Consider the following 72,089-nt stretch of genomic DNA (forward strand, 5'->3'; position numbering starts at 1 on the left):
ACACTTTTCCTTCTCTTTTATTGTTGTTGTTATTCCTTTAATATTAGAGAGAGTTGATCTGCAGAAACCCGTGAAGTTAATGAAAGCTAAGGGTGATGCTCTATAATAAACAGCTCCTGGATTCCTCTTGGAACTGACACTTTTATGAAGATAAAGCTAGGCTAATAAGCTCCTCTGTGAGTTTCTCATTTCAGATCTGCTTTTTTGAGTAGCGATTTAATCAACCACTTGTAACCAGGCATCTAATAAAGAAAACTTGTTGGATTGCCTGAAATTCTGTTTCTGAAAATATTACTGGCCTTGAGATTTTTAGATGGGGCACAAAACAAAAGAATGACTCAAGGGACTTCCTTTTCCCCTCAAAGACAAATTAAAATCACAAGCTTCATAGCTTTGGGGCTGAAAACAAGGTGAAAATGGAAATGTAAAACCAAATGAATAGCATATACTCCAGGAATAACAGTAAATATATAATTAAAATATATTCAAATAAAATTGTAATTGAAATAAGGCCACATCCTCCACTTCACACTTTCAGATACAGAGAAGTGGGTGACAGATCTCAGGCTCTATGTGGCTCTGTCTTCCTGGACCAGTACTGAAGGCAGGACCTGTTATAGAGGTCAGGCTTTCAAGGAGACAACCTATGGATCTCTGGCTTTCAGTGCAGGTGGTCTCTGCCTCCATGTCAGAGCCACTATGCCTGCCCCCACTGCACTCACTTTGATTAGTCAGTTTGATCAGTTTGATTAGTCCTCTCTGTTCACAAGAGGTCCAAGAATAGGATAGCAGGGACTGTTGCAGGTCAGGATTAAGGGCTATTGGTGGAACAAGCTGAAGATGTCAGGGTTAGAATAACAGAGGAGCACTCGTGCATCGAGACTGAGCTGGAATAGCAGGGGTTTAGGCCATAATTTTTAGAAGTGCTCAGAACCCACAGCTGGGATTAGAAATCTATAAGAATTCAGCTCCCGTTTAGGCATCAGAGTAGGTGGCCAGATATTTAAAGTACTCAGCACTTTGGGTGCTGAGCAACTATGACATTCTGGCCCCAATTGTGAGTGCTGAGTTCTTGAAAATATAGCCCTATATCAGAAAGCAGGGGCCCTAGCAGAACTGTGAGGCAAGAGCCCACTTGCCCATACCACTATATTTCTGACTGGAGAGTTGCTTGCTTTTATAAGCACAAAAATTCAGTCCACACCTCCTAAGAGCAACAAAAAGAAAATGTTGCAAAAAAGTAAAGAAGGTGTTTGAAATATTCAAGAGAAACCAACAAACCTACAGGACATTATACAACATGAACTTTCTACCCAGACCATAAGGAGACACAGAGCATATAAGACACTGCAGGGTGACCTTGCTGCAGGAAGAGTATCACTTAAAGGTGGCAATCTTGCAACAGAAAAGCTTCAAAAACAGACTCCAACGAGAAACTGCTGAACTTGAATTAATATGCAAACTAGATACTATCAATTTAGGCTTGAGTAGAGACTGGGAATGGCTGAGCCATTATACACATTGAATCTATTTCCCCATGTTAAGTATCCTCACACCTTCTTGTCAAACTGTCTGAAATGGGCCATCTTGATTATCACTACAAACGTTTTTTTTTCTCCTGCTGATAATTGCTCATCTTAATTAATTAGCCTCTTAGAGTTGGTAGGGCAACTCCCACCTTTTCATGTTCTCTGTATGTGTGTGTGTGTATATATATATATATATATATATCTTTACTATATGTTCCATTCTATGCATCCGATGAAGTGGGCTGTAGCCCACGAAAGCTTATGCTTAAATAAATTTGTTAGTCTCTAAGGTGCCACAAGTACTCCTGTTCTTTTTGCAGATACAGACTAACATGGCTGCTACTCTGAAACCTATCACTTCATAATGACTCTAACATCAAAACATGGGGGCCAGTCCTCCTGTTGAGATATCTTGACTTCTGTAGCTCACACTGCACCATGGGCCTTTTCTTCCCTATAATTAATGTTGGAAAGTTATTTAATTACATTTTTTCTTCACACAGCTCCATTCTGGATTCTGCTGTCGATAGCTAAATAACCCATAGCGCTGTTCAATTCTAATCAACAGAACACTTTGAAAGAAAATAAAACCTATCTAAATTACAAAGTAATTTGCTTACTTTTAAGCTTCGTTTATCCATTTTGATTAAGCCTTCATTAAGGGCATTATCTTTTGTTCTTCTAATCGTTTTATGTTAGGGAGACAGCAATTCCTTTTGCTGTTCAAAGCAAATCTCCCACTGCACAATATCAAAGCTGTTTAAGGGATAACTATCAGGAAAACTTTTAGCCCAAAATTTAGATTTTAGGTTTTTTTTAAAAGCTGTTCCTATATCTAACGCCAATAGAAAGTGTTTCTATTTGTTATTATTATTCCAATGGAAATTTGTAAAAGAAGAAATCAATATTCTTCTGCAATGTCCTCAGCCCTACCATTGCAGGATTGTGCTAATGCACAGAGGAGGGAAAGAGAAATTAAGCAGAAATTCACTATAAACAAAAATGAAAGCAACAAGTACCTAGATTGTAAGCTCTTTGAGCCAGGGCCCATATTTTTGTTCTGTGTTTGTACTGTGCCTAACACAATGGGATCCTGGTGCATCACTAGGGCTCCTAGGCACTATGGTAATACACACAAATAATAATGTCAAAGAAAATCTAGAGTGACACATCAGATGTCATTTTCAAAGTTGATGGAAATGTGAAAAAAGTTTTAAAAATGAAAGCAAGTTAGATTTTTCTTTGACTGTTTTTAGTAACAAAAGTAAGGAAGTCTTTTTAAAAATACATATGACTTTTAACCTTGTGACACTGGCAAACCATGCCAAGGCCCCTCGGCCTCACTGAACACAGATAAATGCATAGCTGGAAATGCATAGCTGACCTGTGTGTTAGTATTGTTAAGATAGGTATTAGATTGATAAAAATGGGTTTAGTGTTTGGGCTTTATGAAATGCTTGTGAGTTGCTGCATGCATTAATCTCATTTATGAAATCTGTATCCCATGTTATAAGTGTAAGCAGGGTCTGAATGAGCTCTCCCCTGATACCTTGATGAGCTGGGGGAAAAGCCTTCAGGAACAGACCGTGCTTGCATAGACACGGCTGCTTTGCCTAGGTATTCAGCAGAGGGAGCTACTCTGCCAAAGTGATCAGTTTTGGATGGTGTTGGGTTATAAATCACTTTAGTATAGAGTGCAGGCTAATGAAATGTTGTTATCCTTATTATATGAGTAAAGGGCAGCAGAACTGTACTTAGCCTGCCCTGATTGAGGGGTTCCCCCTAAACTGAAGCTCTCTTGCTAAGCAAGGGGTAGGGATGCCAAATCCCAGTGGCGATGAGAAGGGCGTGGGCATAGGGGTTTCTACCTGGTATGGCTGTTGCCTAAGGAGTCTAACACCATTTAACCTGCCCCTCCCCACTTTTTAAAGACAGAGATAATTAGACTGAGTTGAAAGTCCTTGTTTTGTTTAATGTTCACTAGAGCTGAAATTGCTGATAACCAGGTGCTGATCTTAAGATCTGGTGTAGGATAAGGCTGCAGTGAAAGAGGCTATACAGCCTGCACTACCAGTGAGGTTCTCCACTACCCTATGAAATCACTGAGAGCTGGGTTAAGTGGTGGAACCACAGAATATGACATTGCAGCAAAGACGGTGGCAGAAGAGTGAATGATGGCACAGCAGCCAATGACGGGCAGTGACAGCAAAGCAAACAGTGGCAACTGTCAGCTAGTTGCAGCAGTGGTGCAGCAGCTGAGGTGTTGCTTGATGTTCTTTCTCCTCCCCCCCCGCCCCCGCTCCCCTGATGTTGGGGGTAGGAGGTGAACGCACATCTGAACTCTGGATCTTCGCTGATCAAGGACAGCAACTGTGAGTGGGGTGCAGTGGAGGAAGAGGGGAGTGATGTGTTAAAGGAGCACTTGTTGTTGGACTTTCACACCGCAAGGTGAGAAACTGGGCAAAGAATACTGCCCAACAAACTGTTTGATCGTGGTCATATGCTTTTGAATCGTGGTGGTGGTGGTTTCCAGAATTAATGCGGGTTCCTTTTCTCTTTTTATTAAAAGTTTTCTTTGCTATAGACTCAGTGCTTGCAAGTGGGAAAGTATTGCCTCTTAGGGGTGCCCAGCGGTGGTGTTTAATTTTTCCAGATTACTGGGTATGGGCCCGAATTGGTTCCATTTTGTATTGGTAGGAGGAATCCCTAAATACTGAACCCTGTTCTTGTTGCTGCTGATTCCACCTGGCAGAAGGTTTATATAAGGTAATATTTAATATATAAGGTTTGTGAATAAAAAATGTCAGTCACAGGTTTTTTGATATGCCCTGAAGTTTGTCAGACATTTATTTGCAAAAACTTTGTAGTAAGGGTGAGTCAGCTGTCTTGCTGAATACAACATTAAATATTATGGAATACATGATGCAGCTCTTCTCTGTTTTACATTTTCTTAATCATTATTGCTAAGCTGATTTTATATTTTAAATGCACTCTTAAGCCTTCATAAAGTAATCAGTAATCAGTCCAGATTACTACATATTTAACTCACTGAAAGAGACATTATTTTAAATTAATCAGTCACAGAGGTTTAGTGTGTTCATAACAATGTTCATTGCTTTTAGAAAAAGGGAACACTAATTTACTGTGTGTGATCTCCATAACAATACACACATTTATGAAATTTCACCAACTTTAAAAAATATGTTTCCAAAGATTTTAGGCATAACAAAGGATTTTATATCTTACTAAGGTACTGATTTTGCCTAAAACTAGTTCATCAGATGGTCAGAAGTAAAGAAAGGGAAACTCTGTGTCCAGCTATCTGGAAGCAAAGGGCTGTTGCTTTCTTCAATGGGGGGTGGAGGGGGAGGGGGACAGGGGATGAAGGGAGAAGTGGATGGACAGAAAGGACAGGAAGACTTTGGAAGTAAGTTTTTTTTACTATAGTAATTAAAATGTGTATTTTAGATAAGGGTGGTCTTTTGAAGAATTTATTTAAAAAACCATATGCCTGAAGATCCAAGCATTTAAGGCTAAAGATGATTGTGCATCTAAAAATCTATGCAAGGATTTTTTTAGAGATGTGATTTTATAATCTTCACCAACTCACTAATGAAATATTTTAAAAGCAAATTTTAAACTAAGGTCCTGTAGACTGACATGTTCTGAGTAAATATTACAATCATGCACAACTGTTTTTGTCAGTACATTCAGAAACTGATAGTAGATACCTGGGGGTTGGCAAATGCCTGTTAAATGGCACTTTAACAGTTTCAGTGTTGTGCTAATAGGTCTGGCAGGCTGGAGACTTTTTTTCTTTTAACTACTAGATCCCCTTCCAAGGAAGACTCAGAGCCTGCAGGAAGGGTCAGAACAGGGATAGGAAAACCAGTAGGGTGGACACTAAGACCCAGTGGTGCCCCAAATTTTCAGGTGCCCTACCCAGCTGCCTATGCCTGAGGACAGCCAGGGCGCCCCCAACCACTTGCCGCCCTAGGCCACTGCCTAGTTCGCCTAGTGGTAGCACCGGCCCTGCCTGCACAATTGCCTAAGTCCTGATGCCCAGTGCCTACATCATGCTGAAGGCCTGCTGGGGCTTGATCTAAGTGGGCATCTTCAGAGCATGCCTAGTAGCTCAGGCAGGCCCAGCACAAAACAAAGCCAGAGGAAGTGCTGATTCCCTTATGCCCCTAAGTTAGAGCACTCACTGAGGATGTAAGAGATGCAGGTTCAAATCCCCACGCTGCCTGACTCAAAGCAAGCATCTGAACCCAGGTCTCTTATCTCACAGGTGAGTGCCCTAACCACTGGTCTTTGGCCCTCTTGATGCTTTGTATGAAATATTTAACTATTAATGGGAGTAAGGATTGGAACCCCACTTTCCTACATCCTGGGGAAGTACCTAACTGCAAAGCTATAGAGTCACTAATTCTCTGGCCCACCAAATGAATTATGGAATAATTTGTCCAAAGGGAATTTTATTGCTACTGGTTGGTTTATGCCCTGCTGCATAAGTGCTTTAACCCAAATTCAGTTTTTACCCAGTGTAAAGTTACTGTGGGTGTTATTATCCATGTAAATTTGTAATCCAATTAAGCTGTTGGACTTAATGATATCTTGTGGCAGCAAGTTCCACAGTTTAAGTTTGTTGTTGAAAAACACAGATACAAGAAAAAGGACCTGCCCTCCCCCTCTGACTTAGGTGCCAGTGATACTGCAGGACACACACTGGGTATTGTACATAATATGAGGTAACTATTTTGGATGGAGGGAGGGATAGCTCAGTGGTTTGAGCATTGGCGTGCTAAACCCAGCGTTGTGAGTTCAATCCTTGAGGAGGGCATTTAGGGATTGGGGCAAAAATCTGTCAGGGGATTGGTCCTAATTTGAGCAGGGGGTTGGACTAGATGACCTCCTGAGGTCCCTTCCAACCCTGATATTCTATGATGTCATTATGGATAATGATCACTGGACTAGAATTAGGTGGTTGCCTATGGGGCCAGTGATCATGATATGATTACATTTAGTATGGACAAACAGGATATTCCCAACCAGTAGTATATCTATCTGGTGCTTCAAAAAGGCTAAATTTCCCTAAATTGTGGAATATTTTAGACAGAAAAATGTGAATGTGAAATTGCGAGTTAAGGAGAATTTATTAGATGACCAAAAATCCACAATCAAGAAAGGACAACTTTGAGTAAAAGCCCCATCTAGCTAGGAGGAGAAGTGAAGGCTTCAACAAAAAATAAAAATTCAAAAAAGGGGGTCTCAGACAGCAAACAATATAAATGAGAATTATGAAGTGTAGATAATTGATAAGGGAAGCTAAAGACATCAAGGAAAACTCCATGGCAGGTGAAACTAAGGACAGTGAGTTTAAATATATCAGGAACAATGAACAGCAAACAATGGTATAGGTCCATTACTGAAGAGAGATGATAAAATTGTTAATGATGCAGGAAAAAAAAGGCAAACGTGTTCAATAAAATGGGAAAATCCTGCTCATAATTGTTCAAGTTTGGAGAAGAGGGTTAAGACTGGTGCAAACACCACAGAGAGCCACCAGATCCCAGAATGAGGTCTGCAGGTGAGCCAGGAAGCCGTGTATGCATCAACTTCTTCTGGTGAGTGGACCTGTAGCCACTGGTTCAGTCTGCTGTTCTGGGACTCGGGAAAAGGTGCCAGGGCCCTGGGCCCTGGATGCCTTTCCCCAGGATGGATTTTACTGAGGGTTCCTGATTTCTGTGCTAACAAGATCTGTTCTATGTTGTTCCTATCAGCTAATAAACCCTTTTGTTTTACAACGCTGACTGAGAGTCACTGCTGACTGAAGTTGGGGTGCCTGTCCCTATGGGCATGTAAGGCTTCCCCAGCTGTCTCATCCAGGTGGAGTCACTGTGAGGAACTCACAGGGTGGAGAGGGGTGCTGAAGACTGCGAGGTCAGACCCAAGAAGTGGTGAAGCCAAAGAAGCTTCTTGCCATGGTGCAAGGGTGCCCTGAGGAGAGTCACGCTGCTCCAAAGTCCTGACTGGCTTCACTCAGAGCAGTTCCAGAGCACCCAGACTGTGACTCCCGTGAAAAGCTTCATGTTTCATTTCTGCAATGTTTGAAAATAGAATCTGAAAAGCTGCTTTAATATTACTTTTTTTTTAAAGCTAGCAGTCAATTGTCACCCATTTATCTGGTTGTGTCATTGTACTGTCCCTCTAAACTGCAGATTCCACAAGGAGAAGATTGCTGACATATCTTGAGTAGATGTGGTCAAAATTTTTCAGACAGAACAGTTTTCTGTTGGAAAATGATCATCTGATGAAATTACAACATTTTGTGAGAACCATCAGTTTTGTTGACATTTTTTACAGGAAATTATTGAAACATTTCATTTTGATATGTTGAAAATGTTTTATTTTGACTTCATCATTTTGACTTTTATGTTACGTTATAATTAAATGTTTTGATAGGTCATTTGTTTGCAAAACAAAATATTTCAGAATTTTAGTTTTGTGATAAATTCCAAAATTGATTTTTTTTTGTTCCAATTTGGAACAAAAGAAAATTTTGAAATGTCAGAATTTCCTGTGGAAGAGATATTTCATCCCCTGACTTGACCAACTCTAGTTTTGAGTAAAGCTTTCTGGAAAATTTACATGAAAACAGTGTCAACAAAAACGGAAACAAAAGTTTGCAGCGATATTACCAATACCCACTACCTCTGCCCATCTTTTTTGTGTCTAACGCTAGTCTACCTCACAGGAGGGTTAGGATGTATAAAGCACCTTTCTCCCTTGGAATTTAAATGTTTCATAAAGTTATTTAGAGCTGTCCCCTCCCCTCAATCAAACCAATATTCTAGTGGTAGTTCAGGTAAACTTCATTAACATGTCCCTTCATCCTGTTACCCATGGGTGGCAGGTGAATCGCGGGCTTTGGGAGGCTAGCCCCCAGCCAGCTGCCCCTTCTGCCCAGGGCTCCACCCCTCCTGCCCCCCTTCCCCTGATGGAACCCAGAGGCCCCCCGCACCAGTCCTAAGCCATCCAAGTGCCCGCTCCCACCCCAGCCCCGGAGTACCCAACAGGTGGGCAGGCAGCTGCATGGCCCCCAGCCTGAGCCCTGGAGCGGTGGGCAAGCAGGCAGTTGAGCGGCGGGTGGTCAGGCAGCTGAGCACAGTCTCCAGCATGGTGGGTGGGTGAGCAGTGCGCCCCCCCCGCCCCGGAGTGCCTGGTGGGCGGGCAGCACAGTCCACACCCCCGGGTGGGTGGGCGGTGCGAGCACTGGCTCCAGCCGCCTGGAGTCCCTGGCTGTAGGCTGGCCTCCACTAGCCCCAGCCCAGGGCAAGGGTGCTGGAGCCCTCCCCAAAACTGGGGGTGGCAGGGGCCCCAACCCAAGGTGGAGGTGAAAGCAGCCCCCGCCCTTGTCCTAGGTCCCCCGCCCAGGGCAGGTGGAGGGACCCAGGCTCCCCAGGGCTGCCCACGCAGCTCTCCCCGACCCAGCTCCAGCCGGAGTGGGGGCCTTGGAGCTGCAGCCTGGCCATGATAAGAGTCAGACAGGCAACTGTGGGGCCGCTCTCAGCCCCCCAGTACCCTGGGCAGGTGGAGGGTCTGCTGTGGCTCCCCACAGCTGCCTGGGCTCCCCAGCCAATCTCCACACTGGCCGGGCTGGGGGTGGGGCCTCAGAGGGAAGATGAGGGGAAGGAGACAGGGTTTGCCCTGGCAAAAAGTGGACAGGTCAGGCCCATCCACTTTCAAAAAATGGGAGGGCTATGGCGCTCTGGCCCTCCCCAGTTCCGGCGCCATGGCCTGGGGCCCCGGACACATGGGAAGGGAGAGCCACAGTAGAGTGTGGCGGGAAGCAGGAGGGAGTCTGGGGGTGGAGTGTGGGTGGGGCCCATGCAGGCAGTTTGGGTAGGCTCAGCTTTCCCCTGCCTTTGATACCTGCTGCCCATGCTGTGACCATATGATTTTTGTACTTAATATACAATAGCCCATCACTAATTACTCCCAAGCTACCTTTTTTCCTTCCTCAAGGTAGTAAGCAACTCGGGGGGGGGGGGGGGGGAAAGGGAGGGAGGGAGGAGAAAGAGCTGTTTTCCATCTCATAAGGTGGGATTTCACTTAGCATTTTGGACATGGAGGGGGAAGAGATGTAGACAACTGTAGGCTGCAAAACAAATTTATGTAGGCATAGTTAAAGTGACCTAATAGTGTATATGTGGGATTCATAAAGAGGCCATCTGCTGGCACTAACATGAAGCTTGTGTGCATGAATATACTGGATTGACAGGTATGTGAGAGAAAGAAATAGAGCCTAGTTATTTGCCTCTCTTTTCAGCAGACATCAATGTGTCCTGCCTAGAGTGTGGCAGACCCCTGATATAGCACAACATTCTTTATCATTTTATTTTATACATTGTATTTATCTCCCCTCTTCCTCCTCCCACTGAGCTGCAGAAAGGAGCTGGCTTGACAGTCCTGGTTACTGATTATCATCAGCTTTTCAAACGTATAAGTAGGAGATGAAGGGAGGTGTTATTACTTTTCTATATGACATTAGTGAGATGATTGCTGGAATACTGTGTCTGGTCCTGAGGTCCACACTTCAAAAAGGATGTTGAAAAATTGGAAAGGGTTTCGAAAAGAGTAACCAGAATGATAATTTGATGTCTGGAAACCCTGTCTTCCAGTTACTGACTTAAGAAGCTCAATCCATTTAGCTTATCCAAGGGAAGGTTAAGGGGTAACTTGATTGAGATCCATAAGTACGTTGTGACGTTCCCCTCTCGTGTTAGCTGGACCAGTGATCTGCTAGGTCACTCCAGTCCTCGACTCTGGGAGCCAGCCTTACCCAGCTCTGCTGTGAGAACCCCCACTCCTGGGCTATTCACACACAAACTCTAGCATGTAAGCTGCTTGGATTGTGCAACCGAATGACACTAGCCAATATCTCCGGTCCCAGACACAATCCTAGAAACCTCCATCTTGCAGTGTCCAGTTATGCCCGCTGGACGCTGCAAGCTTATATGAGTTCGTCAATTTAACAAAGAAATTGATATGTACCGGGCTTGTTATCCCAAGGGGAGTCTCTGACATGCTTCAATCCAAACACACTGCTTCAGGTAGTGTGACAGTGTACCCCATAAGGCTTTATGGGGAGGGGGTGCTTATAAATGTATGTATGACATAACTGGAATATGTTTTGTGCTGCCTGTGCCATGTAACATATCTCCGTAAGGGTTATGATCTACTATATCTATTCATCCTATTTGTACGTATATATCATTTTCTACTCGAGCTTAAGAATATGGGCTGTATGCTTGCCTGATTTCTAAGTAAGCTTTGTGAGGCATTTGGTCAGCTTCTTTAGGAAGGAATTTGCCAGGTTATGTACCTGATCAGGAGACACTTAGGGAACAATGCATCTTGGAATGCTCCAATCCACATGAGAAGTCTTCCTGGAGACATGCAAGATGCCATGTGGACAATGCAAAGACTGAGTCATGCAGGGGCATGTGACTTGCCCAGGTGACTCCAAAACTCCATCTTGGAGCTGGGCTTTGCATAGGAGGGAGGTCTCCACCCACAAGAGAGAGTCTACTTAAACCTGTGGGAGACCCCTCCATTTTGTCTTCAGCTGGCTAAAGAAGGAGCCTCTCCACCCCCCCCAGGATACTTGAAGGAGACTGAAACAAAGGACAGTAACTACAGGGGGTGTGAGTGATTGCTGGACCCAGGCTAAAAGGAGCTTAGCCTGTAAAAGGGAGCACGCTGGAACTGGTGAGGAAATTATCTGTATTCAGTTTGATTAGGCATAGATCTGCGCATTTTATTTTATTTTGCTTGGTGACTTACTTTGTTCTGTCTGTTACTACTTTGAACCACTTAAATCCTACTGTCTGTATTTAATAAAATCACTTTCTATTTAGTAATTCACTCAGAGTATGTATTAATACCTGGGGGAGCAAACAACTGTGCATATCTCTCTATCAGTGTTATAGAGGGCGAACAATTTATGAGTTTGCCCTGCATAAGCTTTATACAGGGTAAAACAGATTTATTTGGGTTTAGACCCCATTGGGAGTTGAGCATCTGAGTGCTAAAGACAAGCGCACTTCTGTACGCTGTTTTCAGGTAACTTGCAGCTTTGGGACAGGAGATTCAGACCCTGGATCTGTGTCTGGAGCCAGACGGGAGTGTCTGGCTCAGCAAGACAGGGTGCTGGAGTCCTGAGCTGGCAGGGAAAACAGGAGCAGGGGTAGTCTTTGCACATCTGTTGGCAGCTCCCAAGGGGGTTTCTGTGATCCAACCCGTCACAGTAGCCTTACCCAGCTCTGCTGTGAGAACCCCCACTCCTGGGCTATTCACGCACAAACTCTAGCATGTAAGCTGCTTGGATTGTGCAACCGAATGACACTAGCCAATATCTCCTGTCCCAGACACAATCCTAGAAACCTCCATCTTGCAGTGTCCAGTTATGCCCGCTGGACGCTGCAAGCTTATATGAGTTCGTCAATTTAACAAAGAAATTGATATGTACCGGGCTTGTTATCCCAAGGGGAGTCTCTGACATGCTTCAATCCAAACACACTGCTTCAGGTAGAATAAACAAACACATTTATTAACTACAAAGATAGATTTTAGGTGATTATAAGTCAAAGCAAAACAAGTCAGATTTGGTCAAATGAAATAAAAGCAAAATGCATTCTAAGCTGATCTGAACACTTTCAATCCCTTACAAACTTAGATGCTTCTCACAACAGACTGGCTGATTGCCCTTCAGCCAGGCTTTCCCCTTTGATGAGTCGCTTGGTGGTGGTGTCTGTAGATGTAGGTGGAAAAGAGAGAGAGCATGGCAAACGTCTCTCCCTTTTATCATGTTCTTTCTTCCCTCTTGGCTTTGCCCCCCTCCCTTCAGAGTCAGGTGAGCATTACCTCATCGTAGTCCCAAACTGACCAACGGAAGGGGGGTAACTCACTTGAGAGTCCAACAGATCCTTTGTTGCTGCCTAGGCCAGTGTACTTTGTTCCTGTGAGGCTGGGCTGGGTTTGTCCTATACATGCCCTGATGAGGTGTGAACTGACCCTCTGCTCTTGGAGAGTTTTTGCCTGAGCTTGTTTTAAGCCATGAGGACACATTTTCAGCCTCATAACTATATACATGAAATTAAAACCTATAACATAACATTACTATAACAACAATGCTTAGTGCATCATGAGCCGTCTGAAGACACCCAACACAACAAACTTTGCATTGGATACCTCATATTCATATTATAAGGATGAACATGGGGGTGCTGGGTGTTCCCCCAAGGTACAGAATGTCACATACCTACATGAAGAGGAGATTTCTAATAGTAGAGGGCTTCTTAATTCATCAGCCAAAGGCATATTAAGATTCAATGGCTGGAAATTCAAGATAGACAAATTTAGACTAGAAATAAGGTGGACATTTTAACCACGAGTGTGATTAGCCATCACATTCACCTAGGTATGTGGTGGATTATCCACCACTTAAAATTTTTAAAAAGAAAATTGAATGTCTTTCTAAAAAGATATGCTCTAGCTCAACCAGAAGTTATGGGATTGATGCAAGAATTACTGGGTGAAATTCTATGGCCTGTGTTATATAGGAAGTCAGAATAGATTATCATAATAGTCCCTTCTGCCTTAAAGTCTATGATCAGGTATCTAGCACAGATGTCAGCAGCAGTGTAAGCTTCTTCTACACTTCCTTGCTTTATGTACCTCAAACTTGACCTGAAAGCATCACTTCAGGGCCAAAGGGTAGTTGGGTCTCTATTACCAAGTCATTTCTTGGCCTCTTTGCTGACATTACCAACCTGTGGATGAATTATGGTGGTGTTTTTGTGGACATCTGTCTTCTGCAATGGATGGAGACCTCTCCAACTCACTTCACACAGGTGACTGAACAGCCAGCAGATGGTAATAACTTTTGGTTACTACTTTCTTGGACCAAATTAGAATGTGTGACCTAGAGGTAAAAGGCTCTGGAGCCTAGCTGTAATCCCCCACTCTCCGAGTTCCAACTCTTTGACACTGTTTTGTTTTTCTTCTACCTTTTGAAGTATTTCTATCACTCATTTTTTATTCTTAAGTTTATCATGGAAGAGAGCCAGTTATCTTTGCTGAGGTTTCCTGTAGAAAATAATGAAATCTACATATTGCACATTTGTCATAGGTGTTACAATGTGGCCATCAGGGAAAAAAGGCTTCTTGATGCTGTTAGGTTGTTGTGTTCACTTGCCTGCAATCACCCTTGTCTCTGAGTTGTTTGAGAGGCATCGGCTATGTCTATTTGGCAAATGTCCTCTCCAGGAAAATATACAATAAAAACAAAAGAAAGCTTTGTTCAGCAGCAGTCAAGAATTAACACAAAGATGGTTTGTTTTAGTTAGCGACAGGGAACATTCATGTGCTGTCCACCAATTCAAGCCTCTTGAAACTCCAGGATCAGTACGAGGAAGCACGGGGAAGCAGTAGTGCTAGAAGAGATCTGCTGGAGGTGATGGCGTACAGCAAAATAGTTGACTGTGCAGTTCAAATGGACTGACATGCATCCCAAAATCACAATGATGCTTAATGCAGAGGTATCACAAAAGCTGGGAGATAAGTCATTCCATATAAAAATCTTATGAGAATGCTTCTGGAACATTGTGCAATTCCGGTAATCTCAGTACCAGAAAAATGTTGATTAAATAGAAAGAATTCAGGAAAGACCAACCCAAAACATTAAGCGGCTGGAGGAATGGACTTATGGGAAAGAATAAAATGAAAAAAAAAAAAAAGCTATTTTTTAATTAGAAGAAGCATGTCCTAGTAGTTAAAGCACTGAACAGGAACTCAGAAGCCTTGCTTTTCTAGTCACAAATCTGCCTCAGTCTATGTCTATAAATATAGGTAGATGCTGTACCTCAGTTTCCTGCAAATTTGTGCCCAAGAGGTAGCAATGTAGGATCACTAGGAAAGGAACAAATTCCTGTCTTTTGTGCCTTAAGGAAAAGACCTTGCTGCTTTTTGCTTCAATAATTTAACAAGCAAACTTCCGTCCTCCTGGAGCTGCTGGCACAGTGGATAAAACTAAATGTCTTCTCCCTTTAGACTGCAGGGACCAATTTCTACAGTCCAGCTAATACATTAAAATCTAATCAGATCTTATCACAGACCCCTAATGGACACAGACTGTATCACTGAGTGGCCACATTAGCTTGCAGGCACAGAGCAAACTACAGTCTCCACTGTTAATGACTCCCTTCCCCCTCCAGCAACATTTCTCAACTTTTATTGAGATTGCAATTTTATTCCAAAAGGAATTTACAGTTGCAAAACTTGGTTAGATGCAAAATGTAGTTGTGGTGATGAATATAGTGATACAACTTGTGTAAATGGAAACAAGCACATCAGCTCCTTGTAATTCCTCTCTCCTTGGTGGACAAATTACACCAGGAATGAATTGAACTCCTGTAGTGCAGGCTAGTTTAAGCAAATCTAGGTTGTGTTCCAAAGACGTTTGATCAGCGGCTCTCTGGATGCAGATTCAGTAAATCACCTTCCCCAGATTTCCCTGATGTGCAAGCTGGGCAGCAGAGGAAGAGCTAGTCCTCTCTGAGGGAGCGAGACACAGAAAATGTATCAAGAACTGGCAGGTGTGCTTTTGTACAGGGAATAGGACAGAAGTTTTGTGTTAAACAAAGTCAGAGGGAACCTGAGAAGTGCCTCGTTCTTGACAGTGATAAAAAGGGAGATGCCTGGATTCCTGTGAGGGTGAGTTATCACTCCTAAGTTTTCTTTCAGGCAGCAATCAACAGGAAGCACCACATAGCACTGGAGTATGCATAATACATATCACTCTAGCCCAGGGATTGGCAACGTTTGGCACGTGATCCGTCAGGGAAATCTACTGGTGGACTGGGACGGTTTGTTTTTAAATTAATGGAGATATCCTATCTCCTAGAACTAGAAGGGACCTTGAAAGGTCATCAAGTCCAGCCCCCTACCTTCACTAGCAGGACCAAGTACTGATTTTGCCCCAGATCCTTAAGTGGCCCCCTCAAGGATTGAACTCACAACCCTGGGTTTAATAGGCCAATGCTCAAATCACTGGGCACATCCCTCGGCCCATGCCACTTCCCACAGCCCCCATTGGCCTGGAATGGTGAACCACGGCCAGTGGGAGCTGCGGACGCTGCAGGTAAACAAACCGTTCCTGCCCGCCAGCAGATTTCCCTGACGGGCCGCGTGCCAAAGGTTACCAAGCCCTGCTCTAGCCCTTTGTCTTGTCCCTGGTGGAGTACAGCCTTAACCCTTGCAGCTGTAGGTCTGGTAGACCAGTGGCTCTCAACCTTTCCAGACTACTGAACCCCTTTCAGGGGTCTGATTTGTCTTACATATCCCCAAGTTTCACCTCACTTAAAAACTACTTGCTTATAAAATCAGACAAAAATAAAAGTGTCACAGCACACTATTACTGAAAAATTGCTTATTTTCTCATTTTTACCATATAATTATAAAATAAATCAATTGGAATATAAATATTGAACTTACATTTCAGTGTATAGAGCAGTATAAACAAGTAATCGTCTGTATGAAATTTTAGTTTGTACCAACTTTGCTACTGCTTTTTTTGTTGTAAAACTAGGCACCTATCTAGATGAGTTGATGTATGCCCTTGAAGACTTCTGCTATCCCAAGGGTACACATACCCCTGGTTGAGAACCACTGTGGTAGACTATTTGAATTGGTCCTGCTTGTTGCCTACAGCCCCAGTACAAACTGGCTTTACCTGCATTTGTGGATGTCACAAAGCATCAACTGTATCAATACAGTGTTTCCAAGGTAACTTACGCAACTTTAAGTGAGGAAAAGCTCAGAGATGAAAAGAGGACCAAAGCAAATTAAATCAGACAAGTAAGTAACACATGGGGATGGCTTCAGGGTTAAATGGGACCTGGACTCAACAATACTTTCCTTCTGCCTAACTTAAGGGCTCCATAGATTCTTCCTCCTAATACTCAGCACAGAATCCATTCTGGAGCAAGGGCCCAGAACTGGACCAGCAGGGGGGCCACTGCAGCTCAGGAGCAGTGTGGATAGGTACAGCTGTGTGAGGGAGGCCCAGGACTGGAATAGCAATGGGTATTGCTGTTCAGGATTGAGGAACATCAGCAGAGCTGTGATGCTGGAGAGGAAGTGCGATTGATTGAATAAAGAGAACAGGTGTTTGAGAACATGCTTGTGATACAGCTGTGTTCCTGCTCCTTTTGTTAGTGTCCTGTGAACATGTATGTGACTGGTTTCTATTTACAGGAGAATTGTTGGTGCCATTATTTGTCTAAATATCCATATTTAAGACCAATGAAGAACATTTATTATTGACACCCATTGTTCTCATGTTTGGAAAATGTCAGTCATCTGGGCAGGGGAAAGAGAAAATATCATGTGACTTAGGCAATCACACAACAAACAATCACAGCGCTCATTTTATATGTGGTTCATAGGGTATAATTTGTTCAGACATATGATTCAACCATTAACAATACTGGGAAAGTAACCACTTGTTGGATAATTTTGAATGGGAAATAAGGGGTGTTTTTGTTTTTTTTAAACAAATAGTTCACCCATGTCTCATGGGGGTCCAGGCCTGGGATTGTAGGATTGAGTAATGGGAAAGCTGGGGGTCAGAACTGAGGTGTAGTGGTAGATAAGTGTTGGAGTCAGCCCAGGATGAGAATACTGGAGATGCGCTGCTGGTCAGGCTCAAGGTGCATCTGCAGGGATCTGTTTGGGGGCCCAGAACTGGAACTGCAGGAGGTCAGTATTGACGTGCATTGGCTGGTATGTGAGGGCACAAAAGTGGAGTAAGCGTACATTTGTAGGCCAGAATTAGAAGGCGCTGGTAGGAATGTTTGTAGGGAACTTTGCCTTTACAATTTTAGCTCCATGGAGTCCATGATTCCATCACTACATTTCCCCTGCAGTTAGTTTCCCCTGTGTTTTCTCTTGCAATCAGTCCCTTTTGTAGGTCCACACAGCCCCACAAAGGAAAAGCCAAAACCAACCAACCAAAAAATAAAAAAATGCTTCCTCTAAGAAGGCCTACAACCTTACCCCAACTGGCAGAGTTCATAATTCTCTTACTGTTCTAAGATGCAGGCAGGCATGCCAGGTCAGGGGAGGAGCTACTTCAGCCAGTTTGCAAGGCCCTTAGTTCAGAGCCTTGTATTAGTGCAGGCAAACGTCTAGTCAGAAAAACAAAGTGCATGGGACCCATGTCAGGCTAGCGACCAATGGCCTGCAACCTGTAGCAGGCAGTAATAGCTTCTTTGTGATTGCTTGCTCCCTCTTGCTTAGCGTCCTTTTCACATTTATATAGCCCAGCCCCAAAGGCAGGAAAAGCTGTTCCTTGATTGCATCCAGGCCATCTTGGTTGTAAACTCCAGACTGTCCCTTAAAGGGGTAATGCACCCTACCACACCCTGCTTATGCCATTCAACTCCCTCCACAAACAAACAAACCCTCTCATTTTATTAAAAGTGATCACACTAGGCCAGTGGTTCTCAACTGATTATACATTGGGGGCTGCATATACATATATTACCTGGGCCCAGGGCCGGTGCTACCATTAAGGCAAAGTAGGCGGTTGCCTAGGGCGCCAAGATTTGGGGGCACCAAATAGGGTTACCATACGTCCGTTTTTTCCCGGACATGTCCGGCTTTTCGGCAATCAAACCCCCGTCCGGGGGGAATTGCCAAAAAGCCGAACATGTCCGGGAAAATGCCGGCCGGGCACTTCCCCTCCTGCGGCTGCTCTGCTCCTCCCCTGACTCTTCAGCTCTGTTTAAGAGCCGAGCTGCCCGAGCGCTATGGGCTTCAGGCAGCCCCTTTGCCTCCGGACCCCAGCCGTCGGCCGGGCACTTCCCCTCCCGGGCTCCGGCGGCGCAGGGTCTGGAGGCATGGGGGCTGCCCGAAGCCGGTAGCGCTCGGGTAGCTCGGCTCTTAAACAGAGCCGAAGAGTCAGGGGAGGAGCAGAGCCTTCAGCCGCGGCGGCTCTGCTCCTCCCCTGACTCTTCGGCTCTGTTTAAGAGCCGAGCGCTACGGGCTTTGAGCAGCCCCCATGCCTCCGGACCCTGCGCCGCCGGAGCCCAGGAGGGGAAGTGCCCTGCCGGGGGCGCAGGATCCAGAGGCATAGGGGCTGCCCGAAGCCCAAGCGCTACCGGCTTCACGGTTTGCCGGGCAGCCTCCAGACCCTGCGCCCCCGGCTGTGCGCTTCCCCTCCCGGGCTCCAGCTGCGCTGGGGAAGCGCCGGCCGGGGGCGCAGGGTGTGGGGGCTGCCTGGCAAACCGTGAAACTGGTAGCGCTCGGACAGCCCTTTTCGCGTGGCTGGGAGTGGGAGGGAGGAGGGGGTGGAGTTGGGGCGGGGAAGGGGCGTAGTTGGGGCGGGGCTAGCGGTGGGAAATGGGCTGGGCCAGGGCCCGTGGAGGGTCCTCTTTTTTTATTTGTTAAATATGGTAACCCTAGCACCAAAAAGCGGTGCCTCCATTTTGTTTTTGTTTTTACAGCGTTCCTGGGCTGGGCTGCTGGCGGCGCACTGACACGTGCGGCTCAGACTCCCTCTCCCAGTGCAGCGGCCGCTCCATGCAATTATTGTCATTGCTGGCGGGGGCAGCGTGCTCAGGGAGGGGGCGTAGCAGAGGTGAGCTGGGGTGAGCCCCCACCCTGAGGCACCCCGCCGCGGCAGCTCCCCACCCCAGCTCATCTCTGCTATGCCCCCTCTCTGAGTGCGCAGTCGCCGCTCCACTTCTCCTGCCTCCCAGGCTTGTGGCGCCAATCAGCTGTTTGGCGCAGCAAGCCTGGGAGGGAAGGAGAATTAGAGCGGGGGTGGCGTGCTCGGGGAGGAGGCGGAGCAGAGGTGAGCTGGGGCAGGGAGCTGCTGCATGGCTCCCCGCGGGGGGGGGAAGCTGCTGCGGGGGGGGGGCCCTCAGGGCAGAGGGGGAGGGGAGCTGCCGTGGAGAGGGGCATGCCCCAGGGCGGAGGGGGGAGGCGGGGAGCTGCCACAGGGCTGCGGGGGGGGCGGTGCAAGGTGGAAGTTTCGCCTCGGGCGCGAAACTTCCTTGCACCAGCCCTGCCTGGGCCACAGGGGCCAGGTGGCAGGGCAGCAGCAGCCCGGACCCCGATCCTCACTGCGCGGGGCTGCCTGCCCTGGAATCCGCAGGGCCGGGCGGCTGCCCCGGTCCCCGTGGGGCCAGGAGGCCGCCCCAACCCCTGCCACGTGGGCCGTCTGGCTGCCCCAAACCCCGCCACGCAGGGTGGGCCAGGCTGGGTGCCCCGGACCCCTAGGGGCCGGCAAAGAGCCCCAGGCCCTCGACCCCATGGAGTGGACCTACAGCCCCGACCCCACCATGCTGGGCATTGGGGCAGCCTGTTTGGACTGCTCCGCACCGGGCAGGGCAGGTGCTAATTGGGCCACATGCGGCCCACAGGTTGAGAATGGCTGCACTAGGCAGTGTAGGCTTTGCTGGTTTGGGGGAAACTGTTCCACTGATCAGGAGCCAAGCAAAAGGAAAATGGAATTGTTTATCACACTTGTTTTAATAGTATTTACCTTAGTGAAGAGACTGAAAACAAGATCAGCTAAACCATCAGGGAAACCAATGAACACAGATTATCTGCAACCCTCTGTGTTAAAAGCAGAAGCGGTAGTTGGTGTGCAAATCCAGTAGCACTACAGAGGATTTTTAGGACGTTTATAGCACTTTACTTTGCAGCATATTAACTGACTGTGTCTGAGTATGCACCAGGTCCATGGCATTTACACCACCTAGTGCAGGGGTAGACTACCACCACTCCACTACAGATCAGTCATGTGCTGGAGAAAGAGACAGCTCTCCTTGACACTCCTGTAGTGTGTTTGGGGAAAGGCCAAGGGAGAGAGAACAGAATGGGACTGGCATGAAAAGATCAGGAAGAAAAATAATTAGGCTGAGAAAGAAGAAATGAACAAAGAGTAGGAGAAATGAGACATGAATAAGAGAGAGAAAGTGACTGGGAAAGATAAAGAAAAGGGGTCAAGGAATGGTTTGTGTTGAGAATGAGGAGATACAATTTGGCTGGGACAGGGTTGGGAGAGATTGATCAAGTATTCTATAAACAACCTAAGTTGGATTCCTTTTTAAATAAATAGCTTCAACCACCCATTTGTTTGTGACACCCATCAGTTACATCTTGTCTTTTAGAATGTAAGCTCTTTGGAGCAGGGACTTGTCATTTATAATACATTTTTACATCTGCTAGCAAAATGTGGCTCCAGCATGATTTGAAGCCTTCAGGCACTACTGCAGTAAAGACAAATCCCTGAGTAAGGGGATGAGAATTTTGTTCCTCCTCCTTGAGGGAACTGATGGTGCCCAGAGACTATGAGACTAGATACCTTATACCAGGGATCAGCAACCTTTGGCACGCAGCTCATCAGGGAAATCCGCTGGCGGGCCGGGATGGTTTGCTTACCTGCAGCATCCGCAGGTTCAGCCGATTGCAGCTCCCACTGGCTGCGGTTCACAGTTCCAGGCCAAAGGGGGCTGCAGAAAGCGGCATGGGCCGAGGGATGTGCTGGCCGCCGCTTCCCGCAGCCCCCATTGGCCTGGAACAGCGAACGGCGGCCAGTGGGAGCTGCAATTGGCTGAACCTGCGGACATTGCAGGTAAACAAACTGCCCCGGCCCGCCAGCGGATTTCCCCGACGGGCCGCATGCCAAAGGTTGCCAATCCCTGCCTTAAACAGATCACACAGAAGCCAGGACAAAACCCTGTTTTCAATATAACCTGTGGCAGCCATGAAAAAACAAGATGCATGTCACTCTTCTCAAAAGAAGAGAGAAGTGAGAGAGAGATGGAACAGGGCTTGCAGACAGGAAGCAGAGAATCATAGAAATGTAGGGCTAGAAGGGACCTCGAGAGATCATCAAGTCCAGCCTCCTGCACTGTGGCAGGACCAAGTAAACCTAGACCATTCCTGACAGTTGTTTATCCACCCTGTTTTTAAAAACTTCCAATGATAAGAATTCCTCAACCTCCTTGGAAGCCTATTCCGGAGCTTAACTATCCTTATAGTTAGAAAGTTTTTCCTAATATCTAACGTAAATCTCCCTTGCTGCAGATTAAGTGCATTACTACTTGTCCTACCTTCATTGGACATGGAGAACAATTGATTACCATTCTCCTTATAACAGTCCTAAACATATTTTGCAGACCTGAGAGCTTAGTGCAGGCAAACGTCTAGTCAGAAAAACAAAGTGCATAGGACCCATGTCAGGCTAGTGACCAATCGCCTGCAACCTGTAGCAGGCAGTAATAGCTTCTTTGTGGTTGCTTGCTTCCTCTTGGGGGCGGCGAGAAGCGACGGCCAGCACATCCCTCGACCCGCGCCGCTTCCTGCAGCCCCCATTGGCCTGGAGAGGTGAACCGCGGCCAGTGGGAGCCGCAATCGTCCGAACTTGCGGACGCGGCAGGTAAACAAACCGGCCTAGCCTGCCAGGGTGCTTATCTTGGCAAGCCGTGTGCCAAAGGTTGCCAATCCCTGGTATAACACATCTACTGCGTCCCCCCCGCCCATTAGGCCAGTAACCCTGTCAATGAATAATTATCTGAAAATACCACCCTCTTCCCTAGCCATTATTATAAAAAAAAGGGAAATGTAAAAGGAGAGTCACCTGCTTTCACAGGCTCTTTTCCTCTAAGGATTCTTTATTGGTGTGGTAGTCTGCCTTCTTCCCCTCCATCTCCTCTTATTCTAGCTTTCATTGTTCCAGAATCCCCTCTCATGTGTTTTCCCCCCCAATTACCTTTAATCTTTTTCCTTTCTTCTCTTCCTTCTCTGTTTTCCCCATCCCACCTTTTCTTTCTCCTTTCCTCCTACATCATCCTCACTGAACTGACCCAGAGGGGGATGTCAGAAAAGCCCCATGTGCTTTCCCTCCTCTCCCCCTCATGACCACTGTTAACATCAGTGTACTGTGCATGCACAAGGTGCATCAGTACTGAGGAGTAGGGTGACCAGACAGCAAATGTGAAAAATCGGGACGGGGGTGGAGGGTAATAGGAACCTATATAAGAAAAAGACCCAAAAATCGGGACTTTCCCTATAAAATCGGGACATCTGGTCACCCTATTAGCCAGGAGAAACACAGAGGTGAGCATCACTTGCCTCAGTAGGAGAGGGTGGAAGGTATGGATCGTGCCACCTGCTTTCTTTTTGCTCTTATCTGATCACAGCCACCCTGTTTCATACCCAGAGAGCTCTCTCAGGCAAAAAGACATTCAGACACTACAGGGATGAGAGTGGTTTAAGTATTCAGAGAAACAAACAAGCAAGGCCAACGCAGATAGCAATAAGAGGTGTTTTACTGGATCAAAGGCCTTTAAGTCAAATCTATTAAGGATAAGATGATGGAGTACTGACCTAAGGCCCTTAAATTACTATGGTTACCCAGAGGATCTGGGTGGTGGTAAAATAAGAGCCTGAGAACAGGTCAGTAAGCTCTCTCAAGAGCAGAAGCAGGGTACATGCTCTTCTTTCAAGTGTATTATCAAAGAGAACCAGGCCTCTAATGATTTCAGCTGGCTGTGTGGCACCTCTGGGCAGTCCATTAAGTAGGGCTCCTCTATGCAAGGAGTCTTTAGGACAGCAGAGAGCTTAAGCATAGCAGCAGCAGGGTGATAAATAATTGGAACAGTAATTGAAAGGAATCCTGAGTCCTGATAGTCAAGGGTTTTTTCATGCTTTCAGTTATGCCACACTGCTTTGTTGAGTTCAGTGAATTTATGTTTTAATTAAGAGCTGAAATTGGCAGTGTTTATTTTCATGCATTACTTCACCACCACTGAAACGCAGCTACCTCTAGGGGTGAACTGTGGCAGCTGTGTAACTGCAGACTAACTCTTCACTGCTGTGGTGGACAGGAAATGCAGAAGAATCCTATATTTCCTACTGAAACAGCAGGAGAATTTTCAGGGGTCAGAAAGTAGTCACTGGAGATGTGCAAATTCTGAAATGAAACCTATTTCAGCATTCATCACAATCAAAGTTACCAGCTACCTAAGGATGATGAACATTTCAGTGACCCCTGGACTGTGTGAGTGTATAGTCAGTTAGCACCCAATATTGGCTATCACCTTCCTATAGGGAGTAAGCATATAACATGTGTCTTCATAACACAGAACCCAGATCTACAAATTACTCAGGGAAGGTGGATCCCTGTATACAGGCCCAGCCGGAGGCTCCACATAAGTAGTTAGTGGAGATAGTCCCAGTTTCTATCAGGATCAAAACCACCTCCCTTATCACTTAAGCTATATGATTAATTCCCTTAGCTGTAACTATATACAAGGCTTTTATTCAGTATGTGCACCAGCACTACTATAGAGGGGAAAAAGGATCACAGATGTATAGCCACTGTTTGATAGTACTATACAGCAGGGAATGTTTTCTTGACATTTGGCCATTTGCCTGCACCCCAAACAAAGCTGTGCACAGGTGCCATTTCAATCATGCTGCATGTACACAGATATATTTATGTACACAGATATATAAAGCCAGCCTCGTTGTGTTTGTTTGAATGATTCTGTTCTGGCCACCCAAAAGTCTTGAGATTTAAAAATATAAATAAATTTGGGGCTTTTTTCTTTGCCTTCTGGTTTGAACCTGCAGGGTCTCCAGAGCTCACTTTTCAAGTTTTTCTCCATAACTATGTGAGTTAGAAACTTACTGTTTTTAAAATTAAAGTCAGGATTCTTGCATAATCAATAGACTCCAAGAGCTGGGGCTTTAAGAAGAACAAGAAAAGTCTCCAGACTCTTAATAAAAACTGCAAGAATTGGCAACTACTGTCTTGTCGCTACCTCTATACCAGGTATTGGCAACCTTTGGCACATGGCTCGCCAGGGTAAGCTGTCCCAGGCCAATGGGGGCGGCGGGAAGCGGCGGCCAGCACATCCCTTGGCCCGCGCCGCTTCCCGCCGCCCCCATTGGCCTGGGACGGCGAACCACGGCCAGTGGGAGCCACGATCGGCTGAACCTGCAGATGCGGCAGGTAAACAGACCGGCCCGGCCCACCAGGGTGCTTACTCTGGCGAGCCGCGTGCCAAAGGTTGCCGATCCCTGCTCTATACTGAGCTGAACCAAAAACCTGGATCTGAACCTCCCCTGAAACTTTGGTGATGGAGAGGCTAGAAATTCAGAGCCAAATTTCTGCAGCTTGGACCATGTCTATTATTTTTATTTATGTTTCTTAGCAGCAAATTTAGGGGAAGGTGGCAGATTGACAGTCCTGGAGAATGACATCCTGTATTTATCTACAGAGGATGTAAAAGATTGTAATTGGCGGAGTGCATTAAAGGGAAGGAAGGGGGTTCACCTTTCTCTTAATTATCTGTTATTATCCTGCCTCCAGCTGTGGCTATAGACTTAGTAGACCTAATGGTCTGATCATGTACAGTAGCAACTCCTGTTTCTTGACCCCTTGCCTCCCAAATCTGTAGGAATTTTTTGTTTCTGTTTTCTATTACACTCAGCCCTCTTCTTACATCTTAATTCTAGAAAATATTACACACAGAAAGGATCATGCTAAAGTATTTATTAGCTTATTAAAGCAAAGTCTTATTAAAGCTGTTGCCCCAAGTTTTATAGAAAACCCTCAAAATCCTTTCAAGCTTCATTGTAGGAGTCCAGCATCTTTTGGTTAGTGACAGCTACAAAGAAAGAATGTCCATCTAATCTTAATGTTTTAAGGACCTCAGCATGCAACTCAGTTAGCCAAATAATCAGACCCCTTGGCATATTGGAAATTTAGTCTTATGCCTACAGAACATCCTTTCAAATGAACAGAACCATGAGGATGAGACATGAGTCCACATTAACCTAGTTTCTGGTACAATGATCAACACAGCAACAAAAGTGCAATGTTCTGAGCAAATGTCATTAACCCGCCATCTTGGAAAGTCACCTTGTGGCCTGACATGGCATTTCAGCTGAAGTCTACCTCATTCTCCTCCACAGGACTTCTGTAGTCCAATAACTGTGGTGAGTTGCTTCTCCAGCAAGGTCACATTATAGTTCCACCCCTTCCAGGGGATCAGTCTCCCAAACACTGAATGTCCAACAAAATAATGGAAATCAACACAATATCATCCAGTCCTCTTGGGTTCCTTTTCAGTCTCAGTCTTCTTCCAGGGCTGCCCCCTGGAGTCCCTCAGTAAAACTCAAAAACTTGACAAAACTACACACTAAGCAACTTGCACCTAACATACCGGGCTACTTCCCTGGAGCCTTGCCCCTTTTTCAAGGCCCACTGCAGGAGCTAACTCCACTGCTGTGTCTTTTTCCACAGTTCATGGGTTTTTTTCCTCTCTCTCTGGTTCCTCTCAGGTCCTTCCTATACAGAGAATGCTCCAAACCATGTCCCTCCCACACTGCGTTGAACGCTTTCCTTTTAACTCCTCTCTGAGCCTGATACAACCGCCAGGTGTATCAAGATGGGGCTAATACAGCTCTCAATGTCTAGTTAACCCTTTCATGGCCAGAGTGGAGTTTATACACCACATCACACCAAGGCTTTGGAAAACAGAAACAAGAGACTTCTTCCAGAGAATTCAGCCTTGGTTTATATTCAACCCAGTGCATTGTGGACCAAGACTTTGGCACTTCAGCATGTATACAGTGATGCAGATATGATCAGTACTTCTTATACTTCTGTACCTAATCATCAAATCTTGGGGCCTTGATTTAAAGAACTGCCAGTCAGTGCAACTACCACAAATAGTTCCACAATCATGACACTTATGTGATTAGACCTAGGCTTGCAAGTTACCATTCCATTAAGATGAATTAAATAAATATGTTCCTCTCTTGGTCCTGTGGTTTCAGTCTCTCAACAGAGTCATAAGAACATAAGAAAGGCCGTACCGGGTCAGACCAAAGGTCCATCTAGCCCAGTATCCTGTCTACCGACAGTGGCCAATGCCAGGTGCCCCAGAGAGAGTGGACCAACAGGCAATGATCAAGTGATCTCTCTCCTGCCATCCATCTCCATCCTCTGACAAACAGAGGCTAGGGACACTATTCCTTACCCATCCTGGCTAATAGCCATTAATGGACTTAACCACCATGAATTTATCCAGTTCTCTTTTAAACGCTGTTATAGTCCTAGCCTTCACAACCTCCTCAGGTAAGGAGTTCCACAAGTTGACTGTGCACTGCGTGAAGAAGAACTTCCTTGTATATGTTTTAAACCTGCTGCCTATTAATTTCATTTGGTGACCCCTAGTTCTTGTATTATGGGAATAAGTAAATAACTTTTCCTTATCCACATCACTTATGATTTTATATACCTCTATCATATCCCCCCTTAGTCTCCTCTTTTCCAAGCTGAAGAGTCCTAGCCTCTTTAATCTCTCCTCATATGGGACCTGTTCCAAACCCCTAATCATTTTAATTGCCCTTTTCTGAACCTTTTCTAGTGCCAGTATATCTTTTTTTAGATGAGGAGACCACATCTGTACACAGTGTTCGAGATGTGGGCGTACCATCGATTTATATAAGGGCAATAATATATTCTCAGTCTTATTCTCTATCCCCTTTTTAATGATTCCTAACATCCTGTTTGCCTTTTTGACCGCCTCTGCACACTGCGCGGACATCTTCAGAGAACTATCCACGATTACTCCAAGATCTTTTTCCTGACTTGTTGTAGCTAAATTAGCCCCCATCATATTGTATGTATAGTTGGGGTTATTTTTTCCAATGTGCATTACTTTACATTTATCCAGATTAAATTTCATTTGCCATTTTGTTGCCCAATCACTTAGTTTTGTGAGATCTTTTTGAAGTTCATCACAGTCTGCTTTGGTCTTAACTATCTTGAGCAGTTTAGTATCATCTGAAAACTTTGCCACCTCACTGTTTACCCCTTTCTCCAGAGTCAACCAGACATCAATGCATCACGCTGTGAAAGATGATCTTCACAAATGGAAGGGCTACAGGTTGCATTTTTATGAAAAGGGAGCAGGTATTCTGCAGACATCAAGAGAAATAAATCTAATTTGCTGTGGGAATTCTTAAATGTTTGGCATTTGAGATTTTTTTCCCCACTGGAGTTAAAGCTCTCCCACAACAGTAGCATTTGCACAGGTGGATTGCTACTGGTTTGATGTAGTCCTGTTGTTGTTGTTACCATCTGGTCACTGCCCGGTGGCCAACAATATATGAAAAGAGTTCGGTGGAGCTCAGAACAGGTGTCAACATAAAAAAAAACATCATTACAATTGTTGGCAGGCTCAGCAAGGATGCCACAGACTGACACCTAGGGAGGTGGTGGAATCTCCATCTTTAGAGGTTTTTAATGCCCGACTTGACAAAGCCTTGGCTGGGATGATTTAGTTGGTGTTGGTCCTGCTTTGAGCAGGGGATTGGACTAGATGACCTCCTGAGGTCTCTTCCAATCCTAATCTTCTATGATTTTATGAAAGGGTCCTGGAGGCTCAGCTACTCTCTTGTCCCCAAAGGGGGCACCTTGCAAGTCAGGGTTGAGGGGTGTTGCCAATGGGAGAAGGGTGGCAGCTTAGCAGGAAACTTGCACTACTGGTGCTTGTGTTGTGCGTACACAGAGGATATCCATTTCCAGTGCTGTTAATGAGGCACCTTTCACTAGCAATGCATGTTCTAAATAGTGAAATAACGAAGTGAACTTTGCAGAAGACAAAATTCCTGTGAAAGAAACAATTCACTTTAGGGGGTGGAAGTGAATTTGATTTGCATTTATTAGTTGGTAGGTGACCCTTGCTGCTCCCAATACTCCCTTCCAGGTTGTATGTTGGATCTCAGGTCAAGGTGTGCCTGAACCAAACTTCAGGATCTGGACATCTCAAACTTTGGGGAAAATTCAGACCAGAATCTGAAATTTATGGCTCAGGCCCTTCCCAAATATGCACTTGGACAATGTAGGTTCAGCACTAGGGTGCATTGTATTGTCTTTCCTATTAGAGAACAATCCCTTCCAGCCTCTGGTGGAGGTCTTGTCTGCTCAGTTTATTAAGGTGTAGACCTGGCTTGACATAAGTAACTTGCCTCATTTCTTGGTGGGCATGATTGGAAAGGTGAATGGAAGGTTAAGTTGTAAATAGGGGCTTGACAAACAGTATACTGGAGTCAGGACATGTGTGCTAGCTAAGGTAAGCAGCAACACCTTGATGCCATGGACTATGGACAAGATAAACCTGGAATGTAAAGATCAGATTCCATGTGAACACGGACATAACATGCGGTACAGCACAGATCGGCAGCCTTTGGCCCGCGGCCCGCCAGGGTAAGCCCCCAGGCGGGCCAGGCCAGTTTATTTACCTGCTGCGTCCGCAGGTTTGGCCGATCGCAGCTCCCACTGGTTCGCCGCTCCAGACCAATGGGGGCTGTGGGAAGCAGCGTGGGCTGAGGGATGTGCTGGCCGCCGCTTCCTGCAGCCCCCATTGGTCTGGGACGGCGAACCACGCACGGCCTGTGGGAGCCGCAATCGGCTGAACCTGCGGACGTGGCAGGTAAACAAACCGGCCCGGCCCACCAGGGGGGCTTACCCTGGCAGGCCGCGTGCCAAAGGTTGCCTATCCCTGCCGTACAGGGATTGGTTCCTGCAAAGTAACCAAGCCAATCCAAAAATGTGATTTATTGTATAGCAAATGCTATGTAACGTGTAAACATATATAAAGGAAGAGGTTGTTTGTGTAACTTTGGATGTGTAGTACGCCCTAAACCCACCCCTTATGCTTGAGTCTGATCAACTGATCAATATAGGAACCTGAGTGATGAAATTCAGAATCGAACTGAGTGTTTTGGATCCCAGAGAACTGGAGAAGGTGTTCTGGATAAACCGAGTGGAAATGGTTTTAGAGGGAATCCCAACATTAGGATAAATCTTATTCCTATGAATTAACAATTTGACTCAACACAAGGTAACAGTGGAAATGCTCTTTGTCCACTAGATGGCACTGTGGTATCAACATTGAACTTTCTGTGACTTGAATTGGCTGGTACAACATAGCTGAGGATGTTTTGGAGACTACATTTTACAGGCATTTCAGATACAATAAAATCTAATAGAGGGGGGTGGTTGTTAGAGAGAGAAGGAGAGCTTTGCGGTAAAAGCACTGATCCGGGACTCTGAAGAGTTAGGTTCAGCTCCTGGATCTGCACAGACTTTCCTGGCTGATTCTAGGCAACTTGCTCAGAGAAAATTTTCAAAAAGTGGCTATTGATTTTGGGTGCCAGCTTCAGACACCTTGGACTTGACTAATTTCATGGATACTGAACACCTGTGATTTCAATGTGAGCTGCAAGTGTTCAGCACCTCTGAAAATAACGACCAATTTGGGCACCCAAAATCAATGGCCAGTTTTGAAAATATTGGCCTTAACCACTCTGGCTTCAGTTCCCCATCTGTGAAATGGAGTCTGTAATACTTCTCTACCTCACTGGGGGAGCCTGAGAATAAATGACTGGAAGGTGCTCAGATATTACATCGATAGGGCTATTTAAGTGTTTAAATAGATAAATACAGGAGACCGAGAGACAGGAGACAGGGTAGGATTAATTTCTTCAGTAGAAAGAACAATATGGCCATTGATTTTGGGTGCAAGTGTTCAGCACCTCTGAAAATAACGACCAATTTGGGCACCCAAAATCAATGGCCAGTTTTGAAAATATTGGCCTTAACCACTCTGGCTTCAGTTCCCCATCTGTGAAATGGAGTCTGTAATACTTCTCTACCTCACTGGGGGAGCCTGAGAATAAATGACTGGAAGGTGCTCAGATATTACATCGATAGGGCTATTTAAGTGTTTAAATAGATAAATACAGGAGACCGAGAGACAGGAGACAGGGTAGGATTAATTTCTTCAGTAGAAAGAACAATATGTCCTATAATCTAGGTTTCATGATCCAGCATCCTTGTAAATAATTTTCAACATGAGGCAGTGAAATAACAGCTATTTTCTATGGTGTGCAGATAAATTTGGGTATTTAATGGTTGGGGCACCTCGTGATGAGGGAGGTATATTTTTGGAAAGCTGATTTGGGCCTAGAGATGGTATTAGGGAATAGAGTTAGCATCCTTTGTCCTCATCTGTGAGGGGGGGCCTTGTGTAGTCCTGGCCTTTTTAGAAAGGTGTATCCTTAGTTGGCTGGTTCAGTTGAGTTATCCTACAGCAGTGGTTCTCAAACTAGGGCCGCCACTTGTTCAGGGAAAGCCCCTGGCAGGCCAGGGCGGTTTGTTTACCTGCCGCGTCTGCAGGTTCGGCCGATTGTGGCTCCCAGTGGCCGCGGCCTGGAGTTGCGAACCATGGCCACTGGGAGCTGTGATCGGCCAAACCTGCAGACGCGGCAGGTAAACAAACCGCCCTGGCCTGCCAGGGGCTTTCCCTGAACAAGTGGCGGCCCTAGTTTGAGAACCACTGTCCTACAGCACTCCTCTGCAACAGGCAGAACTTGTACCAGGACTGAGTAGGTAACAGTTATTTGGTTTCTTAGTAGTTTTGCACAAACCTTTAACATTTTTTTTTAATCCAGGGGAGCTTTGTGTTGACTTCTGACTTCCAAGAAATCTAAAATGTCAAAGCAAAGCTTCCTTCATAGGTCATGTTCTCAAGACCTTTAATCATTCTTGAGAAGAACAACAAGAATGATTAAAGGTCTTGAGAACATGACCTATGAAGGAAGGCTGAAAGAATTGGGTTTGTTTAGTTTGGAAAAGAGAAGACTGAGAGGGGACGATAGCCGTTTTCAGGTATCTAAAAGGGTGTCATAAGGAGGAGTTCACCTTAGCCTCTAAGGATAGAACAAGAAGCAATGGGCTTAAACTGCAGCAAGGGAGGTCTAGGTTGGACATTAGGAAAAAGTTCCTAACTGTCAGGGTGGTTAAACACTGGAATAAATTGCCTAGGGAGGTTGTGGAATCTCCATCTCTGGAGATATTTAAGAGTAGATTAGATAAATGTCTATCAGGGATGGTCTAGACAGTATTTGGTACTGCCATGCGGGCAGGGGACTGGACTCGATGACCTCTCGAGGTCCTTCCAGTCCTAGAATCTATGAATCTATGAATCTCAGCCCCAATCTCCACATTCTCCTGATTTGGGGATGAAAACATTGGACCACTGAGTTTTGTGTGTTTTCCATCCAAAGCCATAACACAGTTTTGACACTATTGAAGGCCTAAAACAATTGTCCTGATTTTCAGAGACGCTGAGTACTCACAGCTGCCAGTAAAGTTAAAGGGAATTACAGGGGACCAGCCCCTCTGAAAATGATGACATTTATTTCTGTGTCTAAATAATGGGGTTAGATGTCTAACTGTAGGCCACATAATTTGAAAAATTTCACTGTAATCTCCTGGTGGCTCAGTTTCCCCATCTGTAAAATGGAGATAATAGTACACATTGAGATAAGATTAATTTGTAAAGGGCTTTGAGATCCTTTGATGAAAAGTGATATGTACATGGGAAGTATTAATTATTGCTTTTATAAAATCTCACACCCATTTAAAAGCATTCCCTAACTTATAGCTACAAAAATATGTGTGGCACTGTAAAACAGCTAAACTTTCTCCATACTCCAGGTTGGCATTAACCCATTTGTACTCTTACAAACAGGGCAAAGTAGGATTTTTAAAAAACTATCCTTAATAAATACAATACATTTCATGTTGTTTATGTGCATTACAAGTAACAGATGCCTCTCCTGGTGTCTTTTAAAGCTGCTAAAAATAGTCTCAAAGTCTGAGCTGAAATTAATGAGACAAAATTTTCCATGATGGAAAATATCAGGTTAGGAGGCATTGCAACAATTAGCATTGTGCCAACAAAGGCATCTGCCTTGGGGGACTTGGTAATGGGATACACTAGTGTCTTTAATTATGGGTCACTGGTTTGAATTCAGCTCTGGGTTTTAGTGATCAGAAATTGGTATCATGTGATGGTTGTTTGGAGGCCTATGTGAAATGAGTTATGGTCTCCGGCCAGTATGACTGCATTATTAATTATCTATAAGCATTGCTTCAGTTCTGCTCTTTAATTGGGTTTATATGAAAAGCAACCATTTCCTTTTTCTCCTTTCTGTGACTATAACCTAAAATAATAATTTGAAAAAAATCTATCTCCACAACTGGCTCCTCATTATCAGTCTTAGCAGAAAGGAGAAGGGCTGAATGGGCGATGGAAACTGCATTGCCTTCTTACTCAGACAGTAGATACTACCAGCACAGAATTAAGATTTAGCATTTGGTCCTGCAGGGAGCTGAGTATTCCGCCCTCAATCCAGCAAAGCACTTAAGTGTCTGCTTAACTTTGAATACAAGTAGTCTTATTGAGGTCAATGGGTTTACTCTTGTGCTTAAAGTGAAGCACATGCTTCACTGGATTGGGTTTGGAGTGCTCAGTACCTTCAAGGAACAAGACTATTATAAGGGTAACCTTGCACTATTGCTGCCTGGGCTGTAACTTTTCTGAGGATGATTAAAAAATCTTCAGCCTTGTGACCCAAGACAGGATTTCAGCACTAGTCTATTGTTATTAACAACAATCTCATTTCTTTTTCAGCACCAATATGCCCAGCACAGTACAGTTTACAAATAGAAAGAATAGTTTCAGAGTAGCAGCCGTGTTAGTCTGTATCCGCAAAAAGAACAGGAGTACTTGTGGCACCTTAGCGATTAACAAATTTACTACAGCCCTAGCCCAAGAAAGCTTATGCTCTAATAAATTTGTTAGTCTCTAAGGTGCCACAAGTACTCCTGTTCTTTTTGCAAATAGAAAGAAGTTCACTGCCCCAAAGACCTTTACACCGTACAATCTAGACACACACAGGAGACAAGATACATTGGGACATCCAGGGCTAAGAAAGTCTTTTCCTTTTTTTTCTTCTTCTTCAAAGTTACAGCACACTCACTTCTCTTGGGCATTGTAGAACAAGTGGGTTTTGTGGAAGAATTTGAATGAGGATTAGCTGGAGAACTGGGACTAGGAAATCATGGAAGGTAAAAAGCTAATGAACTATCTCACTGCGCCATTTAGCTTCCAGTGGCCTCAATTCACTATAACATCTGAGAGTGACTTCTAAGAATCGATAACTTAAGACTTACTAGACACTCCAGATCATTATCCTCATTTTACAGGGGAAAACTGAGGTATGGATAAGTTAGGTGTCTTGTAGGTCACATGGTAAATCAGTGTTAGTGGTGGGACTAGAACTCAGGTCTCTAAATAGCACTCAAGTTCAGAGCTTTAACTACCAGACTATGATAGTAAAAATAGCATTTCCACCATCTTTCTTTGTCAAAGCCACAATACTACATAGAATGAACTTTGGAATACAAGCATTTGGCACCATGATGTCTAATGTAAGATATCTAGAGAGTTACTGCACCAGGATCTCTGAGGTGGAGAGATTGGTAATGCTCAGCTTCGCCACATCACAGATAGCTGAATTCCTCTTGATCTCTCCCAAATGTCTTGTTTTCCTTCTACCATATCAAGATGGTCATTTTATTATTGCAGCTTTCATTCAGCAGTGAATTTGAGTAAATTCAGAATAACAGTATTTAGCATTGTTAATATGACAAATTTCCCCATCTTTTGTTTTACCACCTAATAATATTCAGAAACACCACTACTTGGTGCTCTTAATTTCATTGAGGAATGACTACCTTTTTGTTTTACAGAAGGTAGAAGAACCTCAAAACAACAAGCAGTCCTTCATGATTTGCCATTTAGCCCTAGCTCTGCTGAGTATGTATTATATATTCTGCTGTATTAAATTGCTCAGCAGAGTCTCTCAACTTGACTGGGATCAACTTTCAGTGGGCCTCCTTTAAGGGCCTGATCCCAAACCCATTGAAGTTGGTGGGAGTCTTTGGATCACACCCCAAATGTGCTTGCATGTTATTGGGTTTGTATGTATGAATCCTGCAAAAAATGGCATGTGCAGGTTCAGGGACCTATTCTGGGTGTGCAAATGTGCTCAGACAGGTGCAGCTAAGGATTCCCGCTGGAACTGTGATCTTCATTTCTAAACATGAATTTCTGTGGAAAAGTGTTGGAGTAGCTCTGATCTAGAAATATTGCTGAGACAGACCCGATTCTCTTACCAGTTCTAACTTGAATCTGTTAGTGGATTGGGGAGCGCTATGAATTACTACTTTCTAGCCAGTCTCATGTGTTGATTTGATTCATCTCCCATTAGCAGCTTTCCATCAGATCACATCAGAGTCATTTTCTATTAGGGTTCTTTTAGTTAATTGGATATGAAAAATAAGGAAAATTTATATCAGCAGCTGACATAATCTACTAGTAAATGTGAATGCTACATGACACAAAGCTCTCAAAATGTATCAGCACAAACACAGTTCTCCCTCTCTCTTTCTGCCTCTTTTTGCTGTATTAACAATCTGATGTGGAAAAATTCCATTGCAAGAAAGTGGGCAAAAAGCCCCATTTTCACAGCTACAGTAGGATGCAATAAGAGAGCTACATATTTTCAGCTGTCGGGTCTTCTTCTTCTTGTGTCCTGCTCATATAGCTTCCCATCACATCCTTGCACATACGATTGCCAGATCATTGCACTCTGCTTGGTCACTGGAAGAGCATTCATGCTCAAGCAGCTGACATGGCAATTTAGGTCATCTTTTGAGGCTCTTCCACCATCACAGGTATTGGGGCCAGTGATGTAGCCCCACTTGATCATCGCATCTCCAGAGTGGCCAACTCCAGTGTGGAGTCGATTCAAGCAGTGCCATGTAGTCCAGCTTTGATCTGCATCTGGTGTGGGTCCCAGAGTGCACAGGCTGCAAGGTTCTTCTCATGTTTGCCATGACTGAGACCTTGTCTGTTTTGGGGACAATGTTAGGGGTTTAACGGTGGCAAGAAAACTTTGTTGTAACCTCAGTCGACTTAGCATCAGTGTTATATAGTGGATGTCTTGAATCTATACATTGCCTTGTGTGCTCTACTCTATTAGCAGCTTCCCAGCATACATCAGGAGGAGCAATTGTCAGATTCCTACCAGGGAGATTAGAAAATCACAAACACAATACAATTACAGATCTAGCAATGTTTAAGAGCCTTTTCACAAATTTTGCTGTTTTCTGCAGAATCCTGACTTTCTTTTATTAAAAAGAAAGTCCGGAGCCCTTTGCATCACCCATGCGCTGCTTCCCCTTAACTTCTCAGCCGGGGAGAAAAGTGCCTTAAGCCGTGATAGCAGCAGGAGTGTGAACTCCCCTGTTCATCTTAATGAGGACAAAAACTGCTTGGGACTATTTAACTGCTAGTGTTATTAAATCACAGTGGTAAGGGCAATTTCATCCCTGGCAGAACTCCACTGCTTTCTCTTGTTCCTGCTGATCAGTACAGTTGGGGGTGGGGGTGAGGGGGAAATGGCAGTAAATCTCTGTTTATGGCAATTTTTTTGCAATTTTCTACAGTACATCCTTCATTTCCTACTCAGGCAAAACTTTCAGTGAAGACTGGAAGATTTGCTTAAATAAGGAGTAGAGAATCCAACTCATGTCATTTGGTAAGATTTCTGCAAGCAGTTATGCGACAATTTATTAGAAAGACAGTTATACACTTTCAGCCTGGTCTAGTGAAGTTGCAGCACAACTACTGACAGGTGGTGAACCCTTTCCACTCCTGTTGGTTTCAGTGGGAATTGACGCTCAGCCCATTGTAGGAATGGGTATTGTGGAAAAGGAAAATCCCTCTCAGGTTCCTCCATTTCTTCCCACCATGTCCCTGGGTGTGTATCTTGAAATCAAAGTAAGTTTAAAAAAACTGATATGCAATCTTGTCCCTGGGGTCTGATATGTCACTAACAGAATCTTCGGGGGTAGGGTAGAGAAATGTTTTGTATCTGGATTAATAAAAACTAGGTTTGCTGTGGAAAATCACATGACAGCGAGATGGGAGTCAGAGGGTGCCGAGAAGCGATGAGCAGATGTGGCAACATTAGTTTTGTCTGTCCAACACTGGAGTGTTCGTGCAAAATTTTTCTACCACTATCTTCTTTGCTTGAAAATAAGGTTGAGCAAATGGCTTAAAAAGATAATCCAGGAACATTTCAGTGACTCCTAAATCAAATTTTGCTATGGTATATTCACTTTCATGAACATGAGTGGGAGCACAAGTTTTTTTGGGTTTTTTTGGTACTAATATTTAGGGAGAGGGAATTTCAGGCCTGTAGCTGAGGTTGTTTAATCAAGAAACAAGGAGCAGTAGTAGTAGTATAGACAGGTTAGATTATGCAGTCAGGTAATGGAAACTACAGCATGTGACATAGTTGACCAGTCACACAGCTCTGATTGTGCTTCTCAAATACGCTGAGTCAGAACGCCAGAAGCTCACACTTAGGGTTACCATTCGTCCGGATTCCCCCGGACATGTCCGGCTTTTTTCAGTTAAAAATAGCGTCCGGGGGGAATTTGTCAATGTCCGGATTTCCCCCAATGCAGAGCGTGCACGGCTTACAGGGCAGCTGGCCGGATCGTGCCACTCGCACGGGGCTCCGGCAGCCAGAGCCCTTCCTCCACTTCCCCCCTCCTCTCCCCTGCAACTTGACACCACTCCCCTCCTCTCTCTCCCCCTCCCTCCCTGCATTGGCAGATCGCGGCCTCCGGCAGTCTGGAGCTCCGACCCTGCTCCCCTCCCCCGCTGTCGAGCGCGCCGCTCTGCAGCACAGTAAGGGGGCCAGGGGGTCAGAGAAGCGGCAGGGAGGTTCTGGAGGGGGTAGTCAAGAGACAGGGAGCAGGGGGAGGGTTGGATGGGTCAGGAGTTCGGGGGGGGGCTGTCTGGGGGTTGGGGGTGTAAGGTTTTGGGCAGTCAGAGTACAGGTGGGGGGGTCTCAGGAGGGGGCAGTCAGGGGACAAGGAGCAAGGAGGCTTAGGTAGGGGGTGGGGTTCTGGAGGGCAGTTAGGAGCAGGGGTCCCAGGAGGGGGCAGTCAGGGGACAAGGAGCGGGGGGGGGTGTTTGGGAGTTCTGGGGGGGGCTGTCAGGTGGCAGGGGTGGGGAGAGGGATTGGAGCAATCAGGGGACAGGGAGCAGAGGGGTTTAGATGGGTCAGGAGTTCTGGGGGGAGGCTGTCAGGGGGTGGGGGTGTGGATAAGGGTTGGGGCAGTCAGGGGACAGGCAGGGGGTAGGGTCCTAGGGGGCCAGTTAGGATGTGGGGAAGGTCTCAGGAGAGGGCAGTCAGGGGACAAGGAGCAGGGAGGCTTAGGTAGGGGGTGGAGTCCTGGGGGGCAGTTAGGGGCAGGGGTCCCAGGAGGGGGCAGTCAGGGGACAAGGCGTGGGGGGGAGGGTTGGGGGTTCTGAGGGAGCAGGAAGTGGGAGGGAGTGGAAGGGGCAGGGGCAGGGCTAGGGCAGGACAGGGGCGGGGCTAGGGTGGGGCTCCTCCCGTCCTCTTTTTTGATTGTTAAAATATGGTAACCCTACTCACACTTATTTGAACAAAATGTTTGGTCAGACAACTGCAAGTAGCAAACAAATCTGTAATAATCATACACTGTTTGTGGATAGTGTGTGAGCAGGAAAAGAGCTACAATTGGGGATTAAATTATTCACTGTGAATTGCTCACCCAGCTCTTCTGGAAAGTGATCTCCTATATTAGTGTTTGGTGCCCTCTGAGATAAATCAAAACAGTCTTGCTGCGTGCCATTGGGTTGCTTCTAGTCACATTCTATTAAGCTTACCACAAGCATGCACCTTCTTGTCCATGGCAGTACAAGATTATTTTATTATGTTCTCTCTCTTTCCTCAGATTCTGAGTCAAGTTAACTACCCCGTAATACAGTGGCTGTACATTTTTAGTATAATTAAAAATGCCAATTTCTGCCTTTCTTTCTAATAGTTACACTGAGGAAATTATTTTTCATAACCCTCCCAGTTTTCCTGTAGTAATCTTTTATTCCAGGAGCCTCTTTTTGTTCTTGGCTTCACATCTGATGGGGAAATTTCACGAGGTAATCCTTCCTGAGAGAATGGCTAGCAGCAAAATAGAAATAATTAACTACCATTGCACAGCCAGGGTTTTGTGCCGACTAGCATTATTATTATTTCAACTGCAGTTGTGGACAGAAGCTCAAATCAGGATTGGGCCTGTTATGCCAGGTACTGTACAAAAATACAGGAAAATGTGGCCCCTGCCCCAAAGATCTTCCAGCCTAAGAAAAGTGCCATATGCAGGATGGAGGAGAAAGATAAATAAAATACAGACAATTTGATATAGCTATAGTCATATGTAATGAAAATATTATAAATACATAAAATATGTGCTAGCTATCTCCTCCTGCCTCCAGTCTAGCCATCATTCACTGGCATATTTCTTACAGGGGTAGGGCAGATGGGGATCAAGCCATTTGGACTGTGCTACGTCAAAGAGTCCATTAACTCTAATAAGATTATTTGTTCATGTAGCTTGAATGAAGATCTGAAGAACAATGTACTTCAGTGGGACTTAAGTACATACTTAAAGAGAAGCACATGCTTAAACACTTTGCTGCATATGAGGTTGTTTCTAAGGATTATGCAGCATGTGAAGAAAATAAAACTAGGGCTCCTCTATTAATGATTTGAAACTGTTTTTATTCATTTTTCTGGCTTGCAATTTATACTCCTCCATCCTATTGCTGAACATTCATGAACAGAAAAAAAGTCAGAGATAAATTCAGTGATTCACCTTTGAGAAAAAGAGACAAGAATATTCATTGAAAATACATTGGAGATTAATTTGTCTGGGGAGTTAGATACACTTCTCCCTCACTCTGCACTACATTTTTACTCCACAGAGCATTAAATTCCAGATGGATGGTTAGATCTATTAGCCTATGGAATAGTCTCCCAAGGGAAAGAATGGAAGCGTCAACTTCTGGGATATTTAGAAGTAGATTGGATAAAGACCTGAAGAATTAATGTTAGTTCTATTTTTTAAAAAATGTACCATTCCAGAGAATAGACTCTCAGGAACAATCCTGTGCTGGGCAGGCAGAAGGAAGATAAAAAGATAAATGACTTAAGCCTTTTCTACCTTTAATTGATATGACCCAAAGGAAATTCATTAGGATTAATGCTGAATGTCCTGAGCTTTCTTTTGGGGAGGGTTGGCCTAGAGAGGGAGGGGCATCCTAATACATTTACCTTTGGCCTTTCACTTTCTGGATAGGATTTAATCCCCTGACTACACTGAACTGAGAATCATTCCAATAAGAATCAGAAGCAGCCCTGCTAAAGGATGAGAGTGAGGTGGAACTAGAAGTCTTATGGGAGGGGCCCGAGTGTCCCATGAGGATGCCCCACCTTGCCCACAAAGCTGCTTCTTTGTAACTTCTCTCTTCAAAGACCCCTCTCTCCTCCTCCTTCCCACCATAAGCAGTACTTGGGGAATGATGTCCCACAAAGCCTCTCACTCTCAAATTCAATGTCTGAAGGCATACTACTGACGTCTGGGCTAAGGGGCGCACAGGAGACAGCACCAACTTTATGGGATAAGCAATGACCCAGATAAAAGCATCCACCTGCCTTATCCAGGGGAGAGTCTATGTCAGGGGTCAGCAACCTTTCAGAAGTGGTGTGCCGAGTCTTCATTTATTTACTCTAATTTAAGGTTTTGCGTGCCAGTAATACATTTTAATGTTTTTAGAAGGTCTCTTTCTATATGTCTATAATATATATAACTAAACTATTGTTGTATGTAAAGTAAATAAAGTTTTAAAAATGTTTAAGAAGCTTCATTTAAAATTAAATTAAAATGCAGAGTCCCCTGAACTGGTGGCCAGGACCCGGGCAGTGTGAGTGCCATGGAAAATCAGCTTGCGTGCCGCCTTCGGCATGTGTGCCATAGGTTGCCTACCCCTGGTCTATGTTCAAGTGCATTTTACATCCTTTCCACTACTGTTATTCAGGAGGCAAGCACAATGCAAACAAACAATTCTGGTCACCTTCCACTTTTCTGCCAGGGTGAGCTCCAGTTGTCATCTGAAGGAATCACAGTATTTAATGAGGAGAGATGATTAGTAATGAGGCAGAAGAGAGAACAAATTCCTTAAGGAACAGTCTTTTTGTTCTGTGTTTGTGCAGCCCCTGACACAAAGAGGTAGTGGTTTCCATCTAGGGCTTCAAGGCTCTATGATAATACTAATTAATAATAATTAATAGTCAATTAAGTCCAAAAGGTGTGATTTTGATGAACCACTAAGGTGTGTGTTGTTGTCCAGCTATTTTGAGGTCTTCTCTTTTTCTCCCTGTAGCCATCTCTGCAATCCATCCATAACATAACTAGATAGTAATCCAAATTACAGAAGAGAATTTATTCTCAGTCTCCTAAAATGGTAGGACAAGAAGCAACAGCCTGAAACCAAGGAATGGAAAATTTAATTCAGACAACAAGACAAAATTCTGAATGGCAAGTGCAATTGAGACAGTGGAACAGGCTCCCCAGTGGAAGTGGTTGAGGTACCATCAGTGCAGAGAATAGATTAAAAAAGAAATTAGAAAACTTCTAACAGGAATGACATAGGGAATAGTCCTGCAAAATTCAGCCTCTGATTGGACATGTGTTTGTGCATATTGAGACGGTCAGATATTGAAAAAACTGATTCATAAATATTTTTGCCAATCTAAGAGCTAGGTTTGTGCCTGCCAAATATTGAAAAAACCAGACACATCAATATCTCAGCAAATAAAAGCGCCGAGTTGCTAGGATTCCTTATTTTCAAGTATTTAGCTGGTCACCAAACATTTGTGAAAATGTTTGCAAATCCTGAAAGGTTCACAAATCTTTGCATAAAAGAATATTCTCCTGCAAATTCTTCGTTATTCTCAGACACATAGGAAAATGGGAATTGTCCCATTGATCAGATCAGTGGTACATCTGGTCTCCAGTATCTTAGAGTGGCCATACCAGATACCTCGGAGGAAGATGCAATAAACCCGATACTGGATAAATAAGTAATAAAGCGCTCTTAAGGGAAATGATCAATTCTACAAAAGCTGCCACAAAACAGAGCAATTTCTCAACACAAGATAAAACAGTTCTAGAGATTAATTCTGTGTTGTTGTTTTCTAGTTTAAAAGGAGTTATTCAATCAGGGAGCAGAAACAATACCATGTGACCAGGACCAGCTCTAGGTTTTTTGCCGCTCCAAGCAAAAAAATTTTTGGCTGCCCCTGACCCCAGCCCTGGGCTCCCCCCGCATCCCCTGTTGCCCCAGAGCTGGGCTCTCCCCCCCACCCGCACCCCCTGCCGCCCCAACCCTGGGCTCTCCCCCCCACCCGCACTCCCTGCTGCCCCAGAGCTGGGCTTCCTCCCACCAGTGCTGACTCCGCCCGCTCCCCCCTCACCTCCAGCCAGTCCGGCACTGGCAGGGTCGGGGTAAGCAGCGGGGCTTCTGTGCCGCACCTCAGCTCAGGGCCCCTCCAGCCGGGGCTCCAGCCTCCAGGACCGGCGAGGACAGAGCCGGGGAACTGCCCCGGCAGGGGGCTGAGGAGCCAGGGCAGGGCAGCCCCAAAGGGAGCGGAGCCCCAGAGAGCGGGACGCGGGCCCCGCACAGCAGCACCCCGGGCACCAGTCCCCACTATGGCCCCGCTGCTGCTGCTGCTCCGGGCCGCCCTGCCACAGTCCCTGGGTGGCTCGGGCCGCTTACCCCAGCCCTGGCTGCGGCGCTGGGGGGCGGCCGTCCTGTGGCACATGCTCGGCGTCCGCCCAGCCATAAGGTGCAGGCGCTGCTCCCCGACGTGAACCACAGTGGTCCCAGGGCGCCCCTCCCGTGCAGGACGCGCTGCTGCTGCCAGGGCCGGCTCTAGGCTTTTGCCGCCCGAAGCAACAACAACAACAACAACAAAAAAGGGTGGCTGGAATGCCGCCCCTAAAAATGTGCCGCCCCAGGCACGTGCTTGGTTTGCTGGTGCCTGGAGCCGGCCCTGCATGTGACTTAGGCGACCATCACACACCATGAATTGTGGTTAATAGTGGCAAATGTTCAAATCGAACAGTTCACAAACAGTCCTTAAGGCTGAAAATTCATCATCCAAGCTATTTAGTGAATAATTATAAATAATAGATCCACTTGTAGGAATCAGGATTAGTTTGCAGACAGTTTACAAATGAGAAAAGGTGACATTCACAAGGAATATTATTTACAATTAATAAATAATTTGCCTTGATCTCTAGCCTTCCTGTAATGTGTGTAAACTTCTTCTTCTATTGAATGGAATGCCAGGCCTGATTAAGTGTGTTAACATAACTCTGAAGGGGCTCAAAGTAATAGCATACAAGTGACAGTATTTCCTCCTTTAAAGTGTATGTATTTCATCCTGTTTCCCTCTAGTGACTGCTGGAGGTCTTAGTCCCAATATTACCCACCCAGCATAACTATTTCATGGGCGACACCAGGTAACACCTGCCTTCCTGTATTCTGATTAATTTGGTACAATAATGAAAGCAGCCTCCTACATCTTGCTCCATCTGGTTAAAAGCTGCTTCAGTTTTACAGTTAGTTGGTGAGATTTTGTTTATTTGTTTAATAAAAGCAATTAGCCAGCCCAAGAAAGCGAATGGCTTTTTATGTCAAAATATGCTGGAGACATCTGCTAAGTGGGATGTTGGCAACCTAAATGCTGCCTCTCCCTGGCATATGCACAGCCAGGCACAACAGCACCAAAAAAAAAAAAAAAATGTCAGGAGTAGTATGCTTGTCTACCTCTCATCCCCCAGTGAAACTGACTTTAGGAATTTTTCTTGAATGAAAAACCTTAGAAAAAAATTCCTTTTATTAGTCAGGGATCTAATCTGGCACTGGAATCTGAATGCCTCAGTATGCTCTCCTGCTCTGGCCACTGTCCATGCAACCCAACTGCAATGCTGACAACTAACTCAAAGAGCTAGGCAGCGGTGCTCCCCAAACCCTGTTTGGTTTTGGCACCATCATGTTGGAAAAAGTCTCCAACTGCCATTTTCTCAATTCCCATCTGACCCATCAACATTTTTTTTAAGAGGAAATGCTGTATCACCTATACATTATCCCATATGCTACTGCAGTGGATATTTCTGCACTGAAGGATAATATCATTAATGCACAGGATAGCTTAGGAAAATGCAATTCAACAACAACATTCTTGTGTCTATGGGTATGTCTACACAGGAACTGGAGGTGTAATTTCCAGCTAGCGCATTAAAAATATCAGGGTAGCTATGGTGGCACTAGCTGCCTCAAGTACAATCCTATCTGAAACCTTGGTATGAACTTGGGTAGCTAATTGCTCTGGATACATGTCTAGTTTTAGGATGGGTATATTCCCCTGAGCTGGAAATACCACCAGCTTCATCTATGATTTTAATATGTAGTCTACATGGGTCCTTAGATTTTGCATTTGTGTCTGTTTCCATTCTATACTTTGTGCTATACTGCATGAAAAATGGCAAACCTGGTCAAGTTTCTATGATCAGATCATCATCGAGTGGCTGTGTCCTCAAAGGGAGATAAATTCAAACAAGAGAACGGTAAAGAGAAGAGGAGGGGGAATTGGAGAAAATGAGAGATGGAATGCAGAGGAGAGAAATGGGATGATGAATCCTAAAGCATGAAAGGGAGGGAGGCAAGAAGGAGGAGATGAGAGGAAGAGGAAAAGGGAGAGAAAAGGGAAAAGAGAGGGAGGATGATGTTCAACTACTCTACACCTGATGCCACAAACTCCACACTTTTCTCTGGTATCAGCTTCTCCTTTCTTATATTATATACCTAACACATTTCATCACAAAGGATCCTAACATTAATCATTACCAAGGGTTGTGGTGGATTCTCCATCATTGACAATTTTTAAAACGAGACTGGATGTTTTTCTAAAAATATGCTCTAGGAGTTACTTTGGGAAAGTTCTTTACCGTTCTCTTGTTTGGCCTGTGTAACACAGGGGGTCAGACTAGATGATCACAATGGTCCCTTTCAGCCTTAGAATCTATGGATTACTTCATCCCCCACTAAAATGGTCTGTTGATCATTTTTATAAGGTGGCTATCACTTTGGTATCGAAATGGCAAACAAAATTATGAAGAAGCATCAGAGTCCAGAGCAAGTGGCGTTTTCTCCTTCAGTACTGTTGGATTGCAGGGGGTGTATTATATGTGCCTGGATTTCTATACACTCTGGCTGCTGTGGTAATGTGTGTGTCCAGGAGCCAGCATGTCCCCAAGGCTTTGCAGTGTGGTCAATACTGAGGTCTGGGTAATGGCCAGTTGTTCCAACTGTTTCCCCCCTTCCCACTTATGCCTTGACCTGGCACTCTAACAGGAGAAGTAATCATGGTGAAAGGAAGAATGAAGGAGTTAATACAAAAAAGTGTAAGTCATTAAGCAAATGTGCCAGATTGCAGAGTGGCTCCACACTTCGCAGAGATGCCGCACCTAACCTCCCGTCTTAACATTCTCCACAGACTGGCCATGTTTAAGGTTTTCCTGTTGTGGGAACTCACCAGCCAATTAAAATAATAATCAGTCAGCAGAGCAGAGCATCACAGACAAGCTTGAGATGGAGGTTTACTTACTTCCCTGGCGTATATTTTTTTTAAAAGGAGACATGAAAGGAGCAGCCGTTCCATCTCAGCAGAAGAACGGTGCAGCCATGCGTCCCTTGAAGGAGAATGGCTTGTCACTGTACAGACGCTGCTCAGAACTGAAAAGCTTTTCCTCTCACTTACAAAGTCTTTTAAAAAATAATCATAATAATCCTAATAAACTCCCAAGCAAGGGCTAAACCAACATCCACATACATGACAGATTTTTGAAGCTGGGATGTAAGAGTAAAACCCTGAAGACAGCAATAGCACGTGAGAGAAAAACAGTTTCCCTTCCATTGCATAGCCCTCCTCCTCCAGAAAATCCTTTGTGTGTGTGTGAACAGCAACAGAACTGAAGTTGGATTCCATGGAGGGACACAAAATGAATGGGCTGGGCCTCCCGCCTGTCATGAGAACATGTGAACATCTCTGCAAATGTTCTGTCAGGCCTGATCATCTGTCAAATCTGCACCTCTTGGAATGGAGACCACAGGAAGAAGTGGCAGCAACAGCAGAGCCTTGAACTGGGATTCCTCCGGGTGTCAACTTTATTAGCAAAACCAAATTTCCTGCAGGCCTGGGATTTGCAGGCCACTGCTTCTCTCTGGCTGGAGGTTTCCACAGCTTTGTTTGATAAATTCTCAGATTTAAAAAGAAAAGAAAAACGCAGCAACATTTGGCAGAGCTCAAAGCTTAGAAGCCTCCTCAAGCAGAGTTCCAGCCTTCTGAACTTGGAATAACTGGTCCCATCGAGATGTGATTGGTTAAATCTTTGCCTCTGAATGAATTTGAGTGCCAGATTAATAGACCTGGAGGCTGAGAGTCTTTTCTTTATTCATAATCCAGCTACACCCTGAGCAATGGCCACGAGGTATCCCAGTCACTGTGCCTCTAGCCTTTGCCTGGGAGGACCTCTGCTAAGGGTGAAGTGACATCAGTATCCTGTTTAGGCTACAGCTGCTAATGAGGGCTCTGATCCTGCAGCAAACTCCAGGAAGACAGATCCCTGCACCTGCCTAGGGTCCTGTTGACTTCATTGGGTCTCCAGCTGGGCACAGGGTTCTGCCATCATGGTCATTGCAAGATCAGGGCCCTAGTTTGCAACTTAGCAACGCGGTATGGGTCTAAACATGCTTTGTGTCTACATATAAAGTAATTACTATTAAATAGGTTGCTGTATTCTATTTTCTGCAGCAGGGACTGCCCGCTAGGCTGCCAGTGCTACAACATCACAAACACAATGTTACTTAGGCAGCATTAATGGATAGTTAAGTCTCTGTGACCCATTCATTCCCTGACATCTCTATGAGACTACACAAAGGGGCCAATTTTAAACAGTGTTAACACATTTTATAATGTCCCAGTGTATCAATTTGGCAGGAGATTACTGTTCAAAGGAACTGTTCTAATGGTCTCTCCACAGTCAAAGGTATTTTGTCCTCACTGCTAATTTAGCTCATTTCATCTTAGAAATTCACTGCACTGGCTCAGATAACTTCAGACACTCGATCACTGTGCTGTTATTAAATAACTACATGCTAATAGGGTCAGATGAATTTGTAAGCGTCATGTTATCAAAGACCAGCTGAGCAATCAAAACAGAGTTTAAAAGAAGAAATTTAAGACCAAATTCTGTCTTGCTGGCCATGGCCATTTCTTTTTTTAAAAACAGTTGAAGGGAATTTTATTGTTGATGAAAGGTCAGTAGACAGCGCTGGGGACTAATGCCCCTTCTGTTTATCCACAGTACAGGGGTTAAGTTTCCCCTGCCTGCCCATGTTTCTCAGCTCAGTCCTGGAGGACCCAGATCTAGGGGTAAAAAAGTATAAACTGCAAAGGAGAAGCCTCTGTAGTACTGCCAAGCTCAATTGTTCAAAAATTATGAGTCTGGCTCCCTCCTCCCTGCCAAAATATAAAATCATGACATTGGCTTAAAGATAATGAGATTTTTAAAAATATATAAAATTTTGGTTTCTTTTAATTTCTTCTTTTAATTTGCTTTCTGAGCCTTTGGGGTGCATCTGCTCCCATTTTCAAGATTTTCTCTGCAACTATGAGGGCTAGAAACTTTTAAAATGAAAGCTGAGGTTCTCATGTAATATCAATATTCCAGCACCTGTAGGTTTAAGAAATCACCAAAACGCCTGAGACTCACAATAAAAATCACGAGATTTGGCAATGATGAACCAGCTCCCCAGCATGGTGTTAAGTTGCTGAGGGGAGGTGCCATCTCTTTTTTACCTGAGATGTAAGATGAAAGCCTTGACCAGTTTTGATCATTAAATGTCCCATGGCATTTGCCCAAGAGTAAGCATGTTTAACCCAAGTGTCCTGGCCTATCTTGCTAAACTACTCCTGGATTTCAAATGAATACAGCATTCATCTCCTCCTTCTGTTCTAAAGTGTTGCTTTGTGCTGTTGTGTTCCAGCCAAGAGGTTGCTGCAATGCAGTGTTGGGTAAAGTGACTCCTGTGTGTGTATATATACAGGTTGAAAAACATGTTGAGATCCTTTGGGATGAAAGTGACTATAAAATATGTGATATTGTTGTCATTATTAAATATAATATCTTTCTGGAGTTTCTGTAGATCGTATTTTTCCTCCGTAGATTTCTCACTAATTTTATCTGCAGTTTTTCTAGTACCCTTTAAACTAAAGCTCTTATTTGAAATAAACTTTCGGATGCAGGCTAAGTGTGTTACTACAGCAAGCCCTCCTGCTGATGGAGCTGTGTGTCCAATTCTCGGAAGGGCTGGGGAAGCACTTTGGGTTTGCTAGTTCTTCATCTTTTCATGTAGTCTTATGGGATATCCTGATTATTCTCAGTCCCAGCTCAAAGGGAAAAAGAAATATGGTCTATTTAAAAAAATTGCAGTTGAATTATTTATTACATTCAGTTACAAACCTTTGTTTGATGCTTTTGCATTTTAAAACATATGTGAACATAATGCAGTTGCTTTTAAGAGGGGATTGGAAAACAAGTAGTAAGGTAACCAGCATCCACTAATGACAGTGACACACTATAGAGGGGCGGACTCACCCCTGCGGTGTCTCCTGCTGGTGACTTCTGGGAATTAGCTCTTCCAACATCCTGGAGCGCCCTCTGCAGGCCAGTGGTCCGCCTGTCCTCTGGCCCCCGTGTCCCTCCCGGACCCTGGTGCCCTTGTATCTGGGGTGCTGCCCCTGGCAGTACACCCTCAGTGCTAGGGTCTCCCCTCCCTGGGGAACCCCCACCCACTATCCCTACCTCGCCTCAGAATAAGGCCACTGCCAGTCACCAATTAGCCCCCCGCTCCCTGGGGCAGACTGCAGTAGAGGCCACTCATCACAGGCAAGGTTGGGTTTGGACCTGCTGCCTTGCCTACCCATGGGCTGTCCTCTGCAACCCCCAGTACCCCTTGGCCTCCTACTAGGCTGCAGCCTGGGGCTATCCAGGCTGGAGCTCCCCAGCTCCTCAGCCTTTCCCCAGCCCTGCTCCACTCAGGTACCCTGTGTCTAGCTCGCTGTAGCCAAGCCCTTCTCCCTCTGAAGGCAGAGAGAGACTGCTTGGCCTCTGGCTCACAGCCTTTTTATATAGGGCCAGTTGTGGCCTGATTGGGGCGTGGCCCAGCTGCAGCTACTTCCCCAATCAGCCCAGTAGCTGCTTCTCCCTGCCACAGCCTTCTCCCAGGACTGTTTCAAACCCCACAGGGCAGGAGCGGGTAACCACCCCGCTACAGACACATATGCACACGTACACATACATGGACACACTCTCTCCATAAAAACACTAAAGAATGTTCAGATTGCAAAATGAAGTGCTCAAAAGTAAGAAAATGCCAAAGTCAGACCTGTCTGTATAACCTTAACTTTGCCCATTTTTGCACGTGCATTAGGAGATAGTCTTTAATCACAAAGTCTATTGTTAATGCAAGATCACTGTCCCATTGTGGTAGTGAGTGCTCAGCGAATGAGGCAGCTGTTCAATATTTGGGATGGATTCTCCACCTGCGGAAATTGGCAAACCTCCATTGATGTCGGTGGCGCTGACTTACACTGGCTGTGGGTCTGGCCCATATTTTTATTCTCATCATTCAGTTTGTGGCCCTCTGCTTTGCACACTGCATAGCATCCAATCTCTAAGCTGGATGAAGGATGAATCCTGCTGAAGGAACTGAGAAATCCTTCAGTGCCTCTAGCCCACACAGGGCATGGAGCCCTGTTCAGTGCTAAGACCAAGACACTGGAGAGGCTTCTTGTCGAGGCACTTTTTGCAGATGACTGCGCTTTGATGGCTCATAGATAAGATGACCTTCAGGTCATCGTTGATAGCTTTTCTGAAGTATCCCAGGTCTTCGGCCTCACCATCAGTCTCGGAAAGACAGGGGTCTTGTTCTAACCAGCACCTCATTCCAATGCCCCAGTGCCAGCCATCTTCATCCAAGGCACACAGTTGGAAAATATAGATCAGTTCAAGTATTTGGGCAGTACCATCTCAAGAGACAGCCCTCTTGAAAGGAAATCTTCTCCAGAATTAGTTAAAGCCAGCCAGGCCCTTGGCCGACTTCAAACAAAAGTTCTTAACCAACACAACATCCATCTCTCCACCAAACTGAAGATCTACAGTGCAGTGGTTCTAACATCTCTCCTGTATGGATCTGAGACGTGGACTCTTTATAGACATCACATTAAACAGTTTGAGCAATTTCACATGCGCTCTCTCCGCTCAATAATGAGCATTTGCTGGCAGGACAGAGTGCAAACACAACCAGCATTGAGGAAATGTTATTCAGAGCACAACTTAGGTGGACCGAGCATGTCATCAGAATGGAAGACCGCCGTATCCCAAAACAGATCTTGTATGGGGAGCTGAGTCAGGGCAAAAGAAAGAAGGGTCGTCCATATAAGCGCTTCAAAGATAATCTGAAGAGCAGTCTCCAGTGGGCTGTTATCAGTCCCAAAGAACTTGAGCAAATGGCTCAGAACAGGACTCACTCGCAGTCTCTGAAAAGATTAGCATGTGACAAGTTTGAGCGGGATCAACAAAATTATCTCCAGGCTGCACGTGAAAGGCGCCACAGAGCTGCATCATCAAACATCATAGATACAGACTTCCCATGCCCTCAGTGCGGCCAACTCTGTGCATCAGGTTTTGGACTGTAGAGTCATATGTGTAGCCATATATGAGAACTGTGACAATATTGTCATTGTCGGTGATGGACTACCAACTGAAAGTGCAAAGAGGAGTTAGGGAGGCAGGATGTATTTATTCAAATTATATAATTTGAGTAAATACCTCCTGCCTTCCTAACTCCTCTTTGCACTTTCAGTTGGACACAATATTTTTCTTTACTTTCTCTGAATGGTGTAGGAGGTCACCATTAAACACCTACCACACTTCACATACAAGATGGCTACATTCAGTGTCAAGTTATCCATCCATTCACCACCCATATTCTTTGGAATCTCTTGATGTGAAAGCTGCTGTTAAGATAATATTAACAGGAAAATATTAGATTTATTCTTATCCATTTTGGACCTGCCCTCTTCCCTGCAATGAGATGTGACATGTTTGACATGAACAAAGTAATTAATTCTCTCTATCTCTAGATTTCATGCACAGCCTCACCATATTTTGGTCCTTCCTGTCCTAAATGGCTCAGCTGCTTCCAGTTTTGCTTCAGCTGCCTTGATTATTCTTCCTGATATGTCTGTTGATGAGATGCTTGGCTTCTTTCAGTCATCTCTGTCACTCTCATAAATGTAGGTGCCTTTGAGGTGTCTAATTAAAGTCACAGGGAAACCGCAAAAAATGTTGCCAGTCAAGCACTTGCCCGGCTGCCATCCTCGATTGTTGCTCTTAGTCCTTTATCACTGGTTTCCCTCCCTTCATGATTATCCAGCTTGAGCTGATGTCCTGTCCCGCGTCCTTAGAGAGCGACAGCTCCTTTTCTCTTGGGTTAGTCACACATTCCCCAAGAACCCCCCACAGTGTAGATTGAGTTTATTCCCATAAACTGCAATGTTACAATCCCCCGTCAGCAGCCCTCTCTCAGTTAAATCAGCTGTTAGTCTGAGAGATTTTACTGATCTCAACTGCTGTACTATCACATGGGAAGAACCCCCCTAAATACTTCAAGAGACCTGCCTAATGCACCATTAGGGATTTATAGGTTAAATCCAACACTTTATAATAAAGCCGTAAATATATTAACATATAGATTGGGCCAAATCCTGAAGAACATAGTCAGTCAATCTTTTCTTAGTGAAAAATCCCATTGACATGAATTGGTTGAGTAATAAATGAGTAAAGACTTCACAATTGGGTCCCACTGTTTATAAAGTACTTGGTGATCTTTCAAGATAAAGATGCTGTATAAAGTTTGTGATGTATGTCAATAGGAGATGCAATGCCTTTCTTTTCTGCTGCACGGTTATATTTCAAAGAACATAGAGACAGTGGCCATTTTGTTCTCTGAGCCGAGGAGATGTGCATGCTATGCTCTCCTAAGAGGACTTTACTCCTTGTTGGTCATTTTCCCTAATCTAAACTGAACTAAAAGTAATTCATGCAAAGTATATGGCTGGTGTCTTAGTATAGAAAATACATCAGAGATGGGTCTGAATTCAAACCTCTCTGGGGCTCAGAGGGGCGGGGCCTAGACCATTCAGTCTGACACTTCTTTATGTGGGAAAAGGATCGTGCCCTAACTAGAATAAAAAAGGAATAAAACTAAATGCATTCACCTCATAATCACTTCTCCTGATCCCTTCCAGCCAGAATGTGTGACAATGGCAGAATCCCAGGTTCCTCACAGATACATTGTGCCAGGGCTATGATGGTCAGCCACTAACTGACTGCTCAAAAAGTGCCATCTTTAGCCTAGTGAGCTGACAGATCCACACTTCAGCTGAAGTGGACACACTTCACAGTCAGTCTGCAGCCTGCTGTCAGTGTTTGCACATTTCCCTTCATGCCAGGGAGTTAATGGGAACACAAGCTGTAACATGCAAAACACATTTGGACTCATAAAATATGAATAATCCCACCTGGTAGAGACACATTCTCTTAATTTGTATTTCAGGCTCATTTCTGTGCCATTTACTCAAGACCCAGGCCTGAATTCCATTGGCTAAAGGTAACCAGGGGAATAATTTGCGTTTTAAAAACTGAAAAAAAGAAATGTCAGAATTTTCCTGTCCTGGCTGACCTCCTCCATGTGCACAGAAATATGACAGCACCTCCTTGTCTCCCCAGTAACATTCCTGAACGAGCCAGCTAGGTCTGTCTGTATTGCTTGCCATAGAGTTAGATTGTGCCCTAGGTATTGCCAGGGGCATTGGAAGGGGCTGCAGCTGAACTACCCCCAAGAAACCCAGCCATAATTCCTGTTTTGGGCAATGGTGTGGCAACTACACTATCCTTAAAAAGGGAGTGGCACACTAATCCCTCCAGGCCCAGCTGGCTCTGTGCTTCACAGAAGGTGGAGGAACAAAGCAGGCACAGGGGGAGCAAGGTCTACACTCATCATTCAAAATCTGACCAGCACCTCACCATAGCACAAAGTGAGGTAGTGAATATTTTTGGTCAGTGCTTGGCCAGAATTTGGTAGGCTGTAAGCTGCCTGGGATTCCAAAGGAAAAAAAAAAGAGGTAAAGGGGGAAAGTGCCCTGTGGTATACCTGTATAGTGTGTACATTTGCAGCATTAATACAATGCCAGAAGTTTATATGCTGAATTGAAACTCCTTCCCTGCCTGGAGAATGTCCGTGAGCAGATGGGGATTTCTCTGTTATTTCAATGTATTCATCCAATATCTTTGTGCATGTTTTACTTTGTGGACTGATTGCAAATCTCCAGATGTTCCAGGGTGTTCTTAGATGTGTTTGGTCTTAGTAAGTCAAATGGCATTGATTCTTGGTTGAGTGAGAGCATACGCACTTGTGTGAATACTCGTGTGTGCAATTGCATTGTTTCCACCAATATTTCTGCCAGTGATTTTGAAATTCACTGTCTGTGAATATTTGTACCCATAGATCTAGATCCCATCACCTCTCCTTGCCCATCTCTGTACCAACATTTGTACTGCACCTTGTCTAATCAACTTTATTCAACTGTTTTTCTTGCACATTCACCACTAGGTGACAGTATAGCAACATCACTACAGAACCAGGGAGAATAGAGGTTTGGTTTTGAGGCTTACACTGCAGTTACAGTGACAATATATTAATTATGGTAACTACTTACTTACATAGATGTAGCCAAGTTAAACAAGGTACAGGAGGGGTTTAACTTCTACTCACAGAGCCCCCATAGTGGGATTTCAGTAATGCCTGCATTCTGTTTAGCTTGGCCATCACAGAGACTAACCTTTCGCTGCTTGGCTGCTTTTGTAGCTCTCACACCTCTGTACAACAAACAAGAATCATTAAGTCGTAAAAGCATGTCCCATGATACTCTGGTCTATAAAAGGGATGCATCCTAAATGGTCCTCAAGGTCTCAGAAAATCCAGCAACTGATCTTATGAGCACACTCAGAAAAGTATAGCAAAGCACCACTTGACTTAAAAGAGACTCTTCATTACTTGCTAACATCTATGACACACAGCTAAGCAGTTCTGATTCTATGCAGCAGAAGTCAGTATCACCTACATGCAAGGAGCCTCAAAGTACTTACCTGAGTGGAGCACAATGCTCCATGAAAATAGTCTCCCTGTTGTTGTGTTGATTCTGCTCTGGTCCCAATTACCTAAATGATGCTCACAAACTGCAGCAGTGCATTGGAGTGTGCACAGACCTTTACCACCCCCCCCCCTTTTTTTTTAAACTGGCCCTATACAGTGAAGAGGTACTAATGATATTTATATAATGCCTTCTGCCCCAAAGGATCACTTTGCAATTTACAGATATAATCATTCAGTACCACTAAAATGCAGCTACCTCTGGTGTGGCTGTTGGGAAAATTTTGGCCAAAGACATAAAAGCAAAATCTGACTTATGAAAAGTGGTTTAGGATGTTTCATGTCCCCCAGAGAAGACAGGGCATTTGTTTTAACACTTTCCTATGAAAGGCCCTACCACAAAGCAAACAGCATGGCCTCAGAAGGCTGAAATGCTGATGCAGTCCTTCCAACATCTGACACTAAGTCCAGGAGTCTAATTGTGACAAACCTGATGATTAGACCCTTAGGTCATCTCTTCCGGCCTCTTCATTAAAGCAATCAGACATAAGGCTGATAGCAGAACAGTCATGGGAAAACATTTCCAGCTGAGATTGGAAATTAGAGGAGAATGGATGGTATGAAGCTACAGAGAAGCAATTCCAGATGGCAGGAGCTGCAGAAGAGAGCTCTTGCAATAATAATGGTGAAACCATGGCCATGTCTACACTAAAGGAACTATAGTGGCATAAGAACAGTGCTGTAATTATGCTTGCATAACCCCATACTGTAGAAGCAACCTAAAGCGATGGGAGGGGCTTTTCTGTTGCTTCAGGAATGCCAGGGGTTAGGTCAGTATAGCTCTGGGGCTCAGGGGTGTGGGTTTTTCACACCTCTGAATGTCGTCACTATGACAACCTAAATTTCATATGTAGACCAGGCCTTTGTGAAGGGAAAGAGGAGTAGATTGGGGTGGAGAAGAGAGGTATATGTTTGTGTACAGGGTAGATATCCAGAGAGAAAATCGTTCCAATCTATGGAGAATCTGAACATGTTAAAGATTCACTTTACTCACAAGAGGCTGCTTCTTCTATGCCTCTCACCTTATTATTTTATCTACCTACCTACAGAGCTCTGCTGCTAATTCCTCTAGTGTCTCTTTTCTTATGGAAAGGCAGGAGTTTAATGGCTCTTCTTGCCATGCTTGCTTTCTTACAAGAAATAAATAAAAGCACTTGACCTGTACTCATGGTGAGGCAATTTTGTGCATGATGTAGGAGCTAAGCTAAGAAAAATATTTGCTTTTCTGATGACACAGAATAATGTTTAGAACTAGCTGAAACACCATCCCCCTCATGTTTTCTATAGCACCCTTCACCCCAGCTTCTATGGATTGTGATGATAAGGGTTGAAGTGTCTTTTCCCCAATCTCCTTCTCTTGCTTTTCCTTGCCACCATACTGCCTCTCCTCTTTCTCGCTAGCCACCTTTCTCCTTATCTCCCCTGGCCCTGTCCATCTTTTCTCTCCTCAGCTCACTCAGATGCGCACACATTCAAACACAGGCTCTGAAGGAGGAAACAAATAATCAACGGACAGTGATAAGAAAAAGAAGCCAAGAGGTGGGCTACTAGGTGCACAAAAGGGGCAATCCTACTGTTTTTGGAAAGGAAAGACATGACCCCAGCAGGGATGGTGGGGGTGAGTGATGCTTTCCTAACCACTAAGTTTTGAAAAGCACTTGGCTTTGGAAAATCTGGTTCTAGATCTGTGTTTTGTGGCTAGCTCATGTCTCTCTAATGGATTGAACTGCGAAGCTCCCTCTGAACCCCCCAACTTTGGAAAAAAGTTGGATCTGTATCCAAACTTTGTAGCTTGTCCCGTCTCCGCTTTCCAGTAACTGAATCTGGGCTGAAGTCTGAAGTTGGGCCAAGTTTTCAAAACTGAGCTTGCTTACTGTTTCAGGTGGAAACTCAGTGAAACTTTGGCTGAGATTTGTTTTAGGTTTAAGGTTCATTCAAACCTAGAACCAATATTGCTAACATCAACCATTCAAAATCATGAGTCAGACCCCCTAAAATTGGCATGAGATTTAAAAAAGAAAGAAAGATTTGGGTTCTTTTTATTTACCTTCTTGTTTTTGAGTCTTTCCGATGCACCCGGGTCACATTTTGAAGCTCTTCTCTGCCACCACAAGGGCTAGAAATTTACTCTTAAAAATTAAATCCAAGATTCTCATGTATTCACATGACTCTGGGAGCTGGGGCTTCAAAAAGACACCAAATACTGTGAGACTCAGAACAGAATCTCAAAAGTTGACAACAGAATAAAACTCAATGTGAGAAAATCCCACATGAATGAAACCAAAACCCTAGCTTCTCCCTGAACTCCAGAAAACTAAATCGGCTGAACTCTGCACAGCCCTGTACTTCATAACAGATCAGGGTTAAAATCATCCCTGATGTAAATCTAATGAAGTCTGTAGATTTACTCTAGATTTACATTGGTGTCACTGACAGAAGAATTTGCCCCACAGAATAATCACCACTGCTTGAACTGCTATTGCTGCCTGTTTCACAAGGTGTTTTAATCTCATTGTAATGACAAAACTGACAAACTAGAACTAGAGAATAAGTCTGCTCTTCATGAGGGTCTTTTTCTTTCCCCCTCCAGTGAGATGAATAATATACTTGCTTGTAACTCACACATAATTTTAGCCACCCAGAAATGAAACATCATGTACTGCAATTTTTTCTCTGCTGCTCTCTGCTTTAACAGGGGGCATTTTAAATTCTGTTCAGTTACTGAAGAGCCAATATCTCAGGATCACACGAGCAGATAGAAGTCTGGAATTTGTACCAGTGTTTTATAAGAGGGAAATTTCTGTGAATGGAAAGTAGCAGTAATCTCCAGCTGCCCAACTTGATAAGCACATTACAGAGGTGGCATGTTCTCTAGTAGGTACAACAAAATGCTGGACCATAGGAGGGATTTTAAGTTCAAAGGAATGCAGTGAAAGACAGATGCTGTTTTTTTGTTTTAAAAGTGGATTTAGGGCTGGAGAAAAGGGCAGTATGGAACGTGCCAAGAAATGAAGGTTTTTCTTAATTTACAGAACAGGTAACAGCAAGAGCAGTGGTAATACAAGCTTCTCCCATGCTTGCCTGATAAATGCACCTCACATCTAGAGCTGGAGGGAGCTCTGTTGTCTTTATGCTCATTCAGTTCTTGGCTACTAGGAATTGGACTAAGACCACCTATGCCTTTTAGAGGGGTCATAGCACAGCCATCAAGCTGAACGACTTTCACATCTGGGCCAGATATGAACCAATGTCCCTGCAGTGAGAGACTCTGTCGCTCATTAACAATCACACGAGCCATGTAAATCCCTTAGCCACATGCTGCTTTTGATTTGACTGATCTCGGGTAGAAATAAATGATTAGAAAAAAGAAAGGTGTAAAAAAGAGAGCTATACAGTCATTCACAAATAAGTAACCAGCTTTGTTTCTTAATGTGCACCTGGTTCATCCAAACTACTCTGGTGTGGATGGAACTCATATTCTTGCAGAATGCAAGTATCATTCACCCTTTCTGCATGCCTGCTGATAGCTGTACACACTCAGTGGGCTGTAGCCCACGAAAGCTTATGCTCTAATAAATTTGTTAGTCTCTAAGGTGCCACAAGTACTCCTGTTCTTTTTTCCTAGGAGTGTTTCAGCTACACTATAAGCAGTGTCCTCCACACAGCCGATTTCCACTTCTCACCACTGATGCTCAGCAAAGAGAGGATAATAGTGGGTCTTGGCATAAAGTCATAGAATTGAAGGCCAGAAGGGTCCAGCAGATCATCCAGTCTGAACTCTTGTATATCACAGGCCTCCAACACCCCCACACACGAAAGCCAAAAATTGAAATTAGATCAAAACATTACAGCCCACAGGAAATTAAACTATTATGTGACACCGGCAGAGATTAGGAGTGAGTGAGGTGCACCAATGCCCCAGGCCTGCACTGGCAGGGAATTCATTAAATGAGGACTTGACTACACTTAAAACACTACAGCAGCATAGCTGCGCCGCTGTAGCAGTTCAGTGTAGTGACACTACCTACCGCGATGGGCGGGGTTCTCCTGTCAGTTTAGGTAATCCACTTCCCAAGAGGTGTCTACTTGGTGTCTCTCCAAGAGACTACATTGTCTACATGAGGATTTAGGTCATTTTAACAACATCACTCAGTAGGGTGGCTTTTCACACCCCTGACTGATGTAGTTAAAATGACCTAATTTTCTAGTGTACAGCAGGCCTGAGATATACCCAGATAATCCCAACAAGTGACCCATATCTCAAGCTGAGAATAAGGTAAAAAACCTCAGTGTCACTGCCAGTCTGACCTGGGGGAAAATTCCTTCCTGACTGCACTTATGGTGATCAGTTAAACCCTGAGTACAGGAGCAAGAATCAGCCCTCCGGTCATCTCAGAGCACTGTCCCACTCACCCAGTGTCCCATCTCCAGCTGTGGCCCTCCCTCATGCTTCAAAGGATGAAGACAGATGGACAAACAAACAAAGCCTCATAATACATTGGGTGGGAAAAAAATCCCTTCCTGTCCCCTGCAGGTGATCGGCAGGGACTGGCTGAAGCCCTGAAGCGTGAGTAATTGACGTATATTTCTGTAATTAACATTTCTGCTGAATCTGTAAGTCATACATTTGAGTAAGCTTCAGGCTTTCTGGTGAGCTTTACAAGACTTGTTAACTTCTTGTACGCTGGAAATACCAACAAAATACCAACAAAAGTGACACTCTTTGCAGTATTTTGTCCATCTCCTCCTTCAAATCTTTCCTTCAACACCCATCTCTTTCATATCCTTTTCTGCCTCCAAGTCAACAACATATTTTTGGATACGAACACATTTCTTTTTCTGTTTGGTCCTATTCTTATTTTATTGAAGCTAGGTCACCCAGCACTAGTAATGAGCTCACTGGATTATCTTACAGCTACCATAAAAGTTGGCACTACCTTCAAATTCAAGGATCTCAAAGCATTTTACAAATAATAATCAAATAAGTAAGCCTCTTGACAACTCCTATGAGGTGCAAATTTTTATTATTCCCATTTTATGGATGGGGAAACTGAGGTACAGAACTATTAAATGATTTGCTCAAGGTCACACAGTGAGTCAGAGCTGGGAACAAAATCTAGTTCTCCTGTGTTGCAGTCCTGGGTTAACCATAAGAGCACCCATGCCCTTCCCACTTGTATACAGTTTATTCATCCTATTTGTTGTATATTTCCAAATTCCCCTAATTGAATTAGTTTATGTAAATTGTTAGAAAAGACGTAAATTAAATATTTCCTCCTCATCTGCATTCCTGTATATCTAACTGATTCTGTATTGAAGGGTTCATGTATCATTCCTACACCTTGTGAAACTCTGGTTGTCTTCACAGCTGGTTCATGCAAATATCTCCTTTGGTTCCAGCTCACGTGGTTTCTCTGAGTCTTGTTGTGAGCTTCATGTCCAAACAATTTCAAAATACCAAAGCAAAAGATGGCTGAGACCAAAGTGTTTTACCTAGACTTCCATTGAAATAGTGTGAAAGCACCAACTTTTCATAATAAAAGAACCACGATCCTGTTGAAACTGGACACAGGCCTGTGCACTTTTTAATGAACATGGTCCGAGTCTTGAGTTTGTGCAGGAAACATGAAAGCAAGTGAGTTCTGTGTAGGGTTCAGGGTTTCTCCACAGTCAGTTCACATGGTTCTATTAACATCAAGGAATTGCCAAGGAGCATGAGAGCTGCTTTCAAGAAGCCATCTGGGATAGATCTGTCAGTGATCATTGATTATAACAAATACCTCCCAACTATCTTGTGGCTGACAGAGCCCTGGGTGAAATACTACTTGGCTGACACATCTGGAGCCCAATCAATCCACAGAGTTAATCAGCATCTGGAAATATTAACAATTCAGGCTGAGGAAAAACAGGTGACTATGTCTGATGGAAGTTCACTAGCTAGAGAGCAGCTCAAAGGTTACCCACTGACTTGAGAGTTATACACATATAAACGTGTCTCAGACATTATACTGAACAATTAACATGCAGCTTGAGTGGCACTGAGATGTCATCAGGACCCCTGAGATGTATTTCCTCATTGCCAGGTTAGCTTTTCCTTTTATTGTTCTATGTAAAAACCAATATGCATTAAAAAGAAAATGCAGCAGGAGTTAAATTCATAGGTGATGTAGGTGTTGGTGTCATTTACACATCAGTACTCTGGAATAAATCACTGTCGCCTGGTGTAAAGAATATGCCAAAGGGGCAGAATGGCTGGGTTGCAATAAGATAGGCAACAAGAGAGTGTAAGTAAGGGAGTTGTTGCTATATGTTTATCTTGCATCATAACTTTTGCTGCTACAAACCAGTCCTTCAACTCTGCTTGTGTGTAAATTTAGCCATTCTGCTGATGTGTAATTTACACAGCCATTTATGTTACCTCTTAATTTAGCCCCCAAACACCGGCTCCTTTCAGCTCCTTTTTATAAAACTTCTGGATAATTGCGCAGTGCAGAACATGGGATTGAAGGCAGTGTAGGGATCTTTTCCTCACCCCTGCAGTGAGCAGTTTATTCCATGAAGCATGAGGTTGGACCATGTGAGTAGAGCCAAAACCATGACAGAATGCACCCCAACCTTCCCTTTCAATTGAGTGGTGTGTGTGACTGAGCTAACAGAACAACTCCCCAATCACAGTTTCCTGTTTGGAGTTAACCTTTCACTTGGATTTAACCTTTCATCTGTGATAGCTAGATGATTTGGCTCCTGATTGATTTCAGTTTGGATGAGGTTTAAAGAAATCTTTGCCACTGGCAAATGAACCTTCTCTGCCAAAACACAAATGTATTTTGCATGCCTGGCAGCCCATGAGAAAGAGAGAGAGGGGGAAAAAAGCTCTTCATCTCCACACTTACTCTTCCACTGTCATTTTTTTAAAAGTTAAAAAACTCCAATCCAAATCTGCAATCAATTTACAATCTAATGTCATATAATTGTTGTGCTGTGCACGTGAGCAATTGATCATCCTGGATTAGCTAATAATATGGTAAAACCATCCTGTGTGGAAACACACCGCTTGCTAAATGCACATGCTGCCAAAATGTCTGATCAGTGCTCTAATAGATGCACTTTCTTCCTAAACTCTGGTTACCGCTGGAAAAGAGGTTGTAAAAATGACACCGTCTCATTCAAAAGACAGTGAAGTTAATGGTACCCTGACTTGTATTTTTGTACCATTGTTTATGCCTGTTCAAAGTGGGTGTAAAACATCATCATACTTCACTTATCCCTATGGCAGCGTTTGACACTCACTTTGCACAGTGTAAATGATGACACGAGGTGCAAGGCAGGGGACAAACAGGCCCAGAGTTTGGTCCCTGTTCGTCTCAGGGTACTGATCTGCTGCTTTATTCAAACAGTTCTCTACCACTGTTAGCAATAAAGACCCAGTACAGCCACAGGCCAGTAAGCTGGGTTCTGTTATGCCCTGTGAATAATCAGCAAAACAGTCAGGTAAATTCTGCTCGAGGAATCTTTATTACTAGCAAGGATGGGAGAGACAGGAAGGGCAGCTGTGGATTTTCAGATGCCAGGTTGAGTTAGAAAAATCATTGTGTGAGTTGTAAACTCAGCACATTTGAGCTGGAATCACTGAAAGATAATAAAGTATGGAACCCCTCATAGTTCTTTGACAGTCACTTTTTTGATCCGGGGCCAGATTGAGTGCTGGCACCAACCAACACAGGTGCTGGCAGCAGAAAGTCCAAAGGGAGGGAGGTTGCAGTGGCAATCCATTTCCAAAGTGGATTAGTGATGGCCAATTCGTTTAAACATAAAGGGAAAAGGTAAGTGCTTGCACAGCTGTCACAGCACCAACACCTGGGAATATAGTGCTCCACAATTACACTTGGTTCAGATTCATGGTTTCTTTGCTGTTCTGGTAGATTTGCGCAGGGAAGTTGACAGCAATGTGCCCACTTAAAAGGAGGCGGGATCCATGCCCAAGGATGTAAGTGGTAAGAGGACAGTGGGTCAAGATTGGCAACTTGCAAAACACTGCAAAAATCATTTTTTTCTGTGTGATGTGTGTCCTCCCACTCTGCCTGTAGTAAGTCATTGACAAGAAGGATCTCTCAGTACCTGCCCACATTTTGCTTACATCCCGGTGCCAGGAAAAAATTAATGAGCAAGCTGCTGGGGGAAAAGTTAGACATAGAATTCACAGGATACCAACAAGACAAGTGGGTATCACAGCAGGTGCCTGAGAAATTGACTCAGATTCTAAGGTAGACAGGAGAGGAAAGTGAAAGTTTAATGAACAGGTGAGTACTCCCCACAGACTCAGATTAGGCACCAGTGCCAGGAAATGAATGAGATTGCTAAAGAGACCAGAGCTTAAGATCCCAGCTGGAAGCTTGATCCACAAAGTGGAAAAACTAGCAAACAAAATAATAATTTCAAGTTCTGAGCAAGAAAATGGAAACTTCCTTTCTAGATCCCATATAGAGCTGGTTGGAAAAACAGTACGTTTGTTTCACAAAAATTAAAAGAAAAATGCAAACGAGTTTTCATTTCATTTGAAAACTTTCAAGATATTTTGAAATTTTTAATTTAGAGTTGGTGGGCAAAAAATCCCACATTCTCTTATTTAAAAAATCCTCTGATCCTCTTTTCCACTTGGAAAAGGTAGGGGGAAAAGTAACAAAAGTGTGAAAAAGTAGGATGTTCCCCACACTTTTTAAATGAAAAAGCTAGAATTTGTGATCAGCAATTTTCATTTTGAAATGTAATTGTAAATCATAAACAAATGCTTTTGTTTCCTCAGAAAGCCAGGGCCTGGGGGTGATAGGCCTAGGTCACTACCTTTCTGAGGAGTGGGAAACCTTGGCCTGACAGAGGGTGTCCTGCCACCCCTGAATCATATGTCACTAATCCTGCTATTTCCTGGTGGGCTGTCCAGATAGATCCAGCATTAGTATCTGGGATCAATCTTCAGGTTCCATTTGTGTGCAACATTGTTGCACAACAAAACCTGACTGGCTCCCCATGAGAAAAAAAACAATTTGTCTGAGCACCTGCAATAGGCAGAGGGAAAAGCTTGTGTGCAGGGTGGTACAAGGACAGCAGCACCACACAAGGAAGCAGAAATGAGTGGGAGGGCTGGTTGGTTGGTTGGCTGGCTGGGGGTGGAACAAGAGGACTGGGAGGTCTGAGAATTGATCATTACCGCTGGTACATTTGTTAGCAGAAGGATTAATAAATAAGGTTGAGCCTATCTTTATTACAAAGAGCAGCACCTGCAAGCCAGACTCTTGACTTTGTTTTTAACTCCAAGGACTCTCAGTCTGGCTTCAAATGAGCATCATCAATACACCTAATACCTACTGGTGGCATTGACATCAAAGCAATGCCAAACTGCTGTCCTTGGTGCCGGTGATTTTTCACACTGAACTGTGCTGCCTTCTTTGCTATCAAAGTAACATTTCCAGTTTTCAAGTATAAGAACTCCCCCTGCATTCAGATAGGAGCTTCCATTAACATTACTTTCCCCTTCCGAGAAGCCTGACTCCCACAGTGGTGTTTACAGAGCCTGGTAGAACAAATGAGTTCATTTCCTCGCATCTGCTTCACTGATCTTTTTTTTCAAAAGACGTACATGGGAAAGAGCAGCAATTAAAAACTGTGCATTTTAATCTATGGTGTGAGTCCTCCTGATGCCAAAGATCCTGGAATTATTCACTAATGGGAGCCAGAGCAGATTGGGTTACAGGGGGTGGAGTTGTATAAAAGTGGTGGTAGGTGGTGAGAATGTAAAATGTCCCCATCTCTCCCTCATGTAGAACAATGCTAGAATTTTCTCTCTATAAACTTCTGAGTAGGATTAACATAGTTCCTCTCTTTATACAGCATTCTATAAGCATCTCATAAAGTAATGAGCATTCACAGTTGAACTGCACATTCACCCTGCACATTCACTGTGATTGTGGTCCATCTCCCCTCAAAGGGGCCAGCCACTGTGAGACAGATGGTAAAAGATTGATTCCCCATCCAACAACACCCTGTGTGCTGAGTATTTTCAGGGTCAGCTTTGAATTTAATTGAAGGCCAAACAAAACATTTAATTTAAGGCAAGAGAAAAAACTTAGCCTTTCTCTTTCACATATTCCTCGATCCAAACTTCCCTTAAATAAAATAACTAGCCAGTGACTTGCTGTCTGGGTGGATGAGCAGGATAGCACATACATAGTTGTGCATAAGTGGTAATGGACTGCTGGATTTTAAACTGGAAATTGAACTTGAGGAATCCTTTTTCACTGAAGTCTGGTACACCAAAGGGACATTGGTGTGCAGTACTGGAAATGGTCTTGGAAACATCTGCTATAGTAATGACTGGGGAAAGGTCCATGAAGCAGGTATGGATTTTGGTATCTCTTGCCACCAGGTGAAACTGAAAATTTTCAGATTCATCCAGGTTGTTTTTAAGAAATCATCTTTGACTGCAGAGCTTGTCACCTAGACAAAACAGAGACTCATTCTGATAGTGCCTAAGAGCCCCTGATGAGGAACTGGTGCCTCATAGTGCCAGGCACTGTACAAACATTTAATAAAATACAGTACCTGCCCCCAAGTGCTTGCAACCTAAACGAATGTTGTTCTCTCTGAGTCAGTACTGACTCACTGCCCTTGTGTGGTTCTAGGGAATGCTGTACTGTTGGAAGTGCCATCTTTCATAAAACTGAGGTCTTGACCAGTAATGATCCCACAGAGTTTTTTTTTAAGCATAAGGCAACTAGCTTGGGTGTCCTGGCCATTTAAATTCTGGCTAGCAAAATTCCTCTTTCAGTTTAAATCAGCTAGGTTATTCTCCTTTACCTCCTGTCCTGACCAGCTGTGTGGTGTTGCTGCTCTCTGCTAAACAGTTACCATGTTCCATCCTAGAAGTGATTGCATTTTAGTACTTGGTAAAGGGAGTCTCGATGTTTTGTAAGGTACTTCGGGTTTCAAATTCTTATAAAAATATCCTTGAAGACATATGCCTAAATCTAAAGTTGCTCTGGAAAAGCAAAAGCTCTGGAAGTATTTCAAATTGTTAGATGCTGAACGGTGCCATTACTGAATTTCTCAGCCTTTTTCAGTTGTCAGAATGGAGTGCAGTTCTGCAATGCAGCTGTACCTGGTAACACAAAGGTTTTATTAATGAGAGGACATCATGGGACTGGCCCTGATCTGGGATGCCTCACCCTTTAAGCACCTTTAAAGTCACACAATGAATCAGGAGCTATATTTAGCTGGATCATTTTTTCTGATTAGATATTTTTAGCTTTTTCATCACACGTGTCACAAAGCAGCCGGAGCACAAGATGTGGTTCTAAATCTTTTCATTAAAGCGCCTTTCATTTGTTAGATTTCTGAGCTAATATCTGTGACCAAAGCAAGCCTGCCCTTAGGCAAGAAACACTGGACACGCGGCCATTTATTCATGACCAATTCTGGGTAGGAAAAGTTAAGACATAACTAATTTGTAGCTGGAAAAGGATAAATATGTTAAAACAGTGAAAAATTAATCAGCCAACATTAAACTGTACTTAGTGTCTGGGATGTAGGCCAGATTCCTGGGTGTAGTGACTGCCTTCTGCCATCTTGTCTGAATTAGTAATAATGAAATGGACCTACAGAAGCAAAAGCTCCTTCATGCTGCATGGTTCTCAGCGAATTGCTCCTCTAGCTGCTAGGTGAAGCAAGTGCAGATGCCCTTTGCTTGCATTTCACAGGGTTTGCTGTCTGTATTCTATTTTATATCAAGCTTGGCAGCAGCCCGGCTCCCATTGAAGGCAAAATCTCCAAAGTGAGCACGAGTTAAGAGGAGCTACGGTCTGGCATGGGAGCGCAGGGTGTGCAGGAGCTGAGTCCTGGCACTACATTACCAGGCACATATTGGAGGGAGCTCAGAGAAGAACAGTGTGAAAGATCAGGGGGAGGAATGATCAGGAGGAAATATTGAGAAACTGAAATATAGATTGTCTAGCTTGCTCCAACTGTGACTGAAGGGAGACAAAGGCAGAAATCTGAAAATATCTGAAGGGTGTGAACTGTAAGGAGGGCAAAGAATCGCTTATATTGGGCCAAAGGGGAGTAAGGAGGAGTAATGAATAAAATTAAGAAAGGGGCAACGTAGGGAGAGGATCCGGAAATGACAGTGAGATTCTGTTAGGCTGTGGAATAGTCTCCTTAAGGAAATGGTAGAATCCCTGTTCACTTCTTGACCTAGACAATGAACTGTGGAGAACAAATGTACACTGGCAGCTGAATGAGCTAGATGGGACCTAATAAGCCATTTCCATACTCTAAGATGGGAGTTAGTATGATGCTAACATAAGCTAACCCATTTCTTTGCCTTTTCCTTTGTGATCACTGATACACTCAAGGAGCTGGTATGTTACACCAAGGTTTCTGGAACATGGACAGCTAACTCCAAAAGATAAGAATATGACCTTTCTAAAGGTTCTTGACAAAAATGGGCAAATGACAGAATTTGTATACAAATTTCAAACCCTCTCCCAGAGTTAGGGGATGGTCAGACCTGGGGTAAAATCCTTGAAGTCAATGACAACCTTTTCTGGTGTTTTGGTGCTAGCTGTTATTTTTTTGTCAAGTGCCAACAAGTGTGCTCAGTGCTGCATTGAATACAAAAAGTAGATCTCTCCTGGCTCCAAAGTTTACAATCTAATAGACAAAAGAGCTAGGGGTCATTCAGATTTGAATTCCAAACCTTCCCTTCCATATCCTAGGGCTGTTTGGATCCATTTTCTTGGTTCAGACCCATTTCTAACTCTGAGGTTCTCACAGGCTGAAGGATGCAGCAACACATTATTATTGATGAAGGCAGAGAAAAATAGCCACAGGAGAAGTTTGTTAGCACATAAACACCCGAAGCACGTATACAAGGGGAAAAATCCTAACTGGGCAGAATATTTAGTGGAGAAACATACCAGATAAAGGACAAAAGAACTCTGGGTCTTACTCCTCAGAGACTCAAATGGTCAAGTATTCAGCGCGGTCACCTTTCTCTCAGTGCTGTAGCTGAGGATCCTATGAAAGGGGCAGGTTAGGAGTCTGTTTTCTGCCTCCTTGCAATTGCAGGAGTTCCGAGGCTGGATATTTTTCATGTTGATGATGACACTGAGTTGAGCAGTGCATCTTAATGAAAATGGGATTTTCAGTACTGTATTTTCACCTTTCACAGTTTTGTGTGAGCAACAATTGAAGAAGATCCATTTGGATTTGTAATATCTGAATCCTTCACCCTTCTAGAGCGCCTTCCATATGAGGATCTCAAAGTGCCTTACAACTTCTCTTGAATGGAGGAAAATACCATTATGCCCATTAAGAAGATGGGTAAACTGAGACACAAAGGGTGAAGTGACTTCCCAAGGGATACACAGCAATTTAGTGTCAGAGCTGGGAATAGAACCAAGGCCTCCTAACGCCCACTCCTGTGGTTTAACCAATGGCTCCTGTCTAGCAGAGACCAGAACCAACCTCCTGTTTGAAACACTCCCTAATTGTGGAAAAGTTTGGATTTAGATTCCAATGCAGGGCTAAGAATCTCAGGGTCATCTCCATTTTATATACAGTGTTATTTCAAAACACCTAAAACCAGCTCTTCATGACAGGCCTGCCACCTCAGGTTGATATCCTTTCAGACCTTGCATAATGAGTACTAGTAAGAGCCAGGCATTGCTTGTATTTGAGCACTGTTTAAAAGTTGTTGCCTTTCATTCCAGAGGTGGCTGCATTTCCATGTTGGGTGAAGTGATCCTCTAGATCTAGTTTACAACATTGTTGTTGAGCTTTGGGGACTTTGAGTGAGAGGCAGTATGGAAATCCAGTTAGCCATAAAGCATCCCTCAGGATTGGGATGTGCTAAGACACTACCTGAAGAAGGATCAGATTGCATGTTCCTGGAGCTGAATAAATATTTTACCCACCCAATGCACAGCTCCAAACTCACCTCTTCTCACATGACCCTATCTTTCTAAGCAGAATGCATATACAATAATATTTTGTGGTTATTTAGCAACTTGTAGCAGAAGATCCCAATATACTTTAGAAATGATGGACCAAACTCAGATTTGGTGTGAGGCAATAGAATTCACGCTTGGTTATACCAGGCTGAATTTGGCCCACTAGTTAATTCACGTGAGCTTGGTAACATCACCCCCATTTCACAGATGGGGAAACTGTGGGCCAGAGGGGAAGCGACATGCTTAGTATCTCTCACCAACAGAAGTTGGTCTAATAAAAGATATTACCTCAGCCACCTTGTCTTTTTAGGTTCACACAATGTGTCGGTGGCAAAGACTGACTCCTGGTTCCCAGGCCACTTGCTTCAACCACTAGACCACATTTTCTCCCAAAGGGATGAGCATTAGCAGCCAGTTAAAATCTGTCACCATAACCCAGATAGTACTCAGACCTGCTCAGTCTTCAAAAACCTCGGGCCTGATCTTCAGAGGTGCTGAGCACCCATAACTCCATCAGAAGTAATGGAGAGGTGCAGATACTCAGCATCTCTGAAAATCCATTTCACTTAACTTGTCTGTTAATGGGGACTCCCTAGGAATATCAGATCACCAGACTGGATCAGACCCATGATCCATCTATTCCAGTATCCTGTTTCCAATGATGGCCAGTACCAGATGCCCCACATCTGGTGTAAGACCCCACAATAGGAAGAGGTGAGATAATCTGTCCTTCATCCCGTTACGTCTCATCTTAAATTAAACCCTGAAGCATGAGATCTCCTGAAGACTGCTAGCTTTGCAGTCACGTTGATTAAGAAGTGCTTGGACTGTCTTTCTGGTGTACAATGCAAGCCTGTTGAAAGAATATCCGGCTAGGTTGCCGTGCCTGTGGCTTACTTAGCACAATGTCATCTGCCTGCCGCACCTGGCAAACAAAATTGCTTGCATGAGGCATGGGGTAAAATGAAAAAAAAAAAGCGAGGAAAAAAATTCAATCCTCAGCTTAGAAAAATCTAATTCTCTTAAGGTATATTGAAGTCTGCGGAGCAGTTATCTTTCCAAGTAGCTGGAAGCGACCCGGCAATGTATCCTCTAATAGCCTTGGTGAGATTAAGTGAGGTCTTGGTGGTTGTGCTGGAGCGTCCAGGTCACATTGTCAGCTCTTGTCCTCCTTTCTGAGAACCTTTCAGCGCTGCCCCCTGTTCAGAGCTTCCCTGTAGTTCGATGGGAAAACGAGCGGCCTGACAGCTTTGAAGGATACGTTTAATACAAATTGATAGGAACAGCCCGAGAAGGCCACCGTTCTATTATTCTTGCTGGGAATGAGGTTATTAAGCCTTGATGGAGTCATGCTCTCTTGCTGAAATATTTTGTGACTGAGACGGCTGTGTTTACCAGGCTTGAAAGGGAATGGCGGGGGAGAAAGGAGGGTGTGTGAAGGGAAGTTGCAAAGGAAATTAATTTGAACTGTAGTTGATGGAAAGTCAGGAAATACCAGCAATGAGAAATGCCTGGAGAAAGCACAAACTTTTGAGGTAGGATTTCTCCCCCAAAGCTTTAGCAGGTACCTCCAACACCTGCCGGATGGGTTCAAGATCCCATTATGAAATTCACACATAGCTGTCATTGACTTTTATACCGGAGGGCAGAACAGGGCCCTCTGACTTATAGGGGTAATCACTCAGGGATTCCCCCAACATTTTTACCATCCCATTAATGTCTCCCATCTGGTCCAGATTCATCAGTGCCCTATGTTGCAAAAGGACCATGCAGCAGGCATAGTGAATAGCACTGTTGCAGGGAGCCTTTCTATCAGGTGCAGAGCCAGCACAGGGGGAAGGGTGGGGGGCAGGCAGGAACAGGAGCAGACATGGCTGGGGCAGTCCTGCACTCCAGCAATTCCCGTCTCTCAGGGCTATGGCAATGAAGGTTATAACTAGCCTGTGCCAGAGACAAATCAGCCCACAGTAGCCTGCGAACAGGGCTGGCACAAACTTGGTCCTGAATTCCTGCCAAAATGGCTGCAAGGCCTGCGTATTGTCATTCCTGGTTCTACTAGCCCAACACTCTGATCCTTGTGTGTGAGCGTGTGTTCGTATGCCTCTCTTTTCTCAGTTTAATTTAGAACTGAATACTATATCAGTACTGGCTTGATTAGGAAATGACTCATGGTCCTACTGTAACATCTATTCTCTAAAGCCAATTTAACCTTCCTCTTGGTCATTAACATTTGTCCTGCTCTATTTACCTGTTTACCTGAATTTATTAATATGATCAAGGTCAGTTTCATTGTTTCTAGAACTGTAGCAGTCTGGTTTTACTTCTATGTTTTCAAGAGGCAAAGGTGGAATACAATGGTTGTTTTTCCGGCATTACTATGCCTGGAAACATAGCTAAACAATAAGGTAAAGAGGCACAGTCAGACACTTAACTTATTAACACTATCGGAACATAGGAATTGCTAGCCTGGATCAGACCCAGTGGCCATCCAATCCAGTTTCCTGTTTTGGAAAGCATCCCTTTGTTCTTGTGTTATCAGACAGAGAGAACAGACGTTCTCAATTTACCTTCTCTAGACCATTCATTATTTTATGTACTTTTATCATGTCCCCTCTTACTTGTCTCCTTTCTAAGGAAAAACAATCCCGATCTTTTCAATCTCTTTTCATATGAGAGTTTTTTCATGCCTTTCATCATTCAGATTAGCCTTCTCTGAGCTTCCTCTAGTTCTGCTTTACCTTTTTGAAATGGGGTGACTGGTACTGTAGATAATATTCCTGTTCATGGCCGCTATGTGTGTCCTAGAGACAGAGCTGATGTTACAAAGCTGGGGCATTTGTGTGGCAGTGTTTTCATGATCTGCACACACCATGATGAGACATGGTGCATCACCTACCCATCGTAATTGTGAGTGACTCTCTAAATACCCTTGCAAGCTTTGTGCCCACTCCTGAGCACCTCTTGCTGGAAGCTGAGTGCCCTCAATTACCGATGTGACAAGGCTCAAGCCGTATATTTGTAGGGACATCTGTTTAAAATAATTCTGTGAAACATGCGATACCCACATATAATTCAGTTCTCCTCAAGGAGAGAATTTAGTCCTTCCTCCACGTGAATTTCCTTGTCTGATGAATGAGGGAATTTTTGTAATATGTGTCTGACCATTATGTATGACTCAGTTTACCCAGTATCAGAGGGGTAGCCGTGTTAGTCTGAATCTGTAAAAAGCAACAGAGGGTCCTGTGGCACCTTTAAGACTAACAGAATTATTGGGAGCATAAGTCTTGCATCTGAAGAAGTGAGGTTCTTACCCACGAAAGCTTATGCTCCCAATACTTCTGTTAGTCTTAAAGGTGCCACAGGCCCCTCAGTTTACCCACTGACTTTATAATCCTAGCCCATTTAGCACATAGGGGTTAAATTGCTTCCCCTGGAACAGGGAGTAAGGAATAGAAGGGTTGAGTTATGTAGTCTGTTTGGGTTGAACTCTAATACACTGAATGGCATCAGCACATAAGAATGGAAGAACAAACTACTGGAACATTAACACCTAACGACCAGCAGCCCAGGAAGGGGAACATCTGAACACAGCCTGGTTACAGCAGGAGAACCAAGGGACAAGATGTCAAGTGTCTATGCTAAGAACTGTGCTCCCAAACAGGCCGGGGAACTTAGAGAGACAAGGTGATAGAAATGGATTTGAGGAGTCCCTGGAAAGTGAGCTAAGATTGACACTGACATAAGCTTTACTTTACTGTGCTAACCCAAGGTCACTCCATTTGACCAATAAGTGCTATCTTGTTTTGAAAAGGCTGCCTTGTGTTGCTGCAGCTACTCGTGTCTCAAAACAGTAGTCTGAACTAAGCTGGATTGGCTGTAAGGGAGAGAAACAAGGGTTGCTGAAGTCAGAAGGCCCAGCCTCGGAGCTGGAAAGCTGCGGAGAAACCTTTGGGAAAGGCCAAGTTTAAGGCGTGGCAAAGAAATGGCATTCTCCCAGGAGATGTTTAAAAGCTGGGGCATAGCACAGGCCTGGTAAATCTGTGACACCTTCCTCCTGTTATTCAGTGTAGCAGCCTTCACATGACTAGAATGTAGCTTTTTGCTAACGTCATTTGGATTTTAATATAAGAGTTTTTATAAAACAGCAAAGAAATTTTTCTTCTGGAAGTGAGGAGTGTGGGAGATTTCTGTCTTGT

This window comes from Chrysemys picta, chromosome 4, assembly GCF_011386835.1.
Source record: "Chrysemys picta bellii isolate R12L10 chromosome 4, ASM1138683v2, whole genome shotgun sequence".
Classification (NCBI taxonomy): Eukaryota; Metazoa; Chordata; order Testudines; family Emydidae; genus Chrysemys; species Chrysemys picta.